The sequence below is a fragment of the Pezoporus flaviventris genome, unplaced genomic scaffold (genome assembly GCF_033815535.1).
Source record: "Pezoporus flaviventris isolate CSIRO_AGI_PZ_B2104156 unplaced genomic scaffold, CSIRO_AGI_Pfla_v1 ptg000013l, whole genome shotgun sequence".
Classification (NCBI taxonomy): Eukaryota; Metazoa; Chordata; class Aves; order Psittaciformes; family Psittacidae; genus Pezoporus; species Pezoporus flaviventris.
The window spans coordinates 27,525,166-27,586,113 of record NW_026892561.1 but is presented as its reverse complement, the minus strand read 5'-3'; the positions used below and the strand labels follow the sequence as shown (position 1 = coordinate 27,586,113).

The 60,948-nt window shown below is 43.3% G+C and overlaps 1 long non-coding RNA gene across 2 annotated transcripts; it reads right to left on the bottom strand.

Annotated features, from left to right (window-relative positions):
- Positions 1–255: 255 nt before the first annotated feature.
- On the bottom strand, positions 256–38,053 carry LOC133268808 (uncharacterized). 2 transcript variants are annotated; one of them, XR_009743175.1, is made up of 3 exons: positions 37,982–38,053; positions 5,631–5,874; positions 256–398 (listed from the first exon to the last, which is right to left on the bottom strand). It is a non-coding gene; the product is annotated as an uncharacterized LOC133268808 (long non-coding RNA). The 2 variants fall into 2 exon arrangements; XR_009743176.1 differs by lacking the exon at positions 256–398 and having other exon boundaries at positions 5,487–5,874.
- Positions 38,054–60,948: the final 22,895 nt, after the last annotated feature.

The window sequence follows — 60,948 nt, the reverse complement described above, 5'->3', positions numbered from 1 at the left end:
TCAATTATCCCACTATCATGTACTCAATAAGGTTGATTAATCAAGGTTTAAGATAACAGAAGGAGTTTTCAATGCCATTAATGTGTCTCATGGGATTCTCCCTTCTTTGGGGTAATGGGAAGCTTCTGGTTGTGAAGACGTAGATAATAAAGATTTATAGCACTATAATGTGCAGTGTTTTTCATGAGGGACACTATGAAAACATTGAAACTTGACAGCAAATACTATTTCAATTATTTAGTTGCCTACCAGCATGCCAGGATGGGGCTGTCTCTGCGGCTTCATCCCCACCTCAGTCTTTTGCTTTCTCTCTTTGCCTTTATTTCCCAGCAACGTCTGTGTTCCTACATGTTTTGTGCACAGGTAGGTGTGCACATCCCCTTCTTCTTGTCAAGCAACTATAAAAAAAAAAGAAAAAAGAAAAGTCATATAAGGGGCTCTTGACAATTCCCAAATTTCCCAGCAATTTTCCTGGACCACAAGTGGACTTCACAGGCCACTCTATATGGGAAGCATCCAGAGTGAAGGGTCTGCTGGTTTGAGCTGCAGTGGAAAAGAGAGTAACCTAGAAAATTATGATATCAATATGAATTTTCATAAAGGGTTTTTCCCACAGCCCTGGTGGAGTTTTAGAGGAAATCTGAGCAGAAGGGACTAGTATGAATGAATCAACAGCTGAGTTCTCCATCTCCTTTCTAACCAAAGTCAAGAGAAGTTTCTCCATCTTTAGCTTCCTCTGTCTTCCAGGCAATTTTGCAGGCAATTTGTCATCTCACACTTTGGGATCTGCAGCTTCCTAGTTTGTTATGATTTTTCTGTTATTACCACTCTCTGCTGCGGCAGTTTTCTGGACCCTCAAGTGTAAATGTAAGACCCTGCAGTAGTCAGCTTTTAAGCCAGGATGGTGCAAGCTGTGCCACTGCTCACCCCTCAATGCCAGGTAAGCTAGCCAGACTATGGAAATAAACTTGGCAACGCCATAACCCCGTTCTGGCAATGTGAGGCAAAATAAACACAATAACTAGCTGACAACTGGATTCAAACAAAATATGTGTGCTCAGAACTGCATGGATGACTCAAATGCTGCAGCCAGGCGTTCCCTCATGTCTGGCGGCACCCCAGCGATGTTCCTCTCCCTCTGGCTGTAGTTGCTACAGCAGGCTGATGTATTGCGTTTACATTTTTGACAGGTTATGATGTAAAGAAGGCCCCTTCATCAGCCGGGGAGGGAGCAGGGCTGAGAGAGCCTGGCTGACCTTTTAATTCAGCTCCTGCTGCCTCTTCTCATACACTCACATCCTCCTGCCTCTGCAGAGTAAGTGCCAAAATATTTGTCCTGGATCCTGCAGCCTCCTCACCCTGTCTTCACACTTTGCTTTTAAGGCCATGAGAGGTGGGGTGAATGTTCAGTCCCTTCAGATGGAAAATACACACCCTGCAGCTCCAAGTACATCTTTAAAAAAAGTATTCTCATCCTGTGCCATGGTATTACATGTTGCACATAGAGAACAGCCCCTGTGCCCCCTCCCTGTGCACCAAATCCTGCACAGAGTGGTAAGGGGCTAGGTGGGCAGCAGTCACTGCACCCACAGGCAGTGAGCGATGGCTGGGCTGAGAATGTTGTTACTCTGTTAAATGGGAGTTTTACTGTTGTCCTTGGTGAGAAATGAATTATTCACTTCAGCAGGCACAGAGTTAGATTGTAGCCTGAATAAATACTGTATGCATCCCCCATGAGGTTTTCTCTTCACTGTATTCTCTAATTTCTTTCATACATGATAAATACTTGGATTTGTTGCTTTCCCTTATTATGCATTTGCTAGTTGGGCTTTCAAGCCCAAAGGCCTTCACTTTGAATAGAAATGCAGATTTTGGTGTTTTCTCTGTTTAAGCAAGGAAAGCAAGGTGACTGGAGAATGCTTTATCTCTGACCTATTTCTATGCTCAGTATATTTTCACCCCCCCAAGACACGGGAACTTGTCCCAAATCCTGGGGCTGCTTTCTGCTTCCAGTTCTCTCTCCTCTGGGGGAAAAGCTTCCCGGGGGACTGGCAGCATGGGTTGGCTCTTTCCTCTGTGTTTCTGCCTCTTTAGGGTAAGTTTTGCTCCCTGTGAACTGTAAGAAAAACACCATTATCAGGGTAGGTGCATTCGCATGTATTTAACACTGAAAGGGAATCTCAGGAACAGATGCATAAGGCAATGTGTGTTTTTGAGTCCTAATTAGGCTGAACTCTGTGATTGTGAGATGCATTTCTGACCTTTTTTTTTTAATTATTATTTTTTAATTAAAGCAATAACCCCTCTTTTATCAGGGCTGAGCTAAACCCCAAGTGGAAAGGTGAGGGAAGGAAGAATAATTAATGATGATGACCTCATAGCAGCCTTCCAGTATCTGAAGGGGGCCTATAGGGATGCTGGGGAGGGACTCTTCATTAGGGACTGCAGTGACAGGACAAGGGGTAATGAGTTCAAACTCAAACAGGGGAAGTTTAGATTGGATATAAGGAGGAAATTCTTTCCTGTTAGGGTGGTGAGGCACTGGAATGGGTTGCCCAGGGAGACTGTGAATGCTCCAACCCTGGCGGTGTCAAGTCCAGGTTGGATGATGCCTTGGGTGGCTTCTGTGGGGATGGATATTCCATTAAGAGTATTATTACTCTTAATATTTCTTTCTGTAACCATAGGGCCTTGGGAGGGCTGGGCTGTGCATTGAAAAGGGGAGCCCGATGACAGACAAGCTCTCCAGCAGGATCAAACATTTGGGTGAACCAGGCACCCAGCTTGCAAAAACTGGGGACAGCAGAAAATCTGGGGTTTGGGTGAAATCTCATCTGGACTCCAGCGTTTGTGGCCATAAAGAGCAGGCAGCGGTGCAGGTAATACAGGTCCTTAAGGCTTAGACAGGACACCAGTGGGGGCAGCTCTGAAATCCACGATACAGTATTTGAAGAGAGGATTTGCACAATTTTAAGGCAGCTCACCTTCCTTCTGCCCAGCATGGTGCCTCCACACTGCCTAGCGCTGGCTCTGCAGGGGCACAGAGTACATAGGAGCAGAGATGGCATTGGTAGTGTCACACGTGGACACTATGTGCCACCGCAGCAACATGCAGGGTTAACTCAGCTCCCTCTGCCCAGCCTGGCTAGATGGTTTTCACTACACAATAGCATGAGAAAGGCATCTCTCGGGAGCTGAGCCAGTCTGTGAAGGGGGAAGTGTTATTTAGGATAAGGAGATACAGGGGGGTGACACAGCTTTATTGTACCTCATAAAAATAAAGCCAGGAGAGATAAAAACAACACTTCCATTTGAAAAGAGGGAGGAATAAGCCAGATAAAAGATATTAATTTTTCCTCTAAGACAGACTACTAAATAGGCTCTTCTTGTTCACTGAGGTTCAGTAATGCAAGTTGACAGGATATTAAGGTTATTTCAGGTTCTTCTGTCTCCCAGGGTCATAAGCCTTCTGCTATGCATGTTAATTCATCTTAGCATTCCTCTGAGTAGCTACATAAGTAGGGCAATCGGTTTAGTATGTACTCTTTCCATTTACAGCGTAGTTGTGAGGAGAAAACTACTAATTAACAGAATACCCCTAGAAAATCAGGAGAGATTTTAATATCACAGAGACAACCCACAATGTTCTCTGGTTAAGGAAAGACAAACCTTCCTCAGAAATATTTCAGGGGTGAGAGAGGGAGGCGACCTATGACAGAAAGAACCAAGAGGCATTTATCCCCCAGCCCTTCTTTACCCATCTTTTCCCGTGGACAGCTGGGTGACGCCACACATGACTGGTGAGCCACATCTCTGAACGACTGAAGAGAAAACAAGAGCCTGAGTCTCATTGCATCTCCCTGCAAGCACAGGCTTCCCTCCCAGGCAGCAGCTGAACAGTTACTGTCCTTGGTGCATGGAGGGTGCTTGTGCGTTGTGCATCATGCCATGGACTGGTTAACCCCCTTGTGCTGTGGCAGCATCTGACCAAACTGTACATCCCCAGTGCATGGTGTGCTACATGCATGAGCATATTCACCTTTTTTGCAGGTCGTTTGAAACCTGATCAGCTTTCAAGCAGATGCTACAATGACATCAATGACTAATGTTAAAAATAATAGCACTCGTTTTGAGCCTGATGTGTTGAAAATAACCACCCTGAAATTCTCCACTCTCACCTTGTTCAGTGTGATTCACTCCAAGTTCCCAAGCGCTTTCCATATTACCTAATACTGCCTGTAAACTGTGCATCTATTTTAATGACTGCGCTTGTTCTGGGGAGCACCAGAGCACAAGGCAATGGGTGAGAGGGGCTCCCTCCTTCTCAGCTGTTGCAGTGATAGGTCCACTGAGACTAAGCATACCAGTATTCAATTAAAATGAATTAGTAAAAAAGTAATTTTAAAACCACTTCTAAATATTTTGCTTTGATTTGGCCTTTAACAAAATGTTGTTTTTTTTTTTTAAATTTCTGTAAGAAATGGAAAATATTTGCCCTGGCCTCAGGTTTTGCTGGAGATTTTAAGCAGGCAGCTGCTCAGAGTTATGTTCTTAACTCTTCCATTAGCAACGGGAATTCACTCCTGCTCTGTAGCTGGGAGATGGAGTTTTGCCTAACCCTGGTTAATCTGTAGTTTCTGCAGAGACCACTTGCACATTAAGAAAACAGATGCAGATTATTTTAAAGGCTGACACACACAGTGAGTTAAGTAATTTCACCTTTTAGGATGGAATTTTTTTTTTGAGAGACAGAAGACACTTCAAAGCTAATACCCTACTCCTGGGAAAAGGTCCTAGATCAAAAAGCCTCCTGATCTACAGCCTGCAGATGTCAATGGGAATAACCCCACTGGCTTTAATGGACTATGAATCAGGTCTTGATATGTGAACATCCTGTTGCACCTACAAGGTGCAGTAGCTTTCCTAAACAATTTGTTGTCAGAGATATTACAGGTAGACTTTGTCTCACAGGCAGTGGCTTCCCTAAGAATAAGGAAGAATTGGGAAGAGGACAGTAACTGGGTTCAGAGTTCTCCATAACATCACCAAAATCAGCAGTGCTGCAGGGCTGCCCCTGGCCATCCTGGGCACAGCACAGCCTCAAGCTGCCTGAGCCCAGGGAGGTTCTACTCCTAAGCAGATGATGAAGAATCGTAACATTTTCTACATCTTCACTAGCAGAAGCTAGAACGTAGCATAGGCTGTTTAGTACACCAGAGAGGACAGGTGGAAATCTGATAAGCGTATTTATAGATAAGAAGCAAGATCTTTTTTTCAGTTAGTGAGATGAAAACATCTCTCTTTTCTCATCCATTGCCAGACCTGAGTTAGGTATCACAGACTGTAACCTCGCTTTGCAAAGAGCTGTGCCTCTACTGGCACTGGGCCTGCCACCGCAGAGCTGCTGTCAGCTGGGGAGCCTGCTCAACTCATTACAGAGAAAACATCTACAGGAAAAAAGAAATAAATAATACCATGTTTCAAGCTTTGAGTGACGTCAGTCGTGTTTTTGCTAACGGGTGAAATATCTGAAATTCAGGGACTGAGAGTATGCAATGCGCCAGACATCCTGGACATCCAAACGACAGAACTCTGCCTTATGGAAAGCACCAGAGATATCTGTATTCCACCAGGTCTTTCTTGAGGTCTTCTGAACTGATGAGAACAAGCTCTGCTACCAGGGGATGGTCCCAGCCTACTTCAGATGCACCGAGCTGGATGCCTTCCCATGCCATTCACTCTGCTGGCTGGCCAGGCTGAATTTGCAGCAGAGACTTGCTGACTGTCGCTTCTCATCACTCAGCCAAAAAGACTGGAAAATACAGATGGTCTAGCTTAGGAAAGCCTGGTTAGTATTTCATGTCCTTTCCTATTCTGGGGAAACCAAAAGAAAAAAAATCATTTACAAAAGATGACTGTATCCTATCTATTAACAAGATAAAATTAATCAGTTATTCATGGAATGACTCCAGTGATTTCGAATTGATGAGCATAGGATGAGTTGGTCTCAAAAACCAAAATGCCATTCAGCCAATGGAGTAAGTAAAACAATAAATGATTGCACATTTAGAACAATCAATAAGGCATTTACAAAATATTACATGATCCAAGATTAATTAGGGATGAAAAATTCCCCCAAAGAATAAAACACAGGACAAATAAAATCTAAACGAGAATCAAGTTAACAACTTGCAAGAAGAACTGTCAGCACTTAGTGCTCCAACATCCCATGTTGCTCCAGTCAAAGATCACAGAAACAATGTGAGCATCTCCGAGATGGATATGTGTGTCATGATAAGTGATATAAACATCGATGGGTATCTGTCAGGAGGTTGAGAGGTGAAGAAAAAGCCAAAGAAGCAGGAGCCTGCCTGGGTGATGGGGTTTTACTGTTCTGTCAGCAGAGCTGTGTGTTGGGGTTGCAACTGCCTGCAGCCATCTGCGTCTTGGCAGAGCTCGGAATAAGGGCAGCACCAGGAAAAACGTCCCAGGTTAATTCAAGACCTGGAAATCTTCCTTTAGCATCCAAAGGAGGGCAGGAGGTCCCTCACCCAGCACTGCTCCCTGGCACTCAGCCATGGCCAAATGGAGCACTTCCAGCCCCCACATCTCCTCCCTGATCAGCTGGGGCACCAGGAGAGGAAAGGTCCCCACAGCCGTGTGGCCTGTACCAGTCTCACGTGATGGATATACAAAAGCTCATGCGCTTCATCACCTCCTCCCTTACCTCAGGTCAGCTGAGTCATTGTAAAAGCGTGTGCTTTTAATCTTATCAAGGAGTGCTGAAATATTTTAGCTTAAACCTCATGCGTGGAGGTTTCAAGAGATTGCACTGTCTCATCTGGCCAGCAGCATCCCTACGCAGGTCCCACTGCCCGGCTGATGGGTGGTGACCTGAGGGATTGCTCTGTGAACTCAGCCTGTCCACCTCATCGCTGCCTGATTAACCCACAGCCATTTTCTTTCTTTATTTTTCAGCCTAGGTAGAGAAATTATGTAACTTTTTATATCAGGTTACTTGGGATGTGGATACATAAAAGGCCTTGAGAGTTTGTGTACTCGGCTGCTGGTTTGAGGAACTTGAAGGTGCTGGTGCAGACTGGTGTTTTCCTTAGCAGCAAATTGGTCTGTCCTCTGGGACCCTAAACTGGACTGAAATGACGGGGCTGGTCTGATGCACAGCTCCAAAAGAATTTTGTTATATCTCAACTGAGAATGAGATGCCATCAAGTTGCATGTAGCAAATCACTTTATATTAGCACAGTTTAAAGCCACACTGTGGTGTCCTCATTTTATTGTCAGTACTGCCTGTTTTTAACCCAGTATCACCATTTCAGCCGTATAATTCAAGGACTAAAGTGCATGAGCTCACCCTGGACAGGAATCCCCCAGCCCCAAGCACAGTACATTGTGGTCTGTAGCAGCCTGCGCAGAGTCTTTTTTCCCTAAAAGCTTTACATTCACATTTTCCCTGCAGCTGTGAGTGGTGTGAGTCCTCCTGTTCCCCCTGCAGCCTGTGAGCTGCCATCCCCAACTGTCTGACCCAGACGCAGTGACTACAACATGGGTGGCTGCTCCTTCTCACACCAGAGAGATGACTTAAATCGTCTTGGGCTTGCATGTGAGTCTATTTATTTTAATGCAGTGAAGCTTGTTAATTCTCTAGACAGTATGTAAGGACTAAGGGCCAAAACCTGTGCTGATGTATAGCTTTCACTATCAGATTTATAACTTAGTGCAAGGGAGCTGGAGAAATGTAAGCCAGGGCAGAAGACTGTGAAGAAGCTGCACCATGCTCTTATCCACACAGCATTAAATTTACAAGGTAGGTTAAAATCATGGAACATGTTTGACCTCATTTTGTTTGGTTTGCCTGCAAGATTTGGTCTTTATTCCATCTTTTTGCTCCTGGGAACCATGTGGCCAAAGGGAGATCCATAGCAAGTGCAGAGACTGCACTTTCTGTACTTTTGAAAGACACGATGATGTGAAATGGGAATTAAACCATTTTCAGAGCACAGCCAGATCAGAGGCAAACCAAAGGAGATGCCAGCTCTTCTCACTGATTTCAGCTTGGCTCCCCTAAGACTGGCAGTGCAGGAAGGTCACATGCAAGAAACGGGTGCATTAGACCAGAATTTCTTGAGCCAGAGCTTTTCTTGCACCTGGGTCCCACAGGACACACTCTCTGCTCAGCTTTTGCTTGTGTTCATCACCATCTTCCCAGCATGCAGCTTGCTCTGGGTGTATTGTTGCAGATGCAGCTGCGCCTCTGGCTGCCTGTCAAAACAGAGGGGGAGGTGAGGGCTCCTCAACCCTGCAGCAGTGATTTACAGATGTAAATTAGATACTGTAACCAAGAATAGGAGCTCAAAGTGGGACAGATCTCCTTCAGGTTTTCTGTTTACTTATTCACCAAGGTCATGCCCCAGTTCCTCATCACCATCTGGTCATGCCCCAGTTCCTCGTCACCATCTGGTTACACTATGACCCTCTGGTCTCATGTCTGCAGCAGCCAGACTCTTGGCACAGGGAGGAGTTAAGGTTACTAATTGGCCTTTCCCTTGTCCAGCCACTACCTCTGACGTTTAAGAGAGCTGGGAGGGCTGAGGTTTCTCTACGTTCTAGCATTTCTTTGAGGGCATGGCTGCCACCAACATGCAGACAGGATGGCATGCAGCCCCATGGGGGAGCACACAGATGCTCCCAGAGCTCAGGGTAAAGCCTGACATTTTGGGTCATTTTGACAAACCAGGGCTTTCTGGCATAAACCAAACAAGTGATGCAAAGCTGACTGAAGGGCAGCAAGACATAAGGTAGAGTAGCCCCAGGACATCCTAACCAACACGTCAGCCTGGGGAGGACAGTGCCACTGGGCAGCCCCATCCCCTAGGGCTCCTGCAAGGCAATGCTGCACTGACCACTGTATTTTGACCAATCCTTGAAAGGCATTTATTCTCCTTTTCCCATACCTCTTACATTTATTTTTTTTTTTCAGTCTTGGGACAAAAGTCATTGTTCAAAATAAGCTTTTAAATCTGGTTGTGGTAGTTGGTGAAACATGCTTTAGAGCATTTGCTACGCTGGAGACCTCTACATGAAGGATGCCCTAACTAGCCTTACCACTAGTGAAAAAGCTTCCCAAGTCCAGTAGTAAATTCACACACAAAATCAGTTTTCGGATACAGTAGGGAACCCATTCAGCTTTGTGTGGTTAGGCAAGCTGATACAAATGCCTTATTAATTAGAAAATCAATCATGCTCTCCAGCTGATTGATGTTAATTCTACATTGAAAGGGGGAACAATAGTATAATCAAGACTAGACCATGTCTTCCCATTAAAGAGAAAGGAACAAGACTGCATTTCAAAGTAATTCTGCTGTAATGAGCTGCAAGGATGTACACATTGCGGTAAGGACTCTTTTAAGAAGTGGCATATTATTTTGATCAATAATACTCAGATTCATTCTGGATCCTGATTCTACGGAAATTTCATATGAAGATTAAAGGATATTATAATATGATCAGAGGTGATCGCAAAGGAGAAGAGCTGTAATTATCCAACGTGCAGCATTAATAAATAGGAAAGAGCCCAAACACTGTGAAATCAGGAGAGGACAAGAACACGCTAAGAGAGCTTAAAGTGTTTCAGGGCATGCAGCTAAGGCCTCAAAGCTATAAAAAAATCTACTTTTTAAGAAATTGATAACAGTTCAAAACCCTATTGTTAAGCAGTTGAATGATGATTAAAGAATCCAACAGAATCTTCACCTGTTCCACATTATTTGCAGTCAGCCCTGCCAGCATGAGGACTGGTAGCAAATAGTGCTAACAACCATATGCATACCATCCCAAAACACTGTGGCTGGCCAAAACCTTTTGAAAATACATGCAAGAATCATGCTAAATGACTAGAAGATGACTGGAATACAATCCTTTCAACATGAGCCAAGCTATGAAGAAGAAATAGCTTATTACCATGCAAAACCATGTTGTCTTGGTTCCAGGATAATTGTTGTATAGCATACCCTATATAACGCAAGACAAAGGCCCAAGGCTTGTAAGCCAAGTAAAATGCAAATTACACCATTGACAGAGCTGAAGGCTCTATGCAACTTTAATCAAGGGGGGTACAGTGTACTTGTGAGACAAATGAGCAGGGTAGTTATATCAGAAAGAGCTCTCTAATATGCAACCTGACTAATAGGCTTGAACACGGGTAAGAAAATACTCACCTTGACCACCAAAGGCTAAGGATATTCACACTTGCAAAAAAAACCACCGTGATCATTCTGTGCCAATGGAATTTAGCATTTCTTTTTATAGTTCATGGAAATGCTCCACACTCCAGGGGCTGTTTGTTTTCTTTCCCATCTTCATCACTGTTTGTAGTATAAGAGCATGCTGAAAATTCAACAAGACTTTGGACCCCGTGGACCAAAACCACTCACAAATATATTCCTGCCCTGAAGAATTACCACTTTAAATAGACATAGTGGACAACAGGCTGATACATACTAGTACCAGAGGCTGGGAGTTATTAGATCGAGGGCCCATGTTAACCTGAAGTTCTGGTCTCCAAAGCAGAGGATTCCAGCCTATGGTCAGTAGGTGAGACCTACCTCTGGGCCACCCAGAACAACTGGCAAAGCTCCTGACCTGCTGTGCCATTTGGGCTGCTGGCCTTTGATGGTGGATGACCTGTCTTCCCAGGGATTTAGGCATCCCTCCAAAATATTTTAAGGAGGTTGGAGATGAACAGGTCATCCTCTTGGTGTGAGGAACAGGTGTTGTAGGAAGGAGAGGAGGCGTGAGGTGAACCAGTGAAAGAGAACAGAAGAACCAAAAACTAGGACCATACAGTGAGGCTTCTGTCTGATGTGATTCATAATCAGAAAGCCAGCTGATTTGGGGGGAAAAGTCACTGGAAATGCCTGATACATAATGTGGGAAACTGGCCCATCAAGCAGTTATTATTTTTCCATGACAAGCCCTGGTGAGTTCTCTGAAAGAGCTTTGCAAATGCCCTAGGAGACACACAAGTTTTGCAGTGTTTCCTGCTGGGCTGCTACAGACTTGCTTCATTTAGTTTCAATGTGAGTAGGCTCTCCACGTGTCCTGGGATCAAATACAGAGTGGATCTCCATGCTGTTTCATATACTATGCACACTGCAGCTGAGACATTTCCAGTTTCATAACTCAAGAGTTCAAAAATAGATATAAATTTACACATTCCACCACAAACAGATGGTGTCTTTGGCTGGCTTTTGCTGTGTTCCTCGAAGGTAGCACTAGGTTGCAGAAGTCAATCTTTCTACAACAATTTCTGCTTTCAGGAGTTTTTAGGTTTGTTTTGGTTTACCATTCATACTGCACACTGGCAGGGGACCAATGAACATGAGAGAACTTACCAAACTATTTCCTATGCCCGGAGATGTGATAACAGCTAGAGATGGTCACAAAACAAAGTTCTGGTTCTTCATGGCACTTTGAAGGCCTGGTGTGAGCAAAGAAGACACCAACCTGTATTTAGGGTTTATGGCTATCCCAAAGCTCTTAGGAGAAAGCATTGGGACATTTCTCCAAAGTCACTTCTTTTTGCAGACCTAGGGAAAAAATATCTGAAGAAAAACAGCTGCTACCCCTGCTCAGACTGAGGATGTGACTGTGATACAGGAATATTTGGGCAGATTGTGTGTGGACCTTCTCAGTCTGCACCAGTTGTTGGCTGTGAGGACAGATTGCCTCTGGATGGGGACAGATCAGAGGAATGGTCCTCTCAGCAGAGCACATGTAGGTTCAATTCCAGCAAAAAAGATCATTCACAAGGAAATGATATCTGATAACATGTGCCTTGGGAGAACTCGCAGCAGTTTCCCATTCTGGGTGCAACTGCTCCAAGGGCTGGGGAGAGCTTGACTGCTTGCTGCAAGTCTGCTCCTCAGCCTTCACAAGTAGCCACTGCTTCCTTGTGCCTTCCGCAGCTAAAACCTGATTCTACACAAGCGAAAAAAACCTAAACCTCACAGGAAGGACCATGCTTGGGGCTTTGTAGATGAGGGATTGCCCCACATGAAGGTGATGGTCTCAGACTTGGGCTCAGCTCTTTGCCACCAGTGCCACTGATGCTTCCCAATAAACTCATAATGATCAAAAGTCATTCCTCTGCATCTATTCTGATCCCCTTTGTATCCACTCGCTGTTTATCCTGCATGGGCTAGGCCAAAGCACAAATGCCACAGAGCAGCTGGGACCAGTGAAAGCTTTTGGAAGAAAGAGCTGGCTGAGCTGTTTGGGCTGGTTATGTAAGGGGAGTAGATGTCATTTGGACCATCCAGAGAAACGCTTCCCAGTGGTGAGAAACTCAAGTGAGGATTACATGTTACAGCTATGGATTCCTTCAGCTTTTGAGCTGACAGTGAATTTACTGGGGAGGACATGAAGGAGAGATGACAAAACCCAAGAACAACCAAGCAACAAATGCGCCAGGGGAAGCAGCCCTTCAAGCAGCCTATTTAGCACTGGCACCACACAGTAAAGAGAAGCTTGCCAGCATATTTCATTAAAATACCTTTCCATCAGTTAACAATCATTCTCCATACTTTAACAGCATTTCCCCTCCAAGATTTCTAAGGAAACCCATAAATATCAGCTCAACCTTGGAAGTGAAGTGTTTTTAGAGCTATTTTATATGTAGGTAAATGGAGAGACAGAGAGTTATTGCCCCAAAGTATTGTTTTATTTCCCCAGCCCTGCACAACAGCAAGTCTGTATATGTGAAGCCAGATAACCAAGTGGCTGTTTGCATAACGATGGTCTGAGTTAGTGGCCAAGCTAGGAATTCAGGACTGGTGACTTATTCACTGCTTTTCCCCTTCTAATAAAACTTTCCACAGATGCTGTGGGTGAGAAGTTACATGCCAAATTCCAGGAATAAGTACATTGGAAACAAATGTGCTGTGTGACCTAGTAAAGTGTGTTTACAAGTGGACTACTTCTACTATTGCTGTAACACCAATTTGATGCATAAAGAGATATGAAATTGGATGAGCAGCACCTTGGTTCTCTATTCCTTCTAATGATGCCCTGTGTAGCTCAAAGATAGCTTTTCCACTTGGGTCAGTCAACTTCTGAATAGCAACATGAAATATTTGCTTTTTCCCAAGTGAGAAGAATAGCTGTCTTCCTTGATTTTTGTCTATGGCCCAGCCAAAGAAATTTTCCAGTAACTAGAATTTTCCTAATGGTGAAACAATTACCTGTGTTACCCATGCACCATATTTCATTTAGTCTAAATTACTGAGAACAGACAAAAAGCAGACCTATTAATCTGCTTGAAAATAGGGAAAATTTTGCTGTCTGATCCAAACAGAAATCTCATACTAAATGTTGTTGTTGCCTTTAAAAAGAACATGTCAAGGATTTCTCTGGTACTGCTCGTATGCCACCCTTCATTTTTGTCTATTCTAAGGTCCTATTATCCTATTATAATAGGTTGCTTCATTACAGTGGGCCACGCTCTGCTCTTTTTAAGAAATGTACTTCCCCACGTGCACATGGAAACAGCTGACAGTAATAAAAACAATAATAATAATGGCGTGTTGTGAGTGAAAATCTTGATACTCATGCGTAATGGTATGAAGTACATATGGACTTTCCAAAGGCAGCCTTCAAGGCATGCAAAGTTACAGACAGTGCAGGGAGGAGCAGTTCCTCCACAAAAATACTCAAATCACTGCGAAAAGCCCCCCCCCACATTTAGTCCAGGAACTTGGAGCCTTTGTTCTCATGCACTGCTATCGCAAAATAGGTATGAGGCTTGCTGACAGGAGCAGAAATTCCTTTTTATGTGGGAACAGAGATGTATTGGCTGAGGAACAAGAAGAGGCTCATAGAGAAGGTGCTCTCCTGCCGCAGGGTTAAACCAGCTGAGGAGCTGGGCAACATGGTGGCTTGAAAAGGTGCCACTGCCTTAAAGGCTTTTCAGTGCAGGGGTGATGAGCAGTCCAGTAGTTTGGGTTCATATCTGCCACTGACATAAGCTCCCAACACCGTCAGAGAGACCTAGAAAAGCTTGTGCATGCTAAACCCAAAGCGTTTCACATTTATGTTATCTGATGTTGCCATTGCAGTCTCTCTGGAGACACTGATGTTTGTCTTCCACCCTCAGGGACAGATAAGTAAGAAACCACATGTATTTCTGGTAAAGCTGGATGTAATCCTACCAGAGAAAGCTTCTGATGTTTTAATATTTAGCTATTTTTTCTTTTTTATCCTGACTCAAAAAAACCAAAACAAAACAAAAAAAACCCAAAAAACCAAAACCAAAACAAACCCAAAACAACCCCACTCTCAACAAAGCCACAAATTCATAGAGACATTTTCTCTATAAGGAAATTCCTTATAAGGAGCTGCCTCAGTTTGTAAAAGGGAGGCCAGAGTGGATCCCAAGACCACTGGAAGACATTTGATTATCTCATTAAGCTGCTATAAGGTGCCCAGTCTTTGCCTAATAGCGACATGCCTTGCACAAAGTGGCTCATGCTTTTGGGAGACTGTGAGCCAGGTTTCCAGGAGAAAAAGTTGCTGGTACTCACCCTAAGGAACATATTCTGTGTATGCTTGATATGATGGGGCTGCAGCCTTAATTGACAAGAGGATCCAGAACAGCACAGAGCATCTTATCTGGTCAGGGTCAAGGTGACTGGAGAGGACACAGTCAGTGTCAGAATGTCCTGAATGCTCAGTGCCTAGTGATGTGCACAAGTATAATATTTTATCAGTAGCAATATCCAATCCATCTTTTAATCTGCAGCTCAACCTGGCTGGCAGCCCATGGCAGGGAGTTCCCCAGCCCAACCGTCCTTTTCACTGCCTGCACTCCTCTTTCTCAACCAGACGAGAAAGGACAGGAGAGGAAATGATAACGTGTTTTTCCTTCTGTAAGAGGAAGCACCACCTTTTAAATTAGCTGTCATTTGGAAAGCAGTCACAGGATTCCCAGCAGAGCGACTCCCCTCCCCAGATCTGCTCCGGCATTACAAGTACAATGAAGGCCACCCGCACATGCGATGCAATGTGATGCGCAGATGTTGATAAATTCTCCCATGTGAAAAGATATTAAGTCATTGCAAACAAAACAGCCTCATAAACAGAGCTTCGGAAGCTATGATATATCAAGTTAGGCGGCAGAGTTGGTAAAAGCCGCTGTCTCAGCTAAGGCAGATTGAGAGTTGAACACATGCTGCGTAGATCAGCATTTTAAACACATACCATTTACCGGCCTTAATGAATACTGAAAGCCCAATAAGCAGAAGCCAGAGCCACTCAGACGTGGCTTCATACAGACGTCAGTGGCATTGTGTTTCATTTTGTTTGCTAACAAGTTATCAGTAGCAGTAATTTGCTGCTGATAATGCTGCAGGTTATAAAAGAGAAAAATAACAAGTTCTGCTAAATGAGGAAACGGGCTCTACACTCTGCTTCATCCTGGTGCATGAGCTGAGGTGAGGCAGGGTTGCAGGCAGCAAAGGCATGGAGGTCCCTGGTTGAGGCAGAGCTGTGGCAGTGCTCACCACAACTGACCACCACTGGGATGTTTGGCCACAGTTCCAGCACAGCTATTCCCTGTCAACAGGGAGGGGATTGATGAGCCAGCTGCTGTAAGCACTGCTCTAAGTACTACTGAAGGGACAGAAAGAAGGGAAAAGGCAAAACAACACGGTCTGGGAATAATAAAGCCACAAGCTGAGTTCATCCTGCCGCAGCGTTAGGTGGGACTCCTTATCCCAGCTTACCTCCTTGTAACCGGACTTTGCAGAAAGCCAAGAGTAGATTTAAGGTGGGGACTCTGGTAATCCTGAGCTCTGGTACTGATCCAACTGCTGCCTTCCCCAGGTCTTGACTGACTTCTCTGAGTTGCACTGTTGTAAATCCTGAACATCATCCTCAGCCATTTGTGGCAATACATAGACATTAACTTAGACACTGACCTGCCCAGCTCACTGTGAGAATTGATTTCAAAATGTTTGTAAAACCTTCAAGGAAGAAACCCCAGGCAAATGCAAAATATTGTTGTTTTTACCCATTGTGGTTAACAAATGGTGTTCTTGATGTTAAATAAACAAATGCAGAAGTCAAAATAATCCCAGAGAGTGGCTCGTAGTGAGGAAGGAAAGTGTTAGGAATGGAGAGGTGCCCTTTGCCTGGGCAGGGCAGGAGCGAACAGGTGGGGACAAGGCATGGCCTGGAGATCAGTGCCTTCCACAGCTCTTTCCTAATGGCTGGGCACATGCGCGCAGTGATTTTCAGCAAATCAGAGAAATCTGAGACTGTTCACCAGTCTCTGAGGTAGATGCTGTAAAAAGCACTGTATTTTGTAGGTCAAATGAAGTTCAGTCATTTGCTAAGCACCTTGAACTCCTGGAATGAAAGCAGCGTTGATCAGTTCCTGAAGTGCTGGCTTGAGCTGGCACTTGGCTCTGAGCTGGGCAAACCTCGAGCTGCACACAGAGTCAACAGGGTGCTGCCTGAAGAGAAACATGCAGGAACCTCAGCACTGGGTGCTGGAGAAATAAAATACTATCATTACAGTTGCTAGCATTAATGAGGGTCCAACCCTTTCCATCTGTCAGATAAAAGGCAACAAGTAAGCGTGTAGTGTTAATGTTGGGGGTTTTTGCAATGTAACAGATAAGCCATGTGCCCATGAACTGATGTTTCTGTAGGGCACTGTGATGTACAGCAAACACCAGTGTAATGGTCACCTTGGGGGAAATGAGGGATGCTCGGGAGCTACTGGAGAGCTTGGTCACTTGGAGTACCCTGAGCCCCCAAGACTTAGTATTTTACTCAGGTAGATGCAAGCAAACATGCAGAGGACAGTGAGGCTTTTATTTATTCTAGCATTAGCATGATCCTTCCCTCTGTGGGTTCAGGCTTCATGCACTTCTTGGAAAAGCAGGAAAAGCATAACTGAGTTGTCCTATTTTCCAGTTATTTTTTTGTAGAAGGCAGTAACATAGATCCACCTTTTCATCACTGAAAGTGAATGGGCATCCCTGGCTCTCAGCTGGAAAAGTCTGAGAAAAAACAGGATCTGAATGTTTTGCAGTTGGCAACCTATGGTCTTCAAGTCCATTACCAGGCTATGACTCTCGCTGATGATTCCTTGGCACCAGGATGGCTCATGCCACTTTGGGGACCCAAAGGGAAGATCACTGTGACACACAGAGAAAAAGAAAACACAGTTGCAGATGTCATCTGGGGTACGGGAGAGCAGGTTGCAGGAGGTTTTGAAGCCTGCCCATGCTGGACGCCAAGCACAGTCCGTGGCTCCCTGTCTGGCCAGCCCATGAAGCTGCTTGCCCATTTCCCAGCTTTTGTTCCTTGTTTCCTTCCAGCAGGATGAGCTCTGTCTCGGGACAGTTGATGGGGAGGCTCCTGTGGCTGCTCAGGAGCCAGCAAACTGTGTCCAGATTGTGGCTGAAACACAGGGTGGAAAAAAAAACAACCTCTTCATGAGAGTCCAGATTTTACCTTCCGTTGTCTTCTTGTGCAGTTTTTAATTTTAATGTAGGCTAACTAATGTGCTCATGGTTATAGATGCGGATTTATTGTGTAGGTGCCATTACTAAAGCCCTGACATTATGGACTTCATGGAGGACTAGAGCCAGGCTGCTGCTTCCTGTCTGCACGTCTGCCACCACAGGCAGGTTACAGGATATAGGGAGTTTGGATCATAACCAACAGGCAAGATACAGCTCCCAAGTACTAATTTAATTGTGAAATCTTTAATTTTTCACTCCCCCCTTTGCTGTTCGTGGTGCTTATGGAAATCAATTAAAAGTATTGTGCAATTAAAAAAAAAATTAACGGTTTCCTTCCTCTGGAACTGAGAGCTCTCTTCTGAGCAGGAGAGAGGGGTTTGTGAGCATGTCTTTCCTTTTTAGGGGGCTAAATAGAGGCTTCTATCCTCTCATGTTTTAATTATTTTTTTTATAGTTGCTTCATTAATTGATATTTATGTATTGCTTGTTGTGCATAAATTCTGGAAACAGCGTATAAGAGGATGTTCTCGTTACAGCTCTACAAGTGCTTGGCCAATACTGGAATATTAATAATTGGAATCACATGGAAAAGTACAGTTTGTTTCCCTTTCTCTGAGGTTTCTGTCCCATATGGTGCCTTCAGGGAATAAACAGTTGCTTCAAGAAAGGCATTTTTTTGCGTGTGCTGCAAGAATACTATTGGTAATGCCAAACCAATGGGGATACAGCTGAAGTACAGCCTGTGTAGCACCATTTTGCAGGTTCTATAAACCTAAATATGGACAGAAAACATCTTCCTGTGTGCGTCTTTCCCAGTCCCGTTGCCTGGTGGTCTGGCCTCCATGCAGCTTTCCTCTGGGAAACCCAAGCAAGGATCCAGGCAAGACATTTCTGAAGGGTAATGTCTGCTCCTGTTTAGTACCCAAGTGCCCACTTGACAGTTGCTCTGTTGCAGAAATGCCTGAGGAAGAGAGGACCACTTTTGTCACTGAAGGTCAGAACCTTATCCCACTGAAATCTGCAGAGACTGTAGCTCAGCCTAGCAGCCTTTCCACCTGCAGTGTCTAATTTAGATTACAAAGAGTAATTTTCCATCTTTAAAAAGAAAAAAAATAAATAAAAAGTTGGGAATTTACACGAGCAGTTGCTCTGGCTCTCTGGGATCATGACTGCAGTTTAGCAAAGCATCCCTCCATCACCCACATGTGTGAGCATCTCCAAATGCTCACACGCGTCCCTCTGCCCAGACGCTAAAGCACAAGCTCCTCAGTGGCCATGTGCTCAGCAAGCCGGTACCTCGGTTCCAGGTGGGACTGCAGCACAGCACCTGCCTGAGGGACCCAAGATCATACTGAAATCACTCAGTGCAGCAAGTGCTCCCTGTGGCTGAAAATCAAGGTCTGGTCTGCTTCTTGTTGCTCTCGAGCTGTACCTCATTTGGGATTTCTCTGTGACTCATGGCTAAAAAAATCTCCCCCACAGAGCAATCAGATGATGTCCTCTAAAGGCATTCAATCTGCTCAAGACTGGCAAGTTATGATCTGCCCACGGAGCTGTTGTTATTTGAGATTTTATTAATCATTTACTACATTTTATGAGGTTAGTCACCTGCATCGCCTCTGTGCTGACACAAGAATTTACCACTACAAGGATGAAAAATAAAATAAAAGATCATTTATCAGCTGCTCGCAATGCTCTTACCAGGTTACAAAGGCAGCTGGCAGAGAGAAATTTCTGCTGGGGAATCAAAACAAAACAAAAAGGAATGATGAGGCACAGCCAGAAGGGTATCACTGAAGATCAGTTTTATACTGAAGTGTGTGATAACCAATTATTCAGAGACATTCTGAATTGATAGTTCTGGCATTGAACTATCTCTGCCATGGGTTTGTAAACCTCTCACTGGCTTAGCTCTGGTAACATTTATTTAGAGATATACGAGGGCATCACTGGAGACCACAAAAGGACACTGATATTAGGCACATAATGTAGATACTAGATAACATAGATTAGATGTATATTAGATATATTAGAAAGCACAGAACTAGCTAATGTTCTGCCATAAATGTATGTTACTTCATCAAGGTCAATGGCATCTCCGCCAGCTCTCACCAGCTGTGGATTGGACCCATGAGCTATCACACAGGACTTGGAGAACACCCCACCAGGCAGAGGCAGCCTGTGTTGGGAGCATCATGCTCCCTTTCGAGCTGGGAGCAACAAACAAGACTAAGGTATGGAAACACAGCAACCTGTTTCACAGCTTGGTTTCTTGTAGCCGGATGCTCAGAGAAATGCAAGACAATGCCTTTTTCCCGTGTGGGCAGGACATAGACACAGCTGGCCACGGTGAGTAAGCAGGGTACTGTGCCACGCTTACAGGGGAGCAGAGCTGAGCAGGAGCTTCCAGTCCCCTTAAAAGCATTTTTCAAAACAGCTGATAAATTATTTATCAACTATAAATGGCCAGGGTAAATCTGTTGGCAAGGAGCAGCACATCACAGTTAGTGTTGACAACTCTAACTGGTAATTTATAGCCACTGGTAGACCACTGCTGAGGATATTACTCAGTCTTCTAAGTGGGTCTCTTCTACTTACAGGAATAAGAAACAATCCCCCCAATCTCTCCCTGTTCAGAAGGCCATCTCCTCCTGGCTCACCACAGCTTTATTCTCCAGCATCTGCAGGAATTCATGGAGTTGAGACCTACCATAGCTTGCTGTTTCAGGTATTTCCCAGTGAGAGACACTTGCAGCCTCTGGCTCGTAGCTGTCATGGCAATGAAGCACAAGATTTCGTTCTGGCCACAGCTGCTGAGGACTTGGAACAGTGGTTGCCTCTTGATCGAGTGATGGGAGATGTGCAACACTGTGGTTACGCATGGGGTGGACCTCTGCCACACCGGCCAACAAAACATTTCACCTTACTGCTGGGTGTAAGGAGAAGTAACAGTTTATCCTCCAGACCTACTCCAGGGGCTCCTTCTGCAAAGGGGGGAAGAGCATCTTGGCTGCTGCTGGTGAGGGGGATGTCTGTCCTGCCTGCAGGTGGGTGGTATGGCTGGGTGTTGGAGGGACAGAAACGTGCTAAAACCAGACAAACAGCCCTTCCCCCACTTAAAGCACTGCTATGACAAATATGCAAAAGTCACATATTTTGCAAGTGTAGAGCCTTCCTAGCAATAATTAGCTTCTAAACATTCCCCTGTCCTGTATAATAAATGAACAGCATAGTAAATGTTATGAGAATAATTCATTATTCATCATGAATAACAAATGAAGGGAATAATTTACCATCCACTGATCTTTAAAAGGGCCCTGCTTCTTTTTAATCATGTAGGGATGCCAAGTGTTGAGGAAGAGGTCCATGTTCGGTCACACAGACGCTACGGCTGCAGCTGCTGCTGGGTGGGTGCCTTGGCCTCAGGGCTGGCAAGCTGCTGCTGTTTACTGGTGGTACCATGACATAGCCTCTGCAGATGTCACCTTCTACATAGATGAGGATGGTGCTGCATCTCTGATATCCTTTCCACCTCCATGCTCTTTCCCGAGCCCATCTGTCTCCATGCACGACTGTCACTCTAGGCCAGTATGTACTCTAGGCCAGTACATTCCTGAAGCCCTGATGTATGCCTCCAGTATGCGGCTGTACTTTGACCATGACAAAGAGCCCTGAGACATCAAAAAAGCAATTAAAGACAGGGCCACACAGGTAAAAAAGAAGACTACTTTTTTGCCTCATCAGCTTTGTGGCCGATGCAACGCCTGTTCTACCTGCCTGGTTGGGCAGGAAGATGCTATTCTCCCATCACGTTCAGCACCACAGCCCAAATCCAGGCTTGCTCCCCACCAACATCTTTCCCTTTCTACCTCCCTACAAGCAGCTCTCCTTTTCCTATTTCCCAATATCAGATTTCTTTTTCCTTGTCCACAGCCAATCTGTTCTGCTGTTGTCTGTGTTCTTTAAAGATCATAGTGTTCATGGGATTTAACCCCTTGCCAAAGCCTCCTTCTTTTGCCCTTCTGGAAACCTGAGAGCCTCCCCCACCCCCCCAACCCCTTTTCTTGGGAGCTTAATACTGCTTGGGGGTAACATTTGTGGACCCATTTCTGTGTTATTGCTGCTGATTATTACTTGTTTATTGCTCTTCCTTCTCTTGTGTTCCCCCAGAGTTCCAGATGACAGACAGCACATAAATCACCGTAATGGAGCACAGCAAACAGAGATGAAGGTACACAAATTGTGTGTGTGCGGTGGCAGATAAGAAGTGTTAGTGGATCCTTTTGGTGCCTTTCGCAGCCAGGAGTCAAGGAAGCTGTGCTCCCAGCCCAGGTATCTCCAGCACCCTGACCAATAAGGACAGCTGAGAAAATACCCTTGAGAAATGGGTCCCTGCAAAAATCACGCTGCATGTCACACTTGCCAGCTGCCTTGGCATGCCAGCAACCTCTGCAGATTGTTTTCATGTGTGGCTTGTTTAAAAAATCCCTAAATGAACACATAGAGCCCATAGACCAGAATATAAAAACTAAAATTCTGCATTAGGATTTTAGGAAGTTATTATTTTTCATTCTAACCTCTCACCTATGTTATTGCTCCTGGATATGAATAAGCACTAAAACATAAAGGGTAGTTAGAAGCATCTGCCTGTTACACAGTAACTGCCCTCATGTGAATTTAGCTTGGTGAGTACGTTTAACGTTTTCCAATGATTTCAGCTCTAAGTTTTGCTAAACTTGCTTTTTTGGAGACTATTTTTGAGTAAAGACTTCCATAGGATAATCAAGATAATGTCTGCAAACTGACTTATGACCTCCAATATCTCAAAATACTCACAAACCTGCTGACTAACTGAGTATATTTTTGGCTGTGTGAACTTTCCAACCCTGAATGGAGTGATTAGCGACAAAGAGGGGATTTATATTTAAATCAGCATGAGCTAATGAAACTCTGGTGTGTGCCGAGAGCAGACTCAGAATTATACATCATGGTGCTGTGCTGAGGAGCAGTTAACACCTCACTGGCTGCCACTTTCCATAAAACCCCACCACCCCAGCAGGACCTGGACTTCTCTCACCCACCCAGCTACCAGGAATAGGAGCATCAAAATCATGCAACATCTCCATCCTAATAACATTTAGGCAGGGAGCCGAGATGATCAGACACTCAGAAGTTTAGAAGATGCTTTCTGATAACAAATGAGACAGGAAGAGTCACACCAAGCATTGCCGCTAACTGCTAGGCTTTCTGGGCCGCTCTTTTCCTTGGGGCAGCATAGAGGAATGTTTCAGTTTCATTGTTCCTTACACATAGCCTCTGGCTCTGGAGGACTGCCAGATTTTCATGTGTGTGCATGATTTTACAGCTAGATCCCACAAAACCTACCTACAAGAAGCCAGCAAAAAGCTTCCTTAGAAACCTGCAGAGACATGCAGTTCAACAAGGTCCCTAAGACAATCCATAAAATGCATTTCCCAGGAAGCTCTGATTAACTCAGGCTGCTTTATCCAGAATTAAAGCACTAATCTGGACACATGCATAGAGGTATGAGCTATGGTTTGACCCTCCACACGTGTTCTCTTCAAAGACAGCAAGATGACCCACCTCATCCTGGCTCACAGCACTGACCTGCAGAGTGGGACCTTGGTGCAGGTTAAAGGACAGTTTTAATTGGCATTATGCCTTCTCAGGCTTTATCGGTCAGCTTTGAAGTCTAACCAGCTTCCTTGTGAGGAATTCAAATTTGGCATGCTTGCATGAGACATAATGTGGTAACAGAGGTAGCTCTATATGTATGGTAATTTTTAGAGTTGAGTGACACTTCTCAAATGGATAAGTTCACTGAAAAATGCAGAAACCAATGGAATTTGTGAAAAAAATTAGAAAGTGTACAAATGTTTCCTTTTGACATGTCAAAAGAAATGGTTTGGAGATACAGAAACATTTTGTTTCAACATCATCAAAACAAAATATTTTGACTTTTTGTTTTGAAACAAGCTTCGTTGTTTAAAAACTGACCTAAATTTTAGGAAAAGATTTTTTTAAACCAGCATTATATAAGTAAAAAAAAAACCCAAACCAACATTTCTTTTCCTGAGGAGGAAAATGCTTGGGCTTACTCATTTTTCCCCTGGTTTTGCATTTGACAACCAAACTGACAAATCCATATTCATCTGCTTTCTCACTGTTAACACTCATGTCACATCCCCAGCTGCTAAAAGAAAGCAATGCCTTCATCCAGCAACGCATCACTGCTGTTACTCAACATCCCTGCTCTCACTGTGCAAAAAAGGGACTGCTATAATGGAGTATTGTCCACTCCATGTGGAGTATGTCCACAAAAAGCATGGTGGCATCTCAGGTACCTGTATCCATAGGTGATTCAGTATCCCTGGCACAGGATGTAGAAATGCCTGACTGCCCCATGGCCGTTACAGCCTTCAAGCCCCCACTGTACCTGGGCTGGCCTCTGCCAGGAGCTCTGTCCTTATCAGGGCTTTATTTAGTCAATCAGGTTAATGAATCACTCTGTTTTGCCAGTGAAATGAACCCTCACTAGTGTCTTATCTCCTGATCTTGCACAGCAAGAGAGCAGAAGAACAAAGACAGATTTATTGTGTCCTCTGTTACTCACCACCTGAAATGGCTGATAGGGCTCAGCAATGTGGCCACACTGCTTTTTAATGGCTAATTTATCTGCTTTCTGCTTCCCTTCCCACCCATGAGTTTCGATTCCAAAAATAACTTTAATAAAACAGTTGCTGTGGAGCTGGCTTTGTTTATGGCTGGCTTAGATTCTGCTCTGGCTCTGGCACTCTCAGACAGCGGGTTTGCTGGTGTTTAAGTTCACCGTCCTCCCAAGCAGCGCTTGCTGCAGAGATGGGACCCTCTGAAACCATCAGGCACATTCTTGTGTTCAGGATGCTGTGGACAGTGACCCTTAGTGCCCTGCACTGCAGAGCCAAAGGTCCATGAGGATATCTCGTGCCCTTCAGATGCTGCAATTCCCTGTGATGTTTGAAGCCACTCATGCCCTTGGGGTATCCTTCAGTACTGGAAAAGTCTGTTCATTAACAACAGATGAGTTTAGGGGTTTAGTATGCCCACAGACAGGATAGTTCATCTGTGTGTGAGAAAGGGCCGTGAGCTGCCTGCAACACACATCTCTGCCATAGCAGTCTGAGCATCAATGGAAACACCTCCTGCTGCATGCAGCGGAGCCAGGATTTCAGCCTGTACTTCATCAACAGCTATTGACAGACCTAGTCTTCAATCTCACTGCTTTCTGGGCCTTGGCTTCCTCATTTAATTTGATTAAAATCTCTTCTGCCCAGGGTCTGTCTGGACACTAGCTATTACAACATTTTCATCATAGGGTAGCTGGACGCTGTTGCCACAAAAGCCCATCCAGTTTTTTTTCCATTCCTCCCTGCAACTTTGGGAGTTTGTGCCAAGATTCAGTATTATGGGGAATTCCTACTAAGCAGCAATTTCCTGTAAGTTGTTCTTATGCCTTTTGTGACACAAGAGCCTTCAGCTCTCTCTTTCTAGTCTCTTTCTAAATTTTGCAGTAGTGAAGGGATGCTTTAGTTAAACTGGTGAGCAGGAAATCGAAATGCATTTTAGTGCTCTGCCCAGCACTGTGGTTACCAACTATTGATTCATTCACAGTGCATTGCTAGTGCCATTTGCTTCTATTTTAGTTTATTCCCTTTTCCTCCTACCCCTCTCTGTTTTCTATAACAACCCCAGGCACAGATTGATTCTTGGTGGCTGAGATGTAGCAGTGACATCTCTGCAGCTCAGAGCTCAGTGGCCAGCTGCAGTGACTCAGAGGAAGCATAGCTGCTTTAAAAAAAATCCTATCTCCAGGACATTACAAATCAAAAATAATTTCCAGTTCTATTATTATTCTCAGCCCAGGGCAATTGCACTGTGGTCTCAATGCAGCTGGCTCTGCCAGTCACTCCTGTTAACTATACTGAGTTTTCCTTCCAGTTTAAGGTTAACAAAAATTAGATTTGTGTGGCCAAATATAGGCAGAGATTTCATTCCCATGAGGCCATGTCTGCATTACTGAATCCCAGTCTTTTTAATGTGAAATAAAAATATACCAGTCATAGTTTTTTATCAAATAATATCACACTAAATTATGTTTTGTGGAAAAAGGGTGAGTTTGAATTTTCCCCTGGTGATCACTGCAGTGAGGAATGAGTTTTATCAAGGCTCCAGCCAGGGAAAGGGAAATAGATGCAGAAGAGATGTACACAGCAGTGATGCCGTTGCTCTTAGCCATGTCAGAATGGGTTTGGAGAATGTCATGAACTGGATAAATACCCTAAATTTTCAGACTTTTACAGACCGTGTTGGAGTGACCCCTCAATGCTATATTTGTAAATAAGTAGTAACAAATTCCTCCAAAGGTGTTGTCTGTCCTTGTTATTTGTTTTCCATGATTCTATGAACATCTGCTCCTACACAGGCATGCTAATGAAGAACAGGAGGTTTTTTATTTGATTTGTGGGATTTTTCACGTTCCTGTCCCACATCAGTCTCCACTTGTAGTATATAAGCCATAGATTTAAAAAAAGAAGCAGAAAACCTGGAACAGAGAAGTTGTACCTGCCCCATCTACAGTGACAGTGTCCAAGGACAGGTTGAAGAGAGCCGTGGGCGACATGGTCTAAGGAAAGGTGTCCCTGCCCATGGCAGGAGGGTTGGAAAGAGATGATCTTTAAGTTCCCTTCCAACCAAACCATTCTATGACTCTATATAATGATGATCAATAGTAATAATGAGCAATAAGAACTGATAACACAATCATTTTGACGTTAAGAGTTATTATTTCTAAACTGTTTAGATTTATATCAAGAATTTAATGCCAGGTCTCCTATTAGGCAAATCTGTTTTTACATTTGATGTTATAATAAAAAGTAGAAGTGGGGATAGCCAGTAACGCAGTTCTATATTATCTCCTTTAAATATAAAGGTAGGTATCATTAAATATGGATCTATATGTATATAACTGATCATTTAAAATAACTTTTGTGGCCTGCAGTGTCATTAATTAGGTAATAACTAAAACACATTTAGGTAAAAAATATTGTTGAATACTTTTAAATGTGACTCTTTTACTGGCTTTTTGTTAAGAAGAGAAAAAGCACACGAGGTTCCTAGAAGAGCTGTGCCTATGGAGGAAATGAGCTAGCTGAAATGCAAGTTTTTTGCTTTATCAGACTTCTTTTAAGTGGCTTTTTTTTTCCAAATTACATGGAGTTTTGGATTTTCCCCCACAAATTCTCTCTTTGCACTTTTGGCACTTGCTGTACCTAAGCGGTTTCATCCCAGAAGGGTGCTGCAGACAAGTGTTGAATCTGCACAAATGTTTCCAAATCAAAACAGTCAAAGTGCTACTCTATTTCCCTGGTTCTCTGATGTTTAGAAATAAACATTGGCAGTACTTATTTAGGGCTTTTTGGAGCATTTCTAAGCATTTCAGAGGCATACTCCCTCCCAAAGTGACAGAGTTTGCAATTTTGTTTGGTGGCTGAAAAGTGCAGGCTTGGAAATGCTATTTTAAAAAAGGGAAAAAGAGAAAACTTAAGTCCTGTATGGAACACCCACAGCAGCCAAATATTTAAGCCATGACACCCCAACAGTCCTTGGGGACAGCTGGGAGAAGAGCCTGGTACCAGCCCATACTGGCACTGCACGTTGCACAGCATCACTTGGATGCTGGCCAGCAGACAAGTACTGCTTCACACATGACCTCAGCTCTCTCCCTGTTTATTTTCCCAGCTTTCTCAAATTGCTAGCCCCTTCCTCACATCTTATTATCTCCTCTTTCCCCCACTTAATCATATTTATTTCACACCCCACCTAATCCTGAGTGCAAAAACTCCTAACATTCTTGCTCTTTGATGGCATGGTTTGTTCTCATCCAGAGAACATATAAAATCCAAATTTCCAATTTATTTTCTTCAATATTTCTCTGTTTATCTTCCCTGTCTTGACTCCCTTGTTATAGGTCTTGATTTGCTACTTTTAAGATTTACTGTGACGTACAAATTGTTTCTATTTGTACCTGCATGTGAAGTCAGTTGTGATGTGTCTTGGGAAAATTGACTTTAAAAACATAATACGAAAATGAGCAACATTAGGGGAAGCTAAGCCGCCTTATTGTCGATACATTTTCCCCCTTAAGAGGTTTTCCTTTTTTGCATCATTTACGTTATTGCCTTATTTACATTATTGCCTTTTTCTGGGAATCACTCCAATGGTGGGACTAAAGGGTCACAATTTGATGGAATATAGTGACGGTGATGCCAGATAAAATGTGCACACACTGTTCCTTTCAGTTAATGTTACTGAGATAGCAGGATGTTGGAGAAAATGGATGACCTACTTTTATCCTCTGTGTTAGAGATATGTTTTATAAGGTGGTAAGACTGTTTTGGAAATATATGCAAAATCCAAAGGGGTTTATACCAGTATCAACCCTGTGATTTCTATTTATAATGGTGTAAGCAAAATCAGAATTTTAGAGTAAAGATAAGGGAAAAAGAACAAATATTTTTGTATCTGCAGCATAGCTCCACCCTGCTATTCTTGGGAAACTTCATGTCCAATTCTGCTATGAAATGGCATTCAATCATCTTCAACTGCTTTTAATTATATTAGCTGTGTTATTGTAGCTGTTATCATCTAAGGTTATGACTGAAGCAGTATTTATACAGAGAAGTAATATCATTCGTTGGACCAGCTGATACACGGACAAGCTTTTGGCATACAAACCTGAAAAAGGGTTTGTGTGCCTGCAAACATATCTGTTTTTTTTTTTTTCTTTTTCCTAAACTATCAGTTTGTTCTAATAAAAGGCATTACATCTCCCTGTAGATTTGGTCTCATTTAATTATATGAGCACTGAAAATAGGTGAACCAAATTGCATAAGATCTTTTTTTTTGTCCCCAAACTATGCTAGTAGCTCCATCTGGGGCCCTCTGTTTCCAAACTGCTTGTAAAGAGCTAGAACATCAGGTTGCAATTATTACCATGTATGTATTAACTCATTTTAATCAAAAATATCAGAAAGAGCATAAACCATAAGACTTTGGGCTTTGAAACACTCTTTGTCTTTGGGAGAGAGAGCTGTGGCTCACAAGGGTTGTGTCTACATGTGCTTGTGCAGGGGCTGCCCTTGCTTGAGGCATGCAAAGTGACTGCTGTTTGTTCTAGCATTGGGTCTGGGTGGGTCTCAGGGCTGATCCAGTGTGGCAGCTTCTTTTATCTCCAGCTTGCTGTGTAACTATTTTCATACTAACCCACTTTTCTGTCTGGAAGTAACCCAAAGCAGAAGCCCCCAAACACTTGAACTCCTTGTATTTCAACTCAACACGACTGAGAATCATTCAAAATCTTTAGCCAAAATAATTTCTTACCAAGTTTCCAGCCAAATTTGCAGGCTCAAGAGAGTTCATGAATCATAGAGAACCAGCCAGTCATTTGCTGCATGACTTTGCTTCTAATTACAAATGGGCAACCATAATCTTTGGAGTCATTAATTGGTCAAAAATAACACTGGGAATTCAATGTAATGAGATCAATGCTCAGATATGATCATGAGAAATAAAAGTATTTAGTGCATGGGCGAAATGTAAGCTGCTTGGCTAGTAAAATGGAAACAGTTTTTAAAGCTTCCTTGTACCTTGACTACACAACATTTAACTTCATGTTTGACTTTAAACATTATAGAAGAGCTTTATTTTGGTCACGTGTACAGTGGATTCCTCTTAACACTTATTCCTCAAGAGTAAGGGTTTTATTTAATCCAGAATTTGCAGACTGAAAGGATTAATCTTTCGTATGCCTTCTTCCTTGGAGAGCTTTTTTAGAAAGCATATGTTCGCTTCATAGTTTTCTGACTATTGTCTTTTGGTATAACTGCTTGCTTCCCACCTCCCCTTCTCCCCAGCTTGTTTACACAGGGAATAAAAACCTGACCTTGACTTTAAGGTCTTTGGTGTTTCAGACTGTACAGTCAGCAGAGAGTAAGGGGAAAAATCAATGTGAATCATATTAGAAGAGTAATGCATAAGTGCCGGGAAGTCATCCTGGAAATGGAAACAACTGAGCTAATTCTTAAAAGAGCACATCCCACTGATTCATCTCAGGTACTTAAAACCCCCCATCACAACCTTCTCTTTTCTGCATCCTTTTTCTCCCCATCTAACACATCCTTAGGACTGTAAGAATACGAGGATGTACCAGAGCCCTTGCAAGGTACCAACCTCAGCTAGGTGGGAGTTGGAGTCAGAGGACAAAGAAGTGGCCCATATCTTCACCTGCCACAAGCTCTGCCTCTGCATCTGTGACTCTGATATTACAGGGGTCTTGTTAGCATCTCCAATAAACAAAATGTGTCAAATAAATCTATAAGACAGGTGAGAAAGAACAGCTTAGCAGATAAGAGACATGACGTTGTTAATGAGGATGTCAGCAACTGATTGTGTTTGTCACCAGTGGAATCACAAAGTACCCTGTCTGTACTGTGTTTTAGGAGAAATTGCTGTTTTCTGCCCATTTCTCAATTTATGGAGTGAAACCCTAGTGGAGCTGCCTTGGCATACTGTCAGGGCATCGAGGTCAGGGAGGCAAAGTCACACTTCATCTACCAGACGTGCCTTTTCATGAAGATGTACAGATCATTGCCATTTAAATGCAAATCATGTTTGGTTCAATATACTTAAATACCAGTGAAATGTCCTCAGCAATAATAGCAGACTGTTAATACATATGAGTATGAAATTCTTAATTAATTAGATGACATTAGAGTAGTAGTTGTGCTCTCAAAACAGCTCAAAAGTACTCTTTTAAAGGGAATTAATATTTAATAAGAAAAAATGTAACAGCTTCCTGAAGTCTGAATTAAATGAATGTACCTTTATGGCTTTTAGAAGTGTTTTACTCACAATTTAGTCTGCCAGGGAATTGCATCATAGGTGTTTTCTGCAACAGTGGGGCATACCCTGGGAAGCTTACCATCCATTAACCTTTCCTTCAGAGCCTGATTCCCCTTCTTAAAAAGGAATTGCTGGAAGACCAGAAAAAATGTATTTCCTTTGAAAACAGTCTGAAGGAAGGAGGAGGGAGTTGGAGGAGGTGTAGCACCAGCCAAGGAGCAGACATACCCTCTGGCATATGGATACCTCTTTGCAGGCAGGGGCGCCCATTCAGGCCCCTACCCCATTACACACAGAGGCCCCATGTGAGCTGCAAGCAGTGCTGGGAGCCAGCAGCACACATGCATACGAGCTTTTTGCCCCCCAGCAGGAACCAAATGCCACATTTACCCATTTCACAGGATTATCAGGTTAACATTCCCACAGCTAGAACATCTGGGATCACCTCTTAGATATTGCAAATGATGGTCCTGACCACGGAATGGCCCCATGCAGAGAACCTGTGAGGTTAATGTCCTGCATATGAAAACAGCTGACTTATTATAACAGTAATGGCCATTCCTCAAATAAATTAGACACACATATGCAGATCCTTATTTGCAAATAACCTGTAGGTGTCATCAAATAATTTGCATTTTCCTCCTTATGCAACAGAAAATTAAGCAGAAGACAGCTGAAGTAAATTTCAAGCTGCAGCCCCATAAAAAAACCACATGCTGTTGAGAAAAACGTTGTTTAAAGTAATCTGAGAAGCCGGCTGGTGAAATTCAGTCACTTTTTCCAAGGCAGAAGAATTTATAGACCCTATCTTCAGCACAAATCATTTCTGTTAGATTCCCCTACTTTTAAAATTGGGTTCCACTAACCTTTATTTATCATGTTTTCTCAGGACCACACAAATCAGACAAAAATTGCATGGTAGTCTCTTTTCCGTTTAAGCACATAGAGCAGGCATGTGCAACATCTAGCATTAAGAGTTTCAGCCATGGTTTTATTTCCATAACTGTTTCAGCATCCCCAGATGTCACTGCTTAAAGTCACCCTCTATACCAGAAGGGCTTCTTCAGTACTACTGTGTTATAAATAACACTACTAGTAGTAATAATAGCGAGTAGTCCTTAAGTTATCTCATACCTTTCTTCAGTTTTGCCCTTGCAACACCATGTCAGGACATTTTGTCTGAGCTGATGGGAAGAAGGGGTATTGATTTTCTCAAGATTGCTACCTTTTTCTCATCCTATTTAGTGCCAAGGGCTGGTATAAATTGCGCCAGGATCACCACATGCTGTACACTGGCACAACCAGGCAGCATGGAGCTGAGTTTGGGACTGCAGCAATGCTGGCTTGCTCAAGACAGTTCACAGCAGGGACTTTGCTTGAAATCTTGGTGTATTTTTAGTTGAGTTATGTGAGAAATAAAAGTAGGGCATCAGTGCTCAGCAGAACCGTACAGACAGGTTTTGCATACAGAGCAGAATTGGAGAACAGGGTGGGGGTTAGGCTTTTTCTTCTTTTTCTTTCATTCTGCTGACTTTGCGCAAAAGTTAAACATCATGTTTTACCCGGTGAACTCACATGAGGGTGTACAATAGATGTGCAGGAGAAAAGCAGTCTGCTCAGAGCCAGAGAGAAGCAAACAGTCCTGCATTGGCCAGGTCTGCATTGCCACCAGTGCTGGCAGGACCAATGGCCCCTTCGTGGAAGAGGGAGAGAATGGAGATGGAAAGAGGTTCTGGCAGCTTCCTTGAAATATCCTCTTAGTGTTATGGCTGGAAAACCAAGCAGGGAAATTGAGGCACTCCTCTCTAGCCTTATTCTGTGGTTTGGAAAGCAATTTGAATGAAAAATGAAGAGTTTGTGTACAAATCAGAGAAGAAAAATAAGACCCATACAAGACAAGAAGAAATTAAAGAAGTGGAGTCTAGGCTTGAAAAACTCTTCAATATCAGCATTCCTCCCCACCAAAAGGAAGCATTTTATTTTCCCTGGAAGGAGACAAAATGAGCAGCAGGGACTGCTGTTGTGGCAAGAACACCTGGAGATGTGCTAGCTGCCGTGAGAGCTCGCTGGCAGCGATAGCAATGGCATAATTTGCAGCAACATCTGCAGTTGGCCCAGCAACCATCTCTCCTCATTAATTAGCAGAAACCATAGGTTTGCCAGACAGTCCCATTGGCTTTTGTATTATTACTGTACCCCTTAGCGAATAAGCTGTCCTCTTCCCTTCGTGCTGAGGGGTATATCCAGTCTAACTGCAGAACAGGCACAGAAGTCCTGCGCATAAAAAAGGGGGTGGCAATAGGCTTACCACCATTTCGTGTGGGTCATGTTTACTACAACCACATGACTCAACAGCAGTGGGTTGTAGGCGTATGGAGATAACAGCAGAGGCTCATCACTAACTCCCTTGTCTCTCCCTGTGCCCCTAATTTTATCCTGCAAGGCATGCAACCATGTATGCATGATTCTGGGTTTTACTCTCTGAAATTATTTTGGCTTAGTTGTAATTTATTCACAATTATGTCTTGGCTCTCCAAGCTGACAAACACATCTTTTCACCTTGCCTCATCTTATCTGCCTGAAAATAAGAACCATGGCACTGTCCTTCAGGAGTGATTTGTTTCAGCCAGTGAGACAATATTATAACCCAACTCTACTTAATCCCCATTGAAACAGTACAGTCCAGATATGCAAGAAAGCAAAATGTTGATCAACAGGGACCCCTGGGCACCTTTGCCTGGCCATTACATGCCATCTCCATTGAACACCATCCTGGAGATGAATTACATCATCAATGGAGAAATTAATACAAGGCGGAGGGAGGTGTCAACTTTAAGCAAGTCTCTGCCAAGCTTGGCTTTCTTTTCCAGGGTTGCACTTATGATCAAATGTCAACTCCTGGTTGTGGATAAGAGACTGCAGGCTGTTAAGTGGGGAGCCCCAGATCTCTGGCAGGAGAGCTTCTATCAGGTCGTGGCTGCCTAGTCCTGTTGGTCATGCAGACAGGATTCCATTTACTTGCACGCAGTGCCAAGCCTCACACAGTCTTTTCATAACTCAAGCAATTTCATGCACAGTTTCATTCTTTCCATAGTGGGGAGGGGGACTTATTGCAAGAAAACCCGATCCAAAATGATCAAGGTGGCTTAATAACACAAGGCAAATGGTAGTGCTATGGCCCTGCTAGACAATAGCAAAACACATTCAGATACGCAGCTCAGACCTTGCTGCATTACACATGTAATTAGGTTGTTTCCATGGTAATGATCTAATTATGGTCTTCTTGGCTTTGTGTAATCACATTTGCTGCTTTTTGGCAGAGCTGTTTTCCTTATTTTTGAACTGCAACACTTGGCAAGATGTTCTTTCTAAAGCTGAATAATAATTTTGCCTGATGGAAACCAACAAGTCTGTGAGCTTTTATTTAAAGGGTTGAAGATACAAGACAAAACTATATATATATATAGCATATATATAATATATATGTATATATAAAGAAGGATTTTTTTCCCCGTAATTTCTGTTCCTCCTTCCTTCCTACTTTTTTTTTAGCAAGTGCTTAAAATAATGACTTATAGCAGTGGCTCCCACATGGGATGGGATACTTCAGAGGCCTCTCTTCTGCTCCTGGGGCTAGTGATGGGCTGACCTAAGGGCATAAGATTTCACGTCTCCCTGCTTTAGTTTCCTTCTCTGGGAACAATGATACTGACTTCAGATGAAATGTATACACAAAATGTGTATTATTTCTACTAAGCTATTTTAGCTCCTGGTAAGCCAGGTACCTTAGAGACAGCTGGTGAAATCCTGGCTCTGTAGAAGGCCAAGGGCAAAGTTCTTATAGATTTCCACAGTACTGCAATTTCCCATGTGGCTCTTCAAATACCTTAGAAAAAAACAGATAGATACAAAAAGCCAAATCTAGCAGCCTTGACCAGTATGGATCCTCCACCCTGCTGCCCCAGAGCTGAGTGAGCAAGTTGGCATTAGGTTTTGGTGGCACGCGGAGTATCTCTCTTAGCTGCCATAGCACTGCAGGGAAACCTGACTGTGGGATCTGCTGTTTACAAGTGGGATCCCCTTCACCAAGCCCACGCCCCCTGGCAACTCTGCTTATTCCTCTGTGTTATAGGTTTTAGGGAGATGCAGAGTTCAGGACTCTGCTAGAGCAAATACTTACAGGGATTTATCATTGTCTGTGTCTGTTGTGCAGGAGAGGTGCTTCTAATAGCCTATAATCTCTCCTATGGCAACTCTCTCCTTGAAGTCAGCTGCAAGATCTGTCTGTTAGTTATCACTTAGAAAGATTTTTAAAGCTTTCTTGCAAAACAAAAGATATATTTCTGTCTTGAGCAATAAGGGATCTGGGGAAAGACAGGAGATGAAAGGTCAAACAAGAGGAGCTTGTGAAATCACACTGGAGCAGAACTGCAGGCTGTAGTCAGCCAGGAGCTTGTATTGCAATTGACAAGGCTATTCACGAAAAGGTTTTTTGATTGGAGTTGCCATGACAATAGAAAACACCTAAAAAAAGATCTATGAAATGTTATATCAGCATCAAGCCAAGAAGTTAAGCCAAGTCTACACTCAAGTTATTTCTATGAATCAGTAACTTTCATAGCAGTACTGCTGAAAGAAGGATTTGGTCCTCTGATTTTGAAGATTTGGGAAAACAGATATGAAATGTAAATTATGACAGAAAAGATTTGTGCCATAAAGAATTTGCTGTGGAAGGATGCTGGAAACCTTGACAATACTATTTACAGCTCTTGCTTATTGTACTGAATATACACACAAGACAACAGGGTCCTCTGATTTTGACAGGGGGGTATAGCTGCTCTCTGAATTAATACAACACCCACTCTGCATCCTCTAAGGATTGAAATTTCCATCTCTAAACCATAAAAGAGAGATTTCAAATCCAAAATAAGTGGCATAGAATTTCAAGGACACAGCAAAAACTTATTCACTTTTGAAAGCAGTGTTTTCTCAAGATATCAGAGGTGAGAAGAAAAACTCATGCTGCCGTTGTTTTGAATGAATAATGATGTGAGGGTGTTTTTTTTTAGTTCGATGCCCCTCTGAGCACAAGATCCTCAGAGCTTAAAGCAAGGACCAGAGTTGTCCTCTGCTGTTTTTTGGGGCAGGCAGCGGAGGTCTGCAGAACTGACCATGCTGTTAGCCCAGAGAATGTAAGTTATGCTATTGCGCCATATGATTTTGTGATACGTTCATCAGAAAATAAAACTAACTGTGATTAGCTATTGCCAATGAAGTTTTAGCAGATTGACACTTCTCAAATGCCAAGATATACCCAAATAAGCACAAAAAGAAATGCTTGTGAATGGACAGGCAACTGCACAGCACTCATGGTGAAAGTCAAATAACAGCAGTGAGGTGAGGTGGGATTTCAGGTCTGCCCTGTCACTGCACCTAGTGAAGTGAATGCCTTTTCTGAGGACCTTTCAACAGGTCACAGCTAATTGACTTCCACATCTCCCCTGCAGGGCAGGTAAGTATGAAACATGTACCCTGCTGGAACATCATTCTTCACTGATACACAGCCATCTCCTGGATGGGATGATGTATCAGCTGGTAAATGGGGCAGAGTCTTAGTAAGACATTCTGTACCTCAGGTACCCTTCTCCCCTTCCTCCTGCCCTGCTTTTCAGCCAGCCAGAGCAAGGACGAGGAGGCTAGCAATCAGCTGGAGGTTGACAGCCCCGAGGTTGTATGGAGAGCAAGCACTGCGGTTGGTAGGGACCAAGCTGCCGCAACCTTGCTTGCTCAGGGCCGGGGCTTCTCAGAAACATCTCACCACAAGGCCCTCAGTGGAAACTCTACAGAAAATCCTTCAATCGAGGGGCAGCCCAGCTCTCCCAGCAAGTGCCTGGGGCTGAGGATGAACCGCCTGAAGGGGACAGATTGGGTCCTCTTTGTATTTCGTCCATGCAGTACAGCAGTGTACTATGCACACGTAACAGCACAACACGTACATACACATACATATACAACATAACCATGTGGGATATTGTCTCCTGTCTCCTCCCTATCTAACAGCAGAAGAAGGGACAGGCTTGTCTCCAGACAACAATGGCATGTTAACAAGAGACCTGCTCACTGAAACTGCTGCTTCTTGTACTTTGGCTCTGGTTGTGGTATTGGATAATATGGAACTGCATATTTTACTGTGCAGACTGCACAGACATCCCTGCAGTGCAAAACTTCGTGCACAAGCCGCAGTAATCACTATCTCTTGCCTTCAAGGTATTGCACACTTGTAGACTAAAATCAGAGCTGAGGATCCTGTCCTCCTTTCCACGAGTATGCAAATTTCATTAATGCCCCCAAGGTTTTAATGTGTGCTGCAGAAAAGACCAGACCCCCCTCAATTTATTTTGCTCCTGTTTCCTTCTTTCATAACCCAGATATTTGCATAATACAGAGCAACAATGCCAAGCGCTGAATGCCTCCATTCCTCCTGCACAGGCTCCATATGCTGCCTACCTCTGTCAGTCCCGGGGAGCTCTGCAATTGCAGGAAGACAATTTTCAAACTGTATGCGTGTAAATTAGAGCTGACACTCTGCAGTTTTAATTCACGGACTGAACCTAATCCTTGCTCACACCCTACCCATCAGATAACCTTAACACCATGATCAATACCGCCAGATAATTACAACAAGTAGGAAAGCTAAGTGCATGTTTCCAGGTTTTTTCATCAAAACAAAGTCCTAATGGTATGTTCCTGCCAAGGCTTATACAATTCTCCTTCGTTACACTGAGAGCTCACATAAGCCTAATACTGTATAATACTTCTTATGTGAATACTCTTAATGAGAAATTCCCTTTCGTCTAAATCTAGCTCATCTATCTTGGTTTGAATCTCTAATTCTGTATGTGTAGGGGGACAAAACTGTCCCTCTGTTTCCCTGTTGATCTACTGCCAAATCCACTAACTTCAACAGCTAGAATGACTGAGAAAAATGAAAACCTGGTCCATGAAATTTCAGAGATTCCACCTTTGGGTTTCATTGCTAAAGATGGTTGATACAATTTCCCATTGTCTCCTGGTCACTTCAGATCTTGTTTCTCAAACATATGTTGCCCTTTTGCTCTTTATATATTTGCTTTGCTATTGGTTAGGAGAAGCTTGTCCTATGCAGACATTGCCTTAGGAAGAGATACTAGCAAGCAGAAAGCCATTTCACACCGCCCTGGGAAGAATGAATCAACTTAGAGACATCCTGATTTTTTGTGTCAGGTGGAGCACCAAGGACACTGTTTCTGACCACAAACACTGACTCCCATGCCAAAAGGATAGGGGACCACTCAAAGCACAGTGTCAAGTGAAGCATGAGCATTTTTCCCATTTTCACTTTAAGTTATACAGAAACAACAGGGTCCACAAAGCATGCATCAGGGTACCTTGATCAGGACCTAAGCAACAGCTCAGTGTTAGATTATTCTCACCTCTATGCAGCAGAGCAATGCAAGTAGGTGAATCCTCTTCCTTTGAAGTGCAATGTCCAACCCTGACTTTTAGGATGTCTGGAGTTAAACACCAGTAGTAACCCTGCAGTGAAAGAAAGCAAAACGACTGCAGTCATTGACTGCACTGCTATAAATTCTCTGGTATAAGAAACTTTCATCTCTGTACACAGTTGTGAAGAAGCTATCATGAACATGGGCTCTAGCACACATACACACACAGAGCATATGCACACACAGAGAGATCAATAGGTTGCATATGGTGCATGTGGCATAATTCATTACTTTTCTTGAAGGCTGTCAGATATTTGAGATGTATTGGGTGAGAAGAGTACTGGGATAGTCTTGTTATTAGTCCACAGCTCAGCTGCATTGTAAGATTTACTCTATGACATTGCTTCCAAAACTTGTAACCTTTCAAATCAAAGGAACGTCTCAGACTCTTGAGTTTTTGCTAGTCGAAGGTGTTAATGATAAAAGCAGAAGCCTGAAAAACGGACATGTTAGACAATTATTCACAACTGTTTCTCAGCCAATGTGCTACCCTATAAAAATTAAACTGGAAAATATATGGTGCTCCCAGCTGTCTCGCTCATATCCGTACATTATCTGGTTGGTGCCACTGAGGGTGGTGTGATGAGGAAGCTTCATTTTGTCCATCTGTGGTGGATGCTTCCGAGGACTGCTTGCTAAATGATCAGGGTATGGATACTATAGGGATTTTAGCTCAACCACATCCATACTGGAGAGGAAGGTGTTTTGGTGAACACACCCAGGGCATGACAGCCTTAGTGAGCCCTAGACTTCAATCCTAGGAGGACATAAATGGTGCTGGTTTGAGAACATTTAGGGTGGTGTAGTAGACGACTATGGTTGTTGGCCGCATTGACATTTTGCTTCAATAACACACACACAGCTGTCTCTTGGGTTCTTGCCAGCTGTTGCCAGATGTGACTTAGCTTTTGCTAGGATAGGAAGGAGAAAAACGTTATCCCCAAAGCTGGTTTGAGTGTCTGTAGAAACAATTTTTCTCTGCAAAGGTTTGTGTTATTCAGTTGTTCCTTACTGCAAGGCAGTAATACTGTACAGGTTTTTCATGCATCAAAATTCCTCTGAAGTGCATGGCAAAAGCATAGTCACACACTCTTGTGTCACTGTCAGGAGCACGGGCCACCACGGAGGTGGTGTAGCAAGTGTTGTCACAACCTGAAAAGTAATTTATGCTAAAAGAGAGCCAGTGTGTGACTGACTGGCAGGCTGCAGTTGGAAAACATTTATAAAAATTTAACCTTCCTTCACTATAAAATGTTTGTTTTCATTTATTTTGAAAAGTTTATTTTCAGTTTTGTCCAATTACAGCCTCTCTTGCAATGAGCTTTCGTTTCAAGCCGCACAGTTCTTTCATATTGAAATTTTTCATTTGTAAAATATCTAAAGGCACATTTCAATCACTGAAAACCCTTTTCCTTCAAAAATATTGAAAAAATATTGCTTAAACCAGCCACTAAATGTTTCAGTATCTGCTATTCAGTGATTTCTAAGTACAACTGTTGACAGAGTCTTAACTGCTACTATAAAAAATTAACCTGGAAAATCCTTTGCTCTTTAGGATAGGGGTCAGGATAAGTATTCAACGAGAACACAACAAACATGAGACTGACTTTTAACACTGGGTGTGCTCTTTTTTGTACTTATTACATCTGTATCTATACTGTAAATAGGGGATCAGAGTTTCCCAAAATAGAAAGACCCCAAAACAGGGCCTAAGTGGCCACTGTGTTTGGTTTGCTCATTTGTGTTTTAATGAGTCCCAGATGGAAAGGTTATTCTCCACTGTGTTGAGGAATCTGAGGCAAAGTGCGCTGCAAATTGTGGTCACTGTGAGAGAATATGTTTGGGTGAATATGTGACTTTGCAAAAAAGTAGTGAAACTTCCTTGTTACATATGGTGATGGGTTTTCTTTGTGGTTAAAGTCTTTGCAGTATCACCAAAGAAAGGAAAAGAAAGATGTTTGATGGATACTTCTCCATATTTCCAGTAACCCTGTCCATTTTCAGAAAACAGTCATAACTAAAACACATACAATGCTTCAGTATTTCAAGGTGCTGGTTGCAAAGGTCTCATTGGCCCTGCTCCTGCAGGACTGCATGTTCTGGGAAATGCCAGCTGCCTCCCGGGCATCGCAGCCTGTCCTGCCTGAAGGTGACAGAGCAGGATACGGTTGCAGGCTCCCAAAACCCCAGCCTATCAAAACCACTCAACCTGCATTCCCTGACACACCCCTGCCTTGGAAGGATTTTGTGTCCAGGAGGAGGGACCATCAGAGGTGTGCAGTTTGGATGCTGTTAGCTGTGGGTTAAAAAAAGCCTGGCAGCAGTGAAGTGTCTGAGGGAAGCCCATTAGTTAAGAGCTGGGGCACCCAATGCTGTTCTCACTAATGTCTTCAGCGCAGGACAGGGCTGCAATCAATTTCATAATAAATCAAACCCATTTTCTAATATGAACCGATTTATCTGCCAGGCAGATACAAGTCATTATTAGAGGCTGAGATCAAACTGAAAGAGACGTATCGTATTTTCAGCTTCTCCTCCTAACTTCGTATCTCCAAGGCACACTCTGCAATCACTTGTTCACAGCCGTTTACCCTCCCTGGAGACTTCTTCTTCAGGAGACTTTCATTTATTGATGACGCAGACACAGCAGGAATTATATATGTAATGCCTAATACAACAGCTTTAAGCCTGAAACTAGCACCTTTCTTCATCATTGTACAATATTTATAGACACTGGATAAAAAGATTATTTGAAAGTCTTGATTTACAGCAGAACAAAGAAAATCACGGTTTACTAAAACCAAGCCTATGTTATGACTTTATCTCTGTTCATTGAAGCTACAGCTCTCATGGAGACACTCAACTTAAAGCATTAGCTATGGTAAACAAGATAGGAGAGAGATCTGACATTGTTATTTATAGAAGAAATCACACAGAGTTGACTATAAAAATGATTAACACCTAACAAATATGGATAGCATTAGTCTAAAGTTACACAGAAGAAACAAAGGAATCTCTGCCTTGAATGGTCATTGTGAAGCACAGGCTCAGGCTTGTGAAAAATGCACGTACACGTGAGCAAGGAGCTTGGATCTCCTGGTAGCTGGGAGCCTTGGACTGCACCAGATTAAAATACACCAATGTTTAACTATTCATCTGATGTTACAGAGTGGCACAGTCAGCCATGACCACTCCCAAACAAGCAGAGAATATTGATTATCCCATTCAGAAGTGTGAAGGTGTTGCTGAAAGCAAGAATAATAACTGTGTTTGTTTAGCCTTGGGAAAAGAAGGCTTAGGGGAGACCTTTTCACCATGTTAAAGTATTTAAAGGGTGGCTACAAAGGAGATAGAGACTGTCTTTTTACAAGGAGTCATATGGAGAAGATGAGGGGTAATGGGTACAAGTTATTCCTGGGGAGATTCCGACTGGACACAAAAGGAAAATTTTTCGTAAAGAGAACAATCAGCCATTGGAATAATCTCCCCAGGGAAGTGGTGGATTCCCCAGTGTTGGATACTTTCAAGATTCAGCTGGACAGGGAGCTGTGCCGTCTTGTCTAGACTGCGCTCTTGACGAGAAAGGCTGGACCAGATGATCCTTGAGGTCCCTTTGAACCTGGTATTCTATGAATAATTGCATCAGCAGTTAGCATCCTGGGTGGGTCTGCATGTGAGCCTCCATGTAAACAAAGGGTGAGAGGTGTCTTCTAGGAGAGAAGCAGTGGAAGATGGAATAAATAGGCTTGGTCTAAAGAAAAACCCGGGGACAGGATAATATAACCAGAACTGCAGAACAAAAAGGCATGGAGTTAACTTTCAGCAAGGCAGATACAAATCAGATACAAGTCAGGCATAAGAAATAAGCTCTCTAACAATACAATGACTACCATAGAAGCAACACAGATGCTACCAGGACCTAGTCTGAATTCAGTGGCATCCCTGGCAGCAGCAGCCACCCTTGATTGTCTTTTGCCATACTTGTCTCCTTCTAACTCCATACTTGCACCACTATTTCCATTAAACTAATGGGAATAAATTCCAGATTGCAGTAGGTGTGTAGAGGGAAGGGCTTCACAATTTACAATGATGCCAACAAACCAGTCAGAACAATTTTTTTTTTTTTTTTTTTTTAAAAAGAAGGCTCACAAGGGCTAGTACTTCTTAAAGAGAAGCCAAAGCATTTCAAATGCAAATCTGGGTGAAACATAGCTGAACAAGAAGGCCAAGCAGTAGAAATTTCAGTGACACAGGCAGTTACTGGATATGCCGAGGCAGGTTGCTGGTTCCACTATTCCTCTCAAAAGGAGTCCCCTCTGGTGCATTTATTTTAAATCCTTTGATTTTGCACTTATAGCACTTACCCACTGGAAAACAACTCCAGGTATTAACAAGCCAAAACTCTTTATTCCTCCTATCTCACTTGAGACAAATATCCCTTAATATTCTTCCCTAATGCTTTTTTTTTTTTTTTTTTTAATGCTCTCCAGGCAGAAAAGAAATGGTCAAATCTGTACTAAAGAAGATTACTTATGATGGGCTTTTAAAAAATTATGCACACTAAGGCATAAAAGGATGTACGTTCTTAACCTTTCCCTTCCAAAGAAGCCGACCTTTTTCTATCCTGGACTGTATTTAGCTGATGTACATCTTCAGATGGAAAGATGACTTGATGCAAAGCCTGCTGGACTCAGTGAAAGGGCATCCACTGGGATTCACTAGCACTGAGCTAAGTCCACACTACTGCTGAAATTTCTTAGATTGTAATAATAAACAATATTATGAATGGTATCGCCTTTGTTATAAATCCAGGGACATAAATATTAAACTTGGCACTGCCTTCGAATTCCTGAAACGTGGGTTCTGAGAGCTCTCCATACTTGGCCATGCAGTTAACTACAATGAAAAAAAGCAGCATGGAATTGGGCAAAATGGTGAAAGTTCCATTTTGAATGGAAGTGCAATGAAAGGAATAGGTTTCACAGAGCAACCACAAATTACTTCATCATGGACTCACAGATCATAAGTGGTTTGTGCTGATGACTTGGGCATTCACAGCCAAAAAGATACAATATTATTATTCAGAAATTTGACCCGAGTGATTTTTGCATGATGTCAAAATTGAAAATTTGAAGAAAAAATATTTTGGGCTGTCATTAAGTTGGGTTTTGGTTTGTTTTTTTTTTTGGTTTTCCCCCAACCCCCCCAAAAGCTCTAAAGCTTAATATTCAGTTGACTTATATCTGCTTCACTCCATCTTCAGATTAATCTTTAGAAAGAATCAAAAATAAAAAAATTTAAACCAACTAATTAAAGACACTGCAAAAACCAGTGAAGTTTTCAAGTCTGAATATCAAAACTGATCATTTAATCCAGAAGCTAAATCTCATATATAGCTTCTGTTCATTCAAATTACATTTTCTGGGGACTCTACATCAAAATATAAGATGACCAGTGGATTTATGAAATACATCTCTGGATGAGGGCAGTGCTGTGGCTCTGTGTCAGCAGAGCAGGACAGAAGGCATGGAGGATGCAAACAAAGGCATGCCCGGTGGTCGGGTACGTCACTTGGAATTCTGAGCTTTGTCCTTAAGCAGGGAGGCTGGTTTTACCACTGCAGCTAAGGGAAGCCCTGCTGACCCTTCATTTGCCCTGTCCCAGCCTGGCACAGGTGCAGGGGTTGGGGCTCCCATCACACAGCTGGATGGCCCCAGTGACCTTCTTTCCCACTGACTTCCACATGATGCTTACTTAGAAAGTGGCTTCTTATGGATAAGTGCAGCAGGAAACTCTGCAATAACAGTAAAATACCTGCTATGAAATAAGTTGTAATTTCTTTCCTGATATAAACCTATCTGTAGAAAATGATCCCACAGCCACTTACATTAATCTGTCAGTGAGCACATCCCTTAAAAGCTTTTTATGCTGTTTTTAATTTAAGGCATTTGACAAGGAAGAGAACTGAGTATCGTTGGTCCCGATTCCAGCACAGCTCAGCCCCTTTTCTCTGGCCAAGCGCTGGGCCAAGTGCCCAACAGCCCAAGCCATATATCTGTTTTTTCATTAACAGATATTGTCAATTGACCACCTCTGTGCTCTGTTTTTATCCAGCTCCTGAGCTCCAGAAACCATTAGGTGTCTTTCTCCATTAGCCATGAAGAAGATGTACACCTATTCAAGCAAGTTTTCTCGTTTCATGACATTTCCTCTCCTTTTCCCCCAAAATGTTCATATTTATCCCACAGTGTTTTAGGTGCTTTGGGATGGACAAAGCACCACGAGTGCCTGTGGTCCTTCTGGCCATGGTGGTTGGGAAGGACATGATCCCAATAGGGACCATGTAGCACTCTCACCCAGAACAGCTTACAACCCATGACCCCTTGGGCTTCATCAGCTGCTCTGGGGACATTTGTAAAAGATAACTGAAAGAAATACTGCTTTCAGTTGGCTTCAATTTACTGTAGCTGCAGCTCCACTGAAAACTGGTACCTGCAATGCTGGGTTCTAGGTTTTATTGATTGCACTTGATCTTTAAGCAGAAAAAGCCCAAACGTTGTGATACTCCAGAGGCAAGACTATGAACAGCTGCTGACAAATGCTGACTTTTGCAGGGGAAAATATCTGTATGTTTCTAAGAGCACAGACCCTGTTCCTGCTTGGTACAGTGGCAAAACAGCAGCATCTCCACTGGGTCCCAGACCTTCCCTGCGAGATGATCACTGCCACGTCAAACACATCAATATCATGGTGTCAGCTTGCTATTTAGAGGAAAGAGCATCCATTGAATAGTATTATTTTCTGCTTAGTAGGTATTTAAGGAAGCGGTATCTGAGCGTTCTGTGGTATGTGCTAGGACAGCCAAAGGTTTCTGCCCCCAGAGGCATGCCCATGGTCAGACACAGGTGTAGTGTGGGGCAGTGAATCTTGGCCATGTCTCCTGAACTCTGTCCAGGAGCGAACTTCAAGAGCAAACACCCAGCTTTAATTTCAGTGCAGTCAAGTGATGGCAGAAGACAAGCCAGGAAATCCACTTGCTCTGGGCAGCCAAGAAAGGCAAAGGAGTTCATCCTGGTCTGTTTTCTAGGGAAAGGACATGTTAAAACTCCCCTGAAAGCTATACCCACCCACCATGGCATGATGGGCACTGTCACCTGTATGTTAAGTGAGGACTTTCAGAGAGTAAAGCTTCAAATAATTTAGGGGGAGAGTATACCAGGACCTTTCCTTGAATCCCTTCATTCGGTGTCAGGAGAAACTGTGCCTGGGCTGGTTTTATTTATAAACCTGCAGTGAGTAATGCGACTGTTGCAATCAGCTCCCTATGCTAAATGCGGCTTTGGCAGATACTCTCGAGCTTCACTAAATCCCCTTCAGTTAGGGAAAGAGAGTGTCTCAGACTGTCTGCCAGCCCATTTGCCCTGGCCAGCCACAGCACATGGCAGTGCCCACTGTCCCCAAAGGTTTTTGGCAGGGCTCTATCACAGGCAGCAATGCTGCGAGGAAGGTAGGAGAAAGCTAGAAACAAAATTACCATGCAAAGAGCGGCTCAGAAAAATAGGAGGTCGATCCCTGATAAAGCCACCTGGCTGTTATTCTTTGTTATCCTCATTCACTCCCTGGGAGGGCCAGGCTGGCCGCTGCTCACAGCTTTGGGCATCTTGTTCGGCTGGTGCACCTGGAGCAACATGTGCTGGGCTGCCTGGGCTGGACATGGCTTTCAGTAGATGGTGGTCTCCAAAAAGCAGGCAAAGATAATGGGAAATACAGAGGGGAAACCTGAGGGGAGCAGCATGGCTGGGCTTAGAGACCTGAAAAACCTGTGAGGCCCCGAAGACAGCAGTGAAACCATCACTCCTGTGGCACATATTTGAGCCCCTGCCAGGGGAAAACTTCTGAGGTTAAACTAAAAAATGGAGGCATTTTTCTGCCACAAAGAAGTTCTCTTTTGGGTCTGGGCAACCTAATCCACCTTCAGCACCAACAGCAACTCATGGAAACATTTGGGGGATGGAAGAGGAGGGAGGAAGAGTGCCAGGTATGATGTGGAGTGGAGGTGTCTCACCTGGAGAGTCTTGTTTCCATCCCACTTAGGCTCCTTTCTTGGAGGCATAAGGGTCTGTCAGTGCAGATGCACATTATGGGATGCTCACATTGACCTTTTAGAAATCCTATGGACTTATTTGAGAGTGCCAACAGTATGTAAGAAATTGAATCTTCTCCCTATAAGCCTCTCTAAAGAGTTGATGCTTTCTGTGAATCAGTTCCCTCTGCAGGTCATGGGTAAATGTCTTATTTCCTATAAGAATAAATACATTAAAAACTGCAAGATACCCAGAAACACAGTCATTTGTGTCAGGTATGTCCGACAGATAGGAGGACAAAATGTGTCCAAAAAAACCCTCAATATATTTGCAGATGGTCATGAGCTCAGTATCTGAAAACCTGCGGTTTAAGACACTAATTCTTTCATCACCAAAAAGGAGACCTCTGTCCTCCCAGTATTTGTTGGCTTCCAACATCACCCTGAAATACTTATTCTCTTTTACTACTCTTTTGAAAATGCTACATATTTCAACAGTTTTCTAGTGTAGGGAAGAAAACATTGATCTTCCTACATACTGTGTGACTTCCAGGCTAAACACTCATCCTCTTCTGTCCCAAGTATGAAATGAAGCCTGAGATGGAAGATGTCCCCCCTGGGAATGACAGAGCAGCAGGACCAGGGCAAAACTTCTTTGGTCACCAAACTAACAAGCTACTGACAGCCCCACCAGGAAATCATAGAATCATAGAATAGTTAGGGTTGGAAAGGACCTAAAGATCATCTAGTTCCACCCCCCCTGCCATGGGCAGGGACACCTCACACTAAACCATATCACCCAAAGCTTCATCCAACCTGGCCTTGAACACTGCCAGAGATGGAGCATTCACAACTTCCTTGAGCAACCTATTCCAGTGCCTCACCACCCTAACAGGAAAGAATTTCCTCCTTATATCCAATCTAAACTTCCCCTGTTTAAGTTTTAATCCGTTACCCCTTGTCCTATCACTACAATCCCTAATGAAGAGTCCCTCCCCAGCATCCCTGTAGGCCCCCTTCAGATACCGGAAGGCTGCTATGAGGTCTCCATGCAGCCTTCTCTTCTCCAGGCTGAACAGCCCCAACTTTCTCAGCCTGTCTTCATACAGGAGGTGCTCCAGTCCCCTGATCATCCTTGTGGCCCTTCTCTGGACTTGTTCCAACAGTTCCATGTCCTTCTTATGTTGAGGACACCAGAACCACACACAATACTCCAGGTGAGGTCTCACAAGAGCAGAGTAGAGGGGCAGGATCACTTCCTTCAACCTCCTGGTCACGCTCCTTTTGAGGCAGCCCAGGATACGGTTGGCTTTCTGGGCTGCAAGCGCACACTGAAGCCAGCTCATGTTCATTTTCTCATCGACCAACACCCCCAAGTCCTTCTCCGCAGGGCTGCTCTGAATCTCTTCTTTGCCCAACCTGTAGCTGTGCCTGGGATTGCTCTGACTTGATTCATTTTGCCTTTGCCATCTGTTAATTAGCTAGGGGAATGGGTTTGTAGGTTTGGAGAGCTGCCTGAGGGGAGGGAAGCAGTAGAAGACTTTGATACACTCAGGTCAGTGCTGACAACACAAGGCAGCATTTGAAGCTCCAGGCAACTAATACATCGTGAGGACCATCTCATAGGTCACATTTTCTCCAGCCAGGAGCCACTTGCTGCCCATGCCCAACCACCTTCATGCAGGAAAAGGAAAGAAGGAAGAGAAGCTGCCCCAGTACTTGGATGACTTTAGAATTAAAATCACCAAATTAATAAACACATACATTTTTACATCGCTATTGTCAGAGTAGAGGACTACAAGATCACCCTGTTATTTAAACCCAGCCTTCAGCTGCACCCAGGCCTTAATACCCACTGAACAGCATGGGCAAGCAAAGTGCAGAGTTTGGTGCCAGGACTGAACACAATTTCATGTGTTATGTCCACTTGATTGCCTACTTAGGAATTATAAAAATGTACTGTACTTTAAAACTGCAGTCATAAGACAGCAGTTTCCATCTGAATGATAATGAAACACACTCCAAGGTTATGCCAAGCCTTTGCTGGCACTATTAAAGATCAGTTCAAAACTACAGAAGGAAAAATATATTGCACTAACAAGTGCTCTTCATTTATAAGTTCCCCTTCAGGAGTAATTAAATATGACTTTATAATTACACCTTTGTGGCTCAGCAAACTATGTCAGCCTCTCCAACTCCTCGGAAGCCATTCCACATCCATGAAGGTTACATGTGCTAGCGAGGGAAAATTCATCAGCAGCAATATGCAGTCATCACCAGCTGATCTATCCAGGTCAGGAGGTGAGTGACTGCTGCTCCAGACATCTGTGCTTGAAGTTGGGTAAGAACTGGGACAAGACCCCAGGACTGGGGGCCCTGAACCTGTGGGTGTCCTGTTCAGAGGAACATGGCAGATTGGACCTCTGCTGCTGGCACTGGTAGGCAGGAGGTAGAGGGACCAGGTGGGGCTCCCAAGCGTTTTATGACACTGAGGCCAAAAGATTTGATGTGGGGCTGGGAAGGAAAAGCTTGATTCTGGCTTTCACAGACATATATCCACACAGTTAAGGTCATGGGCTTATCACAGTCAGTTTTATTTGTTTATTTATTTGTTTTCTTAACAGCTTGGCTTTGGGAAGTGAATGGCTGTGTTTGAGCCCTGCAAGCTGCTGATTTTGCAATCTCCTCTCTCCGGTGCAAGTGTTTTGTCTATATTTTTAGGCATGTGTTTTTCAATTTTTGTTTGTATCTCCTGTATCAATCAGTGAAACAGTCTTAAGAAACAAGGCCAGGCCAATGAGAAACATACAGGTTTTGTTTGGACCAAGATATGGCATTCCTGAAAGTTGGCTGCACCTCAGAAAGACTGTGAATAATGGTCTTTACTGCTCTCCACCTTGCAAACAGAGCTGAAATCCAGACTTTTCTCACTGGTGGCTGTTAAACTTGATGGGAAGGGTAAAGACGATTAACTCCTGGCTTTCCTCACTTTACTAGCTCTTTAGAAGGTAAAAAAAAATCCTTTTCTGGGCCAAGACAGAGAATGGGGTGACCAGCCAGCCTTTCACTCTCTTTCATTCTTGCTGGTGCTCAGTACCCTGCTAAGAGGATGAGAGCACTGGTGGCTGAAAACAGGTATTTGCTGTGAAAATATGTGTACATCTGTTTTTCCCTCCTCCTCCTTCCTACCATGGGAAAAAAATACAGTCTGCTCAGTTTCATTTCCCAGAGCCCCGCACAATCAATGGGATCAGACCACCTGCATGTTAACTGCTCAGCCCCAGCATTCAAATCCTGAACTGATGCAATGAACAGCTCAAGGATGGAAGGGCTGCCAAGTCCATCTGGAAGATGGACTCTGTACCCTCAGCTGTGCTTGGCTGCTGCCGAAGAGCACAGAGTTAATTTTCCACATGCTCGGCTCCAAGCAGTGCCATTCACACTGCCAGGGCTGGTGATGAGCCTTTGTGCTCAGCAGCCTATGCAAATGCTCTCCCCAAATCAGAGGTGGGGATCTGATTTGCAGGCAGCAAGGGGAGAGGCAAGGAGCAGGACCACTGCCACTGAAGCTCACAGAGTGGGAGAGGACCCAAGCTGTGGTTTAGACCTGAATTAAAATGAGAAGTCTTCCAAAAAACAAAGATGGGGAGGGAGAAAATAGTGCTAGTCTACAGTTGCTGGAGAGGTCAAAGAAATGGGCTTTCTAACGGGAACGTGACAGCTCAAGGATTTACAGCTGAAAGCTTAAGGACATGTGCACATTGGTGGTTGGATGGATGCAAAATGTCATAAGCACTAGTTAAAATGTACTCTAGGAAAAAAAACATGCATACTCAAATAATCACAATTCAAACAAAGCAACCATCAATTCCCCAGAAATTTACATTTAAATGCACGATACAATTATTGGGCTAATTTCTCTGTTTCTGTTGTAGTCCTTATTCAGAGTGTCTGTGAGGGGGGAAGAGAGGCAGGCTGTAGTTTAACTTGTGGATAGCCACTGGTCTGGAAGAGCTATGCTGTATGCTCAAGCTGAGTGACCTTAATTTCGGGTTTCCCTTAAACAAACAGGTACAGCCAAGCTTTCAGCAGAAAAACTCAAAATATTTTCACATCTAAATCCCAGAGGAGATGGGCAGATCTAGAAAAAGAGGATCAAGATCTAAATGTTCAGGGGTACCAGGACACCTAGTTTTATGACATTTTTAGACACAGGCAGGCCCCTCATCAGATAGAAAGAACTCTATTCCATGCTCAAAGCCAACCTCTGTCACCAAACTCTGCTAATTGCAACATATTTCTGCTAACAAGATAAGACTTGCTGTAACATCAGCCCTGCCCACACGTCATCCATTGCCTGCTCCCCCATCTGTGGTCTTGATATTTCCTTAATCTCTTGTTCTCACACAGCTCCATGAATAGTTCGCCTCCACAGCACAGGGAGTGAAACTGGAGAACACATCATTTCTCTCCAGGAAAGGCATATATTGGTTTGAAACAAGAAACTTAAAGGCCCAGGCAGGATGGTTGGTCCCTGAGACAGGATAAAGTGCAATGAGAAAATGGAGGGCAAGTTGAATTTGAAGTGTCTGTTCTTTAATTATAAATGTTCTTCCTCCAAACAGCTTTTCTTAACAGCTGGTCATCAATTACACAGAGTTACAGAGGTTTTCAGACAGGAGATCAATAAATGGAATTTTTTCTTGGCCAAGAGAAGCCATTACATAATGGCTGTTTCTTCCCTCTGCTTGCTGAGCTATCAGAAACTGGCAAGCATTCAAGACAGTAAGACTATTCTTAGATGAGGGGCACAGCATCAAGCTCGGCAGCCATTGCTGCGTGTTCCATATAAATCAGGCTGCTGCTGTATGTTCTAAATGGAAAATCGCATCTGCATCTTTGCAGATGACCTGTCTCACACAGACATGACACATAAGCATTTCCAGAGACATTCTGGTGACTCACTATCATTCCACAAACCATCTGCCTACCCCTGTAGTAGCAGATCTTAAAAATAAAGCCACTCCCTTTACTACCTGTGGCTTATAAAACCCCTAAAATTGTGTAGATGGGCTGTGCTGCCACAATCTCTGTCACATGCTGGCATGCTCCTGTCACAGCCAGCGCTATAGAGGATAACAGATTCGTCAGCTCCTCATGACATAGTGTTGCTGCATGGGACAGTGCACTCCCACCCACACATGTCTATCAGCCCTTCATCAGGTGAGAGCAAGCAGGATCAGGAGCATTAGGTTATGCTTGGTAGAAACACAACCCAACAAAAAGCAAGTGCTGAGTGGGGAAAATACACCTATTCAATTTTGGGCAGTCAGCAGTGGCACCAAGTAAGGAGGGCAGAATCAGGGTGGGCTGAGGAACCATTCATTTGAGTGCTGCTTATGTGAGCATCAACAGCAAGATCCCTCTCAGGGTGGTCCTTGAAAGGCATTCAGCAAAAAAAAAGTAAAAACGAGAAAAAATCCAAAATATTTTCATGACCCAAACACTACGGGAGGCAGAGTTCAAGCTGCCAGAAGGGCCCAGTGCTCTGGGGAGAAATTAAAAAGATGTATTTCAATGCAAGAAATAAAAACACATGACAGCATCTGAGCCAAAACATGCTCTCAGTTCACCTTCCAGTGTAAGAACACAGCAATGCTTGGATGATATCCACACGTATAAAGGTTTGGTTTCAGAAACACAGGTTTTCAAGGCTCTTTCCCAGTCCGACAAGCTGGGGCAGAAAGTCATTTCTGGTGTTGGCTTTTCCCAAGCCCAGGTCTCTTGTTGTGATAGTCCCAGGCATTAAATAGCTGGTGATTTTCTTGTCAGACCCATGAACAAAACAAGTATAATTCAGTCCTCTTGTGTCTGACAGCCATTCTACCTGTCTGTGCAGCTGATTTTTCCTAAAATAAGTATAGTATCTACTGCTAGGTAGTCAGCCAACCCTGTTTGTAAACAAGATAATTAAGAACATAGAACCCTGAAGAAAACCAGCCAAATATCACAAATAGCTCCTCACGCAAAGGCTTCAAAAATCAAGTGTTACAATGAAAGAACGGCAATGGCCTCGTTGATAACGTTTCCAAGATTAATTCATGCTGAATAAATTGCACAATAAGACAGGTTTATAGCAAACCTTTCCTCCAGGTCAAAGTAATGCTTATTGCCATTATTGTATCTGGTACATATGCAGAAGGGAACATGCAGCAGTGTTGGTTTGAATAGGCAAATTACACTTTATATCTGAGATGAAAGAAAAGATAGAGGCATTTGGAGAAAGGGGAGAACATTAACCTGAAGCAGTCCTGAGGTCATGCTAGACCCAGCTGTTAGGGGGTTCAGGAAAAGCCTTTTTCCTAAAGGGGAAGAGGTGGCTCTTGCCAGGGGTGGACAAGGGCAGCATCCCTGCAGTACTCACAAGAAGGACACAGCCTGCAGCAGCTCATCCTAGCCTGAAGGATCCTGCCAGCTCCCTAGGACCCTCCAGCGCCAGCCTTACCACAGACCAACATGCCTTTAGCTAGCAGCAGAAACAGCTGACCTGCACTTATCGCACACTTCTCAGCCTCCTCACTCTCCTGCAACATACATGCATTTTTTGGTCTGCTCTGGGTGACCCACATTTACTTTTTCCCCCAAACAAGGAAAAATAAATTAATGAAACATTGCAGCATGCAAGATGCCCTTCCCCCCACGGTCTGGCTTCTCCTGTGAAGACTGCCAGTGCCTCACCTCCTATTTGATGTATATTCAGAGAAGACAGGGAGGTGCGGTATTTTCTGTGGGCAGCAGAAATGAAAGCAAATGACACAGAGGCAGGAAAAAAAAAAAAAAGTAAAAGAAAGAACTTACAGCTCTTTGATTGTGCTGGCTCTTTGTCTGAGGTATACAAAAAAGAGCCCAACCAGCTGTAGGATTTGTCTGCTTGAGATAATAACCTTTTCAGGAGACCTGTCTCACCTTTCAAGTATGAAACTCTTCAGAAGGGGTCCCACCTCTCACATGGCCCCTAAACAGTGGGGTTATTATTGGTAAAGACTGAGATTCTCTTCTGAGCCCTTTTCCTTATGGTTTTGACCCACAACCACTATTCACCCACAGGGAGGCAGCCACCCTCATGGAGCTGTGTGTGGTGGTGGGCTGGAGAAGGGACCTTCTGCTCCAAGCGTAGCTGGGGAAAGCATCTGCGGGAAGCAAACTTGGGAGGGCGGGATGAGTTTTTCCCCACTGCAGAGCCCAGACCTATGTGTGCAGAAGAGACAATAAGCAGGCAGGCAAGCAGATGGACATATTACAGGCCAGATATTCATGGATACTCATTGTCCCCAGATGTACACCCTGCAAGGTCACGGATGTGTGCTGTCTGGAAGGCTTCTGAGAAAGTTAAATTCAGTGATTCAGCAGACATCTGCTCAGCTCCCAGGAAAGCTCCTTTGCTCAGAAGATTTATGTCAGCCTTGAAAGAAGAGGACCAGACCAAACTAAAGCCAATCAGCAGCATTTTTGGAAAAATACCTTCTTTTCCTTTAACTTCTGAGAATTTTCTCATTGCACCTGGGTTGGTGTTTTGTTTTTTGTTGGGTTTTTTTCTTATTGTGACACAATCCTGCAAACTTCCAGTCCTTGGAATAACTTCCAAACATTTAAATCATTCTCCCTTCTCCAACATTTGGACGCTAAAGTACTTTACAAGCGTTCGTGGGTATAGGCCAAGATTTTTGAAAGCAACTATTGATTCTAGGTGCCTGCATTGCTGGATGCCTCCCTTCACATCAAATTTCTCCCACAGGGCTTAATTTTCAGAGGTGCTGGAGTACCCAACCTCTGTAGATTCAGTAAGAGAAACAAAACCACTCATCAGTTTTGAAAGCCTGACCTTTAATCTGGCAATACCTTTGCAGAGCCTGATTACTGGAGAGGAGAATGGTCAGGAGTTGGGGGATATATCCAAGGTCACACAAGAAGGCTGGGGCAAGCCAGGCATGAAGTAAACTTTGTTCAAAATCACCTTAATTGCAAGCCTATATTTCTCATATTACAGCTGATATAAAACAAATATCTTCTTTGCAGGAAAAGGTCATTATTTTCATGACCAAAGGAGTTTTTGCCGGAAGGGCAAACCTCGACTCCTGACAGAGCTTAGCAAATAAAGACAACTTGGCTGATACAAATGGCCCAGTAAATGAAGCATATGAAGAAAAATTGCAGTGATCAAAAGTGCCCTCTAGTCTCATTTATTTATTTTTTTAACATATGACAATGACACAAAGGTAGCAAGAAGATATGACATTTAAGCTTTTAAATCATCAATACTACCCTGGAAAGGAACTGACTGATAGATCAGGTTAATTAACTATCCATTACTGGTATGTCCAGCACAGTGCATGCCAGATAAGCTGCTGGCCAATGCCCCACGTGGTGTTGGAAGGATTTCATACAAAGAGGTTTGAAGCAGGGAAAGCAGTTCCAGCTTAAATAACTCCTAATAGAGGACTGTGTCTGAACAGCGATGAGAGGCTTTTATGTGCCTTTAGCACAGTGAAAGAGCTTAAAACACGAACTCTCAGCTCTCTGCTGGCCAGAAGAGATGAATGAAGGTTGTCATTGTTCAAGGCGTCATCACCATCAGAAGAAATTTTAGACTCTGCCAGGAACGGGAAGCAGTTTTTCGTCTGAGAAACCTTATCTATTGTGCAGAGCTCTATTCATAATAAAGATTTTCTACTGGAGAGAGACAGTAAAGCTCATTCTTGCCCCACTTGTGTTCTGCCTGGCTGCTCCGGTAGCAGAGGTGGGCTCTGCAGGACACCTGAAGGACACGGTGACAACATCCTTGCAGTGGGGCAGCAGAGTCAGCACTGGTGGTCCTAGGGCATCCCACTTAGCTATGGGCTGCGGAGTGGTGAAAGGACAGAAGAAAGCCATAGGCTGTCTGCATGAAGGTCTGTGCAACCTAATGGCAGCATTGGGAAAGCTTCTGTGAGTTGAAGCAGCTGCAAAGACTTCACTAACACATGCCATGTGTCACTTTGGCCTTCCCATAAGCCAGAATTGAGAAAGAACATAGTTATTATAAAGTCACTTTTGCTTTTCCCTTCCTTGGCTGGAATTTCGGTGCCACATCCCTTAGGGAATACAGCATAAAGTGGGATACAAAGGCAGAATGTAGCTCATTGCAGTGCAGTGGCCAGGAAGAGCAGATTTAGGGACTAGTGATGCTGCTTTGGTGCCTGCCTCTAAGGTAAGCTGCTGATATGAAAAGAAATGTGATTTGAACACAGATTAGTTTTCGGAGGACTTCTGAAGTCCTGACTGCTCAGGAAACTCTTTTCTTGTTGTTTCTGCTCAAATTAATCACATCTGTGTCCCTTAACGTCCCACAGAGAGTGATAGCCTCACTTGGACCTCCCTGCCTGGGTGTCAGCTAACACGGTTGTCCATCTTCCCTGGTGAAAAAGATTCCTAGGGCAAGGGATGCCATTTATCATTAACTCACTTCTGAACAAATTGACTGCAATAAGATTGACCACAGATGAATTTTTAGCAGGCTGAGGCCCATGCTTTCAAATCCGTTGCATGTACAGTCCAGCTGTAGGCTTGTATCGAAGTACTTTGTAATCATTTCTTAGACAGGGATTTCACATTCCTCTTGAAAAAATCAGGATTAGCACTGGCCATGTATAGAGAAGTAGTAGAATGAATGAAAGGGACTGATGAGCTCTGAATTTCCCATCCGCTGGCTGTTAGTTTGTGACACGACGGTCTGAAAGTCGTTCCAAGGGAGGAGTACACAGCACAGAGCGCTTCTAAGAAGGCATATTTTTTCCTAGGAATGAATTTTAATTTTTGACCATTTCAAATTAACCTGCCATGAGCCCCCTCAGTGCACATTCACAAAGAAGGAAGCTCTTCACTTATGGGAAAAAAAACCACAGGTTTTTAAATTCTGCATTTAACTGGAATAGCTTGACATCTATAATCCTGATCAGCTTAGAATACATGGCAGCAGTGCAGGAGACCAGCAGAAGCTGAGAAACCTTTCGCTGGCAGCAGCCAGAGCAGAAAAAAAACAGGCAGCCTCAAAATTAACTAAAACAGTGCACATTTCTGAGCAAACCAAGCAGTTATTAATAAAATGGAAAGGCATTTGGTAGTGGATAAGCAAATAGTTTTGTACATCTAATGAGCCTAAAAACTGCAAAGAAGAAAGGAGAGAGGAATTTGTTTTGGTGTGTTATAATTTGTTCAGCACTGGTGCAGGTCCTTGCAAAGTGACTTGCTTTGACCTCTCTGACTGCAGATGCTCAAAAAGCAGCAGGGAAGTCACATGAGCCCTGGCCCTACAGCAAAGCATGAGATACACCAGAGGCTGAAACACTGAAGCTTAATGGTATCCTCACTCCTGTAAGGAAACAGCCCCAGCCAGGAAGGTACCACCTGAGGAGACTGTATTGCTCATCTCTACTCAACCCAGAGCTAGCCTTCCTCATCTTGAGTGCCAAGGAGCATTTTCACATCTATCACCCCACATCTCCCCAAAGTCAGTCCATAAAGCCAAAGGAAAGGTGAACTATCAGGAACAGGTCATTAGCCCAGGGACATCGGGCATGTGAGAGGTGGACAGGGGAGCAGAGGAATAGCTGCTCTTCCAAACCTGTCTCCATCTCACACGGTGATAGGGCACAACAAGCTTGCCTCAAGGGCAGTCCAGTCCAACCACTTTGCCCAGCTGCTCAGACATGCTGCAGCATCAGCTCCTGGGACATACAGTGGATCTGGCCTTGCTGTTTTTATAGAGGAGACTAAAGGTAATTGAACAAAATCTGTTTCTGATTAAAGAGATTATATCTCTTAGAGCTGTTTCTTAAATTGCACTTAAATGCCTTTTATGTAGCTTGTTATTTTGCAATAAAATTAACACCAAGGTGGACTGAATTACCTGTTAATTCAGTACATGATTTGCTGATACCTCCATGTGCCATCAAGTATATATTTAAAAGTGTCTTGGCGACACATCCATACAGCACACAATAAGGACATCATTAGTTAAGAAGATACATCCCCAAAGAGATGCATGACATTAACCCCATCTGTAGATGAATAATCAGAGCTAAATCAGGAATGTTCTCTTTCAATCTAAAAGAAATGGTGCCCTATAAATTCCTCATACAAAAATCCTAGTAATTTACCACATGATTAAACCGTAGTAATCTTTTTATACCACAGTTTTGCTGCAATATTTTATCTTAGGATCTTAAAAAAAAGGATTTACAGCTCTGAATGCAGCACTCCTGCTTGGAATAATCAATACTGATTTTAATATGCATTTAAAAAGATTTATTTCCTTGTTGAGGAAAAGATTTAAATTGAAGGATGCCAAAAACTGGTGAATTATGATTTAAGGCCAAATCTGTTTCGCTTAGAAGAATGGTGATTTAAAATTCAAAGAAGTTTCTCTGATGAGTAGAATAAGGAGGTTTTGGCCCATATTTTTCTTGAAAACCCACCAATAAAATATTTATCTTGTCACACTGACAGCCACGTGTGTTTATGGCTAGAAAGCATCATGGTCTGGAGACATATGGCAAACATGCACTTATTCTGGAGTTCTCCAAATGCTGCTTTGTGCTGTGATTGAGCAAGGGTGGAAGAAGCACCAAGGAACGTGGCTGTCAGGTCACAACAAGCAAGCCAATGGCTCCATAGCCCAAATGTGTCTACATACCTCAAGAATACTGATCTGGATTTTGATTTTAAATGCTTTGTAACAGGGAGCATTGTGGCACTCTCCTCAATGCTGTGCATGGAAATTTATCAAGATCCTAGCCAGGGACACCAGCATCTCCTCAATTCAGTGCCCTGCTCTCACCTGAGCGATTAATACTCTATATCCAAAGAACAATAGTTGGATAAAAACCTCGTCTTTAATCTTGTCCATCCCCAAGCAGCTCATGATTGCTCTCAAGAGTCTATTCATAAGTGCTTTGTTCAGTCAAGTTTTAAATGACTCAAGAGCTGACAGGGACTCGACCACCTCCGGTAGGAGATAAATCAGTACACTTAAATAAAAGACAAGATGGTATCTAGCATGCTGTTTCTACAACATTTGCCATTAGGTCTTACCCCAAGGCAAGCATGAAATAACCATTCCCTGCTCCCAGGTTAATTGACTGCCTTTCATTTGGTACAGTGTGGTACGGATTATGCTATCATCAACATACAAAATTAACTTCTATCCAATGCTGACAGAGACACATTTAACATACATAGTTTGGCACCACATACAGCATTAATTTCCTACTCCCAGACACAAGGAAAGGAAAAAGCTTTATTAGATCACTCAGTCCTGCTCACTGTTAGGCAAATGATTTGTTCCTTAGTGACAGCCTCTGAAGTTTTCTCCAAATTGATTTGCAAAATCCTACAGCATGAGGATCACCTCCCTCTGGAACTGCACATTTTCCTTCGCATTTATATTTACATTTGTATTTTCTGCATCTTTCTTTAAATCACCCTTATTTTTTCTAGCTGCACTTCTAGGATTCCCTCTCATTAATTCCTCCCCCACTCTTTTTTTGCCCTGCTATACATGTTTCACAAGTAAACCCATCCAGCTCCCCACAATGACTGTGAGCTTCTCAGATTTTATTTAACTAATTAGTATCTTTCTTATGCACAGCCTGAAGGATGAAGGTGGCATCTCTAGAAGGTTCCCCATGGCCACTGAGGCAGGAGACCTGCCCCTGTGATAATGCCTTTGTTATATCCTTTTTCCATTGGGCCACATCCTAAAGGTACCCTGAGCTCCCTGTTTCCAGTAGCTCTCTTCCAGCCCCCTTGCTTCTTTCTGTGATGAGATGGAGTATTTCTCTTCACACGGATTAAGTGTAATTTTCCTATTTTTACCGTTAATGCTATTTTACTGTAACCACATTTTTCTTCATATCTAGGCAATTACAAGACAATTCACACAAATTTTCATGGGGATAGTTCATTACATACTAGAAAATGTACAATAATGAAGCATGAAAAACATGGCAGCTTGCAATGGCGTTTGCTTTTCTGTGGAGAGAGTGCTCTGTAGAGCCTGGAAAATACTTGAATTTTGAGAGAGCAAGATTACTTAAAATAAAAAAGTAAGGCAAAGACTCCCCAGATAAATTATGGTGTGACTAATAATGCATCGATCCTATTTTTTAATTCCTCTTAAAGTATTTCAATTACCTTTTAATTTTCATGATTGTGCAGTCACCAAAAAATTAGATTCTAACACATGGCTGGAAAGCCAGGACTCTCTGTTATATATGTTTTAAGTGTTTCCTTAGTGCAAAGAAAAAATAAAATTCTGTACCTCTAGGGTTAAATCAAATTCTTAAATACTGATTCTGCTATCTGAATAGGCACCCTGTGCCACAATTGTCCTTTCTCATAGCAGATGATCAAACATTTTGGTGACAAATTGGTTTTTCTCAGACCAGGTGCTCAAGTCAAAAGACACTTTCAGAAGGATAAATCTCAAAGAAGAAAGAAATGGATGTAATCACATTGGGCTCTCCTACATGAGCGAGCTCTTCAGCTCATACAGACAGAGCAGGCACTGTTACAAGAAACTGTGCAGCAAGCTTGCCTCAAGCATTCCTTTCTCCCACAGGCTATATAATAAATGCAAGAAATTATTCAAAAGGACCATTCTTGCTTCCTTCAGATATATTTTGCTAAACCGTAGCAATAAAGATCAACTCTATCAAACGGTTTCTTTTTCTTCTGCCACATGTCTTTCTGCATCTAACATTAGGCTATATCTGAAGAGTGGGTTGCATATTTTACAGCTCCTTACAAAGAGGCAGGCAAGCGATGAATCTTGCACAGACTTACTGGGGATGGAGGAGGGGTGAGGGAAAGGGTGTCCTAAAGGTCTTAGAAAGCCTTCTTCCTCACTGCTTGCACTCGATGCAGGCATCACATGCAGTATTTCATTACATCAGGTCTGCGTTTGCTCCTCCAGCCACTGGAAGGAATTCAAAACACTTTCTGGTTGCTGACCTTTTTGCTATCAAAGCCAGCACTTGGAATAAGAACAAAATATGTAATAGCTTCAGAATAACTTTCTTTTTAAAGATTCCTAAGAATGGAAACAGTAGTAGTCTCTGAAGGTGAGGTGGACTGAGGATTTTGTGGAAGAAGGGGGCATTTGAGGAGCCTTAGGCTGCTCACACTGTTTTTAATGTTGGAATTCATATCCTGAAACCTGAGGATAGCAAAAGCTGGGAGGCAATGTGTTAAACACCCCAGGCGTCCAACTATAAAGACTAAGACCTGCAAAACATCAAAGTGTTTCTGCAGGCTATCCAGGAACATGTGACACAAGGGGGCTACCCGTTGCAGAGGCATGTCTTTGCACATTCTCACTTCTCCAGGGAGACAATACCACTACTTCCTAGCAAAAGCTATCCTCAGGTCTTGGCACTTGACCTCTACCAGCCCAAATCTAATTCTTTCAGCTTTGCAGGAAACAATACCCGTTTCCCTGCATTCCAACCAGATCTGCCCTTCAGCAGAGGCTCCTTAAGGATCTGCCTTCAGTGCTGCTCATTGCTTTCCTTGAATAACCCCTGGGGAGTAGAGCCATGTGAGATGTCAAATTTAGCTCAGCACACCATCACCAGCTTGGAAAGGAACACAGCCCTTTGTTTCAGTGGAGCAAAGGGTTAAGTTCTCAATTATAAAACCGAGAGCAGAGTTCCTATAAAGTGAAATGAAGTAATAAAATGCAGTTGCACATTATATTTAATCAAATTCTTTCTAA